At 35.3% G+C, this 72,089-nt stretch overlaps 2 protein-coding genes across 2 annotated transcripts; one reads left to right on the top strand and one right to left on the bottom strand.

Moving 5' to 3' along the window:
* Positions 1 to 20,109: 20,109 nt before the first annotated feature.
* On the bottom strand, positions 20,110 to 65,559 carry LOC149413985 (uncharacterized). Its single transcript, XM_089643957.1, has 9 exons — positions 65,511 to 65,559; positions 64,494 to 64,525; positions 64,254 to 64,262; positions 36,045 to 36,076; positions 35,357 to 35,686; positions 23,381 to 23,495; positions 22,321 to 22,377; positions 21,839 to 21,890; positions 20,110 to 20,150 (listed from the first exon to the last, which is right to left on the bottom strand). Exons 1-9 carry the CDS (start codon positions 65,557 to 65,559, stop codon positions 20,110 to 20,112), a joined length of 717 nt encoding a protein of 238 aa, XP_089500083.1.
* Positions 65,560 to 65,896: 337 nt separating this feature from the next.
* On the top strand, positions 65,897 to 67,441 carry LOC149413984 (uncharacterized). Its single transcript, XM_089643956.1, has 5 exons — positions 65,897 to 65,919; positions 66,079 to 66,085; positions 66,344 to 66,502; positions 66,595 to 66,789; positions 67,209 to 67,441. The coding sequence occupies exons 1-5, from the start codon at positions 65,897 to 65,899 to the stop codon at positions 67,314 to 67,316; spliced, it is 492 nt and encodes a 163-aa protein (XP_089500082.1). The 3' UTR covers positions 67,317 to 67,441.
* The last annotated feature ends 4,648 nt before the right edge of the window (positions 67,442 to 72,089 follow it).

The raw sequence follows: 72,089 nt of genomic DNA, 5'->3' as shown, positions 1-72,089 counted from the left end.
CCCTTCTGCAATTGACTATGAGAGAATGGGACAAGAGCAGGGTCACGACGACGAAATTACTAAGGCACTTGAGGACTCCTCCCTCTCCTTACGTCAAATGGTGATTCCTGGAACTAATTCTTCACTGTGGTGTGATATCTCTACCGGTCATGTAAGACCCTTCGTACCATCTAATATGAGAAAAGAGGTCATAGAAAATGTGCATAATGTTTGTCATCCAGGCATTAATGGGACTGTCAGCAATATTAAATTGAGATTTGTTTGGCCCAACATGGCGAAGGATATAAAGTTCTTTGTCAAACATTGCATAAATTGTCAAAAAGCCAAAATCTCCAGACATACAGTCGCGCCAAGAGCCACGTATGTTCTGCCCGAAGACCGTTTCCGGAACGTCCACATCGACTTGGTTGGACCCCTGCCCGCTTGTAGTGATTATCAATATCTGCTCACCATGATTGATAGATTCACTCGCTGGCCTGAAGCAGTCCCCTTAAAGAATATGTCAGCAGACACAGTAGCCACTGCACTGACAACACATTGGATTTCAAGGCATGGTGTCCCCGAAACTATAACGACAGATCAGGGACGTCAGTTTGAGTCATGTCTTTTCAAGAAACTCACGGAGAAATTCGGAATCAAGCATACGCGGACAACCGCCTACCACCCTCAAGCTAATGGCATGATAGAAAGGTGGCATAGAACCCTCAAGTCGGCACTTATGGCTAACGGCGACCCGAACTGGTTGGAGACTCTCCCTATTATATTACTTGGATTGAGGTCAACAGTTCGTCATGATTTAAAATGCTCGCCTGCTGAACTTACCTATGGTAGAACGCTGAGGTTACCATGTGATTTCTTCACCCCTACGCCTCGCGAAGAGCCAGACACTTACGTCGGTCGACTACAAAGAAGATTTGAAAATATAAAACCTACTCCTGCCAGTAATCACGGTTCAGGAAAGTTTTTCATACATAAGGATTTACCTTCTTCTACTCACGTTTTTCTGAGAACTGATTCCGTACGAAAATCGCTTCAACTCCCTTACGATGGACCTTACAAAGTCGAAGAACGTAACGAAAAGACATACGTCATAATCATCAACGGAAAACCAAAGCGCGTCTCTATTGATCGCTTGAAACCAGCCTTCGTTCCTTCCGAAGAGAAGTTGACTATCGAAGAACCTGTCGCAGAACAGACCCCGGACAAAATTACTATTACAAGGTTCGGTAGAAGAGTGCATTTTCCAGACAGGTACCAGGCCCTTTAGAAAAAAGGCTGACAGAGACATAGTTTTTCCATATAAAATTTTTTTTTTCCGATATAAAATCACTATACACTCCAAATTCGATTCACAGATAATAAATATCTCATTAGTAAATCCACATTATTGACATAAATTTTGGTAGTATTTTTTTTAAAGATTATTGTAACTACAAATAACTAGAGACATCAACTTTTGATGGAAGTTGGAACTCTAAGTTTATTTAACACCTCGACTCCGGTGATGGGTCTGGTTTGACCCAGTGTTTTTAAAAAAAAAGATTTTGCCGCAAATATCTCGTTTAGGATAATTTCCTTTTGTCTATTCTTTCATCAAATATTTACCCACATTTCGACTCAAAAATGATTAAAATCGGACACGTTTTAAAAAAGTTATAAGAATAATTGTGTTTAAAAACACGCAAAAACTCATTTCTTCTCAGTTGAATTCGAGCAGCCGACGAAACAGCATATCTCTTGCTCTGTCCTTCCGTCTTTGTCTCTCACAGTCCCGCGCAGATGTTGTCAACCATTCGGGCACATTTCTAGTATTGTGATTTTTGTTTGTGACTTTGTTTTAATTTTTTTTTCGTAGCGTACGAACGCAATGGCAAAGCAAAATTATTTATCTGATAATGAGATCGAAAAGCTACTTAACAGTTCGAACAGTGAGATCAGTGATGATGGCGACTTGGAATTCGAAACATTAGATCCAGAATTTGAAAGTGATCCGGGAGAAATATTACTAGAGGAAATATCTGAAAGTGGAAATGGAAGTGATAATGAAGTTAGTGTAGGAAATTCGAATGAATCCGTTGCAGATCAACATTTATACGTGTCGAATTCCGGATTCCAATGGAATTCTGCGCCACCAGCCAGCTCACGTACCAGAAGCCATAACATTATTTCTTCTACCCCTGGATTGAAAAACGGTAGCCAGAACATAGTATCCATCAGAGATGCTTTTGATTTGTTTATTTCAAATGAAATGGTGGAGGAAATTATTGAAAATACGAATAAATTCTGTCAGCTCAATCCGAAAAATTCCAGCTTTCCTAACATTACGAAGACAGAAATGTATGCATTTTTTGGAGTTCTTTTGGCTTCAGGAAGAAATCGCGGCCGAAAGTTAGAACTAAGCGAACTTTGGACTACCGAGGATTTATTCCGGCAGCATTTTTTCCCCTCCGCTTTATCTAGAGATCGCTTCCGCTATATTTTTAGCAATATACGTTTCGATGACATTTATTGAATGATATAATATATCGATGAATTATGTTTGTGAATTTTAGCATTTTTAATATATTTTAACTAATAAAAAACTGTTAAACTTTTTATAATTGGTAGTGCTATATAATTATTTTGCCGCTGAATTTGTAATAATAAATCCATTTGGTGTTTTGTGTATGTATTTAAATTTTATTAATCGTCGAATCATTTTTGTATTTTCGTATTTAGAATATTGCTTTTATTCCTTTTTTTTTAAATGAAAATTGTTACTTTAAATTTGTTTTATTGAAAAATAAAAGTTTTAGTATATTTTAATGTGTGTCATTCAATGGTTTTAATTGTGACAAATAAATGTGTGAGGAAGTAAATACTCAACTTGAATTTGAATGCCATTATATAATATTTTCTAATATTTGCATAAGCAATCATCGTTTAATATGGCTTTAAATTGAATTTATTTTCTCTTTACACAACTTTCTATTAGAGGTACAGCCACAAGGAAATTATCAAATAAGTGATTTATTTCTGGTATTTTAAATAATACACGATATTCTTGTAAATGCACACCATCGAAAATTTTAATAATTATAGAAATAAAAATGTTTGTTTCCGCTGACGAACGCTTCCTGTCCCCCTCTCCCGCGCTGCCCTCCTCATTCCCCTGACCGTCGCCTGGCACCCGCATCGGCCATCGGGGCCGTCTTCGATTCAGTCGTTGATTAGCTGTTGCGCGGGTTGTCCGCGCCGCTGTATATCGACGAACCGCAAAATTTACGGAACACTTATTTCTAAAACTTTCATGTTCATACAAGAAACACAGGGGATATGTTATGAGTTAATGAGGAACTACAATAATATCATATAAAAGTAAGAATATGAACGAAAAATGCATAAAAAGCCTTTTAATTTCATCATTTCAGCCGGGTCAATCTGGACCCACCACCGCCGCATGTGTTTCATTTTCAACCTCCGGGTATTACGTGTTAATGTTATTCTTTTACATATTTGATAACCTTGTCTTAAGGAAGGGTTATTTTTAAATCTCCATGTTCATAGAACATGATTTCACTATATAATGAAAATAATTAGAGACTACAATTTTTGATAGAAATTGAACTCTAGGTTTGTTTAACCATCATCATAATTGATATATGTCAACATGTATATTTATACATAACAAAATACCATGTAATATGTGTCATTTCGTTTTTCCCAGGTTTTTTTAAGTGTATGATGTATTTTTCCATACACTTACAAAAGTGTGATGTGTGTTTTCCATGTTTTTGTAGGTATGTGATGTATCATTCCACAATACCTGGGAAAACATGAAGTAGTTTTGCCATACGTTTTTAGTATGAAAATACAAATATGTGTAGAAGGTACGATGCACTGCCTTCTCCATTTTCTTGTTATATTACCATGTTTTGATAGGTGTGTGATGACTGCTGCTTACCTTTCCCACACCTGTCAAAACGTGAAGCATATTGTTATCATCTATTTATAGATAAATTTTGTACTGCTCTTTCCGTACTTATAATGTATGACGTAGACCACCCATGTACACCTGTTAAAGCATTAAAAATTTTTCATTTATTTTTTCAAAATGTCAAAACATGAAAAAATTTTCAACTGCTTATTATTTTTTTGTTCAAAATGTAATCATGAAAAATCTTTTCAAATATTTTCATAAGATGATATACCATGTTATAACATGAAGTAACTTTCCAAGATTTTTCTTGAGATGTATCCTTTATTCCATGCTGATAAAGGCATGATGTATATAATATATGATGTATAGAAATATGATCTAAAAATAATACAAGCTATTGTATTCGTTTTTCCATGCTAATAAATGCATGATGTAATTTTAGATGCACATAAATGCATAACCTGATTATAATACCAACTATTACGTGTAGTATTCCATACTAGTTAATGTATGATGTATGTATATAATTTTATTTACACATAAATTTTGATCATATAGGATACAACTTATCATTATGATATCCCATGACTCTACGGGACATATGTCTAAACACATTTCTGAATATACTTCACCTTATTTGTATATACGTTTCTGATGTTCTACACATATAAAATGAACTTTATTAATTTTAGGTACTCAAGTATATGATACCATTCTACTTGTGCATTGAATATCATACCTCGTATAGATATGATGTGGCTGCCCCCTTTCCTTATCTCTACGAAGTGTGATACCCGTTATGTACCTATTTACTTTCTTGACTTATAAGTTGTGTGAAGTTTTCACATATGTATTTTTTATTTTTCTGGTTACATGTTTATAATGTTGACACTTGTCACTCATCTATAATAGATTTGAAGTAATTTAACTTAACCAACAGGTCACATTTTTTATATTAGCACGATGTGGTTTCCCCTTTCCGTAGCTTATGAGACTTATAAAAATTTATTAATTAATCAATAAATTAATTAATTAATAATTTAATTAACACTTATCTTTTTTAACAGTAAGTTCCTATTGCACTCAAACTGAGTTGCTATAATCAGCATTGTTTGTCAAGCCCACTTGATTATTTTTTTAAACATAGGTAAAGTTTATTACTTTTATTTTTTTCCTCGCTCTTACAACAAACTGGTTGATCCAGTATTCCAATTTATCCGACTGTGTTAATTTAAAATAACCAATGGGCATCGAACACTATATATGTAATTTTTGTTTAATTTTAAGTTTTCTACATATGTGCGTTTGTCGCATGAAATGCTGGGGAGGAGGTATGTAGGCACCGCAATTATTATTGTTTTTTTGAGTGCCACCTTGCCTCTGGCAACACTTGCCTGCGCAGCGGAATGCGCACACGGCGTAACCGAGCTCGCGCGAGGAACGAAGTTTGTCGCCATTCTGCCTCGAGCGCTTCTCCCACCAGCAAGCTATTAATTGTAAATTAATCAAATTATTGTCGCGAACTTAATCTTTGTATTATCTCAACTTTAATAAAATATCACTCTACCAATCAATCAGTGTTATAATTCTCAAGCTAGATTCCGCGATTGTTCATTTAGAGAAACTAGAATATCTCCGAGAAAGGTAAGCGTAGATATTCTAGCAAGTTCTTAAAACACGAGAACTCTAAAGATTTATACATGTGCAATTTACTTCACTGAGAAACCGATTAAAGATTTCCCCATTATACTTATACATTAGGTATAACAAATATAAGCAGTATATATTTAGCATATATAAAAAATATAGTATATATAATATAGTATATATATTGTCCTCTTCCCGTATTATGTTGATCCAGTAAGAAGTTGTTAGACTAAGTTGATCCACCTTTAACACCATATAACTTGGCTATTATGGAATACATCTGAAAGAATTGACAACAGTGGTACAATAATTATCAATGTTGCCAGTTTGCCAGAAAAACCATTTCATATACTGTTAGTAAAATTTTCAAAATTTGTATGGATATCGGATGCATAATTTATGTTGATCTACCCAAATTGGCATAATTATGTTGATCTCATATATATTGATCTATTCCCGTAGTATGTTGATCTACCCAAATTGGCATACTTATGTTGATCTCATATATATTGATCTCTTCCCGTAGTATGTTGATCCAGGTAAGAAGTTATTAGACAAAGTTGATCTGTGTCCCTATATATGGTTTTACTAAATGAACCAATCAAGGGGCAATCGGTGGACTGTTCATCACAAGGTTTTATGTGATTCCGTAATCTTTTGTGATATTGAACTCAAAGTATTAGTCTCTAGAGTCGAATATCGCATGAAATGACCGTGAAATGGTACCGTTTCAAATCAAAATGACGTGTGTTGCTTGAATTGTTTATAAGAAATGTATGCGTATTTAGATCGAAACGAAAATTTCGCAAAAACAAATCCATAAAAAAATCATAACTTAGCAGGGGTACACGGGTTCATAGGGTGAGGTTTGTCTAGGTCCTGGCGGCGGATGCGTTTTCCCATCTACTGCGTGGCGGGCCGGATCGAAATAAACTGGTTGAGGGATACCTTTCGACCATAAAAATCCAAAATGGCGGCAAAAGGAATAATGTTATGTAGGAAATTTTGAACCTGTATCTTTTACCATCTCTCCTGATTACGCTTCGTGACTTAGTAGGGGAGGCCGGGTTCTTGGTTATAATGGGTAATTAATGGATGATTGGACGCGGTTGGAGCTAACTAAAAACTGTCCAAAGTAGCGAAGCTAGCAGTCCACAATGGAGTGCTGGTACCTACCCTAATATATGTTGCTTGAATTGTTTATAAGAAATGTATGCGTATTTAGATTGAAACGAAACTTTCGCAAAAATCAAATCCATAAAAAATACCTACTGCGTGGCGGGCCGGATCGAAAGAGACTGGTTGAGGGATACCTTTTGACCATCAAAATCCAAAATGGCGGCAAAAGGCATAATGTTATATGGGAAATTTTGAACTTGCATCTATTACCATCTCTCCTGATTACGCTTCGAGACTTAGTAGGGGTGGCCGGGTTCTTGGTTATAATGGGTAATTAATGGATGATTGGACGAGGTTGGAGCTAGCAAAAACTGTCCAAAGAAGCGAAGCTAGCAGTCCACAATGGAGTGCTGGTACCTACCCTAATATACGGAAGTGAGGCATGGAACTGGCAGAAGAAGGCTGAAAGTAGACTGAATACTGTAGAAATGAGATCCCTGAGGCATATGTACGGTAAAATCATGTATGACGAAATGTGCGTATGCTGTGTCTATTCTACAGATATTTTATTAGAGCCTGTTAAAAGGAGCTAGCAGCATTGATCCCCGGTGCACCGTGCACGTGCTTGATACTCGACGGACCGAGCGGAATACACGTTCACAGTTAAGTTGATGTTTTCTATACATATATGAACGGGTCGTTTCTCCGACTCGTTTTATCGTAAGTCGGCTCGCATGTGGAACGAGCTATCAATATAATCCGGGCCTCTTTAAGACCCGCATTAATAAATTCATTCCTACAGACCCTATCTTAACACGCCCCATAACGCTGCCCAACTGGGTGGCGACATAGTTTCTATGTATTTAACGTGTAAAGACAGGGGCACATGGAATCATGGAACTATCATGGAACCCTCACCGGAAATGTTTATATTTTAAAGTTCTCTAAATAAAATGAAATGCTCTTAAAAGAATCATCTCATATTTAATATTATAAAACAATATGACCGGAAGTCGGCATCTTTCTTTGAAATAAAATAAAGCGTAAACTAAAAAACAGCTACAAGGTGGTTACAAATGCAATTATATTCAATTTGTTCGATTATATTTTATATGAAGTTTTTTTCACAGTGGCCCAAAAGAATATTATATGGGGCCAATTGAACCAATTTGACTTTAAGCATTTTCTACGTTTTGCGATAAAAACTTAGGTTTACGATAAAAATCCTCATAATCAACGGCAGACAATTAGTTGTCTACCAAATTTAAAAATCTACCAAGTGAAAAGTTGCAATGATCCCGTCCCCGGAGTCATTGCAGCTTTTACGGAATGCAGCAGTAACGGAATGTTGATTAAAATATAGAATTTAGGCACATAGTTGTCCAATTTTAATAACTTCGACGAGGAAAAGAAGTTTTTTAATTATTTGAATAATAATTTTTCAAAATTTCAATTATGTTTAACGTAATACACTATCTGGCCTCAAGAAAATCAGTTTAATCACGAACCGTAACTATTTAATGTAATAAAATAAAAAAATAAAATTATGTTAATATCATAGTTTGCTTTAATCTCAATAAAAAAAGGAGAAAAAGTTTTTTTTTATGAATGAGATAAAACTTTCCCCCAAACAACGTGTATATTTAACTAACTAACTAATTAACCATCACGCCGTTTCCCCGAAGGGATAGGCAGAGAGGACGGACCGCCAAACAACTCGGTCTTGGCACACACTTCTGGCCTCATTCACATTCATACATCGTCTCATAATACTCTTCTATTATTCTGACTCTTGACATGGCCCGACTCGAGTATCTGATTCACTTGATCGTGCCATGTCTTCCTCGGGCGTCCCCGACTTCTGCTACCATTCGCATTCGCATCACTTATTACACCATCCTTCTTACACTCCTATCTTCGCTCATTCGCTCTACATGCCCAAACCATCTAAGCGTCCCTTTCTCAATCTTACTCATTACGCTTACATCAGCCTTGCACTCTTTGCGGATCTCCACATTCCTCACACGATCAAACATGGTTTAACCACACATACGCCTCAGGAATCTCATTTATGAATTATAATTAAAATAGCATCTTCACATTAGGAACGAGAGGACAACGAACAAATAAGTACATTGACTAAGTGTTACAGACGGACATGCACTTGAGCAAGACTTGGGAGCTGTATTCACAGAAACTTTAAAAAAAAACTGGGGTTTAGTTGTAGTAGTACTAGGTCGATTGTACTTGTATCCCCCGAAAACATAAAAACAGAAACAATATAAAATACTTTTTGAAAAGAAAGACAAACATTCCCGGGTTAAGAATAACCTGGCAATATTTGAAAATCTCCTACTACCACCACAGTCAGCTGAAAATGTTGCTTGTGTTGTGATGGAGGACTTAGCCAGCCCAGGAATTGAACACACTATGCCTGGGTAGGACCCAAACGCGATGTCAACTCGGCCACCAACCGGTCTAAAATATGTCAGAAATCGCTCCAGTGGATAAGTAATAAAACGTAGTTTATAGGCACTTCATAAAAAAAATTTGTCTAAAGAAACAGATAAATTTTTAGAACAGTAATAAATAAAATACATTCTGGAATCTTTAATAAGTCGTTTTGAAATATTTAGCCGTGAATAATCAATAGTATCGCGGTGGCAAAACGTGGAATTCCATAGCCGTTTTTAATTAATTAAAAATATTTATAAAAGCAAAGACAAAACAATTAAATGTATTCTAATCAGGGTGTTGTTATATCCCGGCCGGCGGCCACGCAGGTGCATTATCTTATCAACGAAGTTTAGGTCTAATCAAATTCTCAATACAGTATTAATTTTTAACGAAATTAGTTTTCATATAGAGAATATCCAAATAAACGTTTTTAGTGTATAAAAACATATCGGCTTCTTTGTCCGATGTGGTGTGATTTGATTTGTATTTTTTTATGAAACATTAATATGAAGCATCGAGGAATTATCAAAATTTAAATAAAAAATATTGAAGTGTTTTACGCTCTCCTCTAGCTGGTATTAGTATAGCACTGCACGTGTCATCCATAAACTGTGAAACAAATCAGCCTCTCGTTGGGTGGTCATGTTAAATGAATGTTATTCACTGATGTATTAATCATTATCTGATTATAATACTGAACCAATATTTTCTATTTTCATTATAAAAAAAAATGAATATCGCACCAGAGTCCCAACTGCTACCGTCTGGAGCCAGTGAGGCTATGGCATCCCCAATTGGGGTTGTTGTGAGACTGAAGATATTGTGAACCTCGAAGGAGATGACGGGGAGAAAGTTGGGAGAGTACCTGGCTATTCAGATCTGGTTGCCAAACACTTTAGTTATTTTAGTAAAATTTATTTGAGCCCCTCTTTACCCCTCGATAACGGAGGCCGTCATTTAGGTACGTTTTAAATTATGTTTTACATTTGAAAGTAGAAGTTTATCACAATTTGGGAGGAGGGTATGTGTACCGCCGCCCCGGGAACCATTTATTTGATAACCCACACTTCTGCCATAGGTCTCCCCAAGTTGTTTGATATGTTTGGTGACTTATCAGGAGTGCCCGAGTTTATGGGGTGAGGTATGTGAGGGGCTTGGCGGCGGATGCGCCTGCCTAATAACTGCGTGGTGGGCCGGATCGATTAGTCCTCTTTCAACGCATCGCCTTGCAACGCAGTAGGAGAGTTAGATTCTTATGTATATCACTCGAACACACTGAACCCCAGATTACTACCCACCCATCAAACCTATTTACTTCCCAGAACTCACTCTCCTTCCTTTCCTTCAAAATTCCCCCAGCACAGCATTCACAAAGATGACATAGGCCCTGAGGGTTACGATTTTCCTCAGGGCCTCCTGTGTGGATATGATGTAAAAAATATAAGAAATAAACAACAATCTCGCTAAACGTTGGCGGTGACCTATGGTAGGGGTGTTGGTTATCTAATAAATGGTTCCCGGGGCGGCGGTACACATAATTGTAATAGTTCTCGAGGGCTCTGATGTACAGACATTATGGCTCCTGTTGATTGACGAACATATACTAAAATATCGTTGGTTGGAATCGTAGCTTGAAATGACTTTAGCCATGTTTAGTAATAAACAAATTAGAATAAATTTTTTAGCAATCATAATTTAAAATTTGAAAAATTTAATTCTCACCAAACTAATCGCCGCAATTTTAATAGGCACATATTATGGATATTACGCTTTGTTTCAACTTAATCATTACAAGAAACTTACGTCGGGAGAAATGGTAAAAGATACATTAAAATAAAATTTTATTCAATCAATGTTCAAAATTTCTCTTATAAAATGACTTAGACAAATCTTACCCCATGAACCCGGGCACCCCTGCTAAGTCACGAAACGTAGTAAATGATGCATTAAAGTTACATTTTTGTTTAATCAAGTTCAAAAGATTTTGTTGATCTCATATATCTGTGGTGTTTTGGAAAAGGGAGACGAGTCAATAATAGTCAATTTTACAGGGGAGCCAATTTTGTATTCTCGATTTTTTGCCAGATCTGAGAATTGTAATTAGGAATATATTTTTATGCAATAATTAATGAAAATATTTATTCTACAGAAGAGTATTTGAAAATTTGGAAAAAACCTATTTTTAACAATTTTACGTGACTCATCCCTCTTTTCCGTGTCACGTTTGGACCTAATTTTGAATAAATCATGAGTTATGTCTTAAATGTTTCTTATTTTTTTCTGTTATTTTTCAACTTAATAAAGGAAAAATCATTTACTTATTTGAGAAGGATGCATTTAAAATCATTGGCACAGAAATTTGTATTGGAATAATTTTATTTAGTTAAAAAACGACATTTTTAACATAAATTAACAATGATATTGCAAAGTAAAAAAAAAGTATCCTGTTATAATGACATGTAATACTCATCCAATATAAACAAAACATACAACAGATTTCTAATTGGTATAATTTGGGGGACTCATTCACCGGCATCTTCATATCCGTCTGGATCAACATTCGGAACGTTGCCAGCATCTGGTAATTTTTTATAAAAATCATGGCAATCAGGATCCACTAAATGAAAAACACTTAGTATGTCCTTTTTCTTTTCCTTGCTTATTGGAATAAGACCACTGTAGCATTTTCCAGGGCTCAAAATGGTGGTTGCATTACCCCTATGTTTAAAAGAAATAGTTTTAAATGGGTATTCAATATGCAAAGTCCTTTTAAAATGTATAGTTCCTGGGGTTGTGTTTTTATACATGAACCATTTTATATCGTGGAATAAAAATCGATTACCTTCATCATCAGTTTGTTTCAGCTGCAATGAACGCTTGCTCAGCAAAGTTTAAAAAAATTTCATGTGTCATGATTTATTCTGTAAATGCTTTCTTTTTTCCAGCAGCTCTTACAAGATTGTACCAATCTCTTGGTAAATGAATATTCATGTCGGTTGCTTTTTTTTTCTTCTCAATTATAGCATGAATGGAATCACATTCCATGTGGGCATGAGTGTGGCCTGGGACTAAAAATTTATGATGTATGATTATGTTTGGTCTTGCTTGAAGAGCACATAAAAACATTGCAACAACATGGCTGTTTTTATTTTGCCCACCACAGGTATCTGAATAAAATGTTAATTCATTTATTTGAGGTGGAATCGCAAGAATGAAATCATACAAACATGACGCTATTTGATTAGCCCCTCGACCACCTTCACATTCATGCCACATGTAACACGTTGTTTCATTTGAGAAGCAGTCGTAAATGGTTAAATTAAACGTCCACAAGGAACGTTTATAAAAGGCAATGTTTGAACGTAGCAGGGGAGTTGGGAGGCACTGCTGCAAATCAAAGCAATAGGTCCTTCTGCTCTCTGACGACTCTTCTTTATTTTTTGCCTTGGCAGAATATGCATAATCTGCTTCCTGCTTGTGGGCTTCGTATTTGGCCTTCAGTACTGATAAATCAGGTTCCTGTACAAGTTTCATCTAAATCGAATACGAATCGCATGTACTGCATGTATCCAGAGAAGGTTTTTTAAATGATAAGCCCATTGTACGAAACACATTTGAGAACATTGATCAGGAAACCGGATCCTCTACTTTTTCCCTATACATAAAATACATTTTGGTTAAAGTGAGTCCAATGGGCAAATACTTCTTAGAGGTATCCCTTCTAAAGTAATGTGACTCGTAGGCAGGATACTCTCTTATGTGATTTTTTATTTGATGAATGCGGTCATCCGATATCTTAGTAGAAGGCACACTGCTTCCCCGTTTGTCAGAAACCGGGAGCCCAGAAACAGATTTACATCTCTTTTTAATGACGGTACATATGAATTTGTTTGTTTCACAAAAAATCTTTTTAAAGCAACCTTTGCACATTTCGATAATGGCCCCCTTAACTCGTATATGATATTTATGATTAATTTCCCTCTTCTTCGGTGGTACATTTCTAACCCGCATAGTTTTCTTAGGCTCATCGGTGATGAGGGATGAGATAAACGTCATTCTTTTGTCGAAGGTTCCTAGTGCCCAGTTAAATAATATACTTTGATATTCAAAAGACACTTTATCCGTGCATTTTTTACGGCAAGCACTTAAGCGTTCCGTTTCTTGACCCTTGACCAATTTCCCAGTTTTAGATTTGTATTTTAGACCTCGATTACGTTTTTCTTTAATCTCTTTCCTTAATAAATAAAGAGATTTTCCTCGGTTTCCAGGGTGCGTGTCTTCAGTTTCAGTAGTTGCTTCACCAAGGAGTGCATTGTTGAAGGGACTGGGTCCATCGTAGCTGGAATTACTGGAACTGGGGGGTTTATAGCTTTCATCCATATCACTGTTGCTAAAATCACTTGAATAATCTGGAACTATCGTCTGTAAGTCTTGGAGAGGATAACTGGAAGACGGACCTATAAAATAAAATCAGTATTTATAATATATACAGCTTTATATACTATAGCTTTAAGAAATACACGGCATGACCAAGTGAATCAGATACTTGAGTCAGGCCATGTCAAGAGTCAGAATAATAGAAGAGCATGTATGAGACATTGTATGAATGTGAACGAGGCAAGGAATGTGTGCCTGAAATTTAATAGGATTTCATAAATTAGTCAATAATTTAGTGAGATGAATCTAATACAAACATAATACCACAACAGAACATGAAGAAATAATATAAAAGATCTTACCATGCGATGAATTTGCATTAGAAAGCGCTATTATTGACCTCGTTCGCTTACTAAACATCTTTAAAACTCCTCAAAACACACGGCACCAAATATAAATGTATAATAAACAACAGAAAATGATAATACGACCGAAAGAATGATTCAAATCGCCAAGCAAACTGTGAAACAACAACTGTCAAACGTAACAAGCCGCGGCGTCATGTAACCATAAAGCACAGAATGAACCACAGATAACACAGAAAACAGCGATTATTAAAGTTAACTCTGTTTTCCGTGTCAATATTTAAAAATATATGTTTCGTTATACAGAGACAACTTGAGTTATCTCCAAGTGCGTGTTAATTTATTTAAAATATGACTCGTCTCTGTATGACAACGGCTAATAACTCGGAAACTAATTTTTTGAGCGGACTCATCTCTCTTTTCCGTGTAGAGAAAAAAATTAGGATTCTTCTGGCATATTTAACTCCATTTCGCAATTTTACTGACTCATCTCCCTTTTCCATAACACCACAGATATATTGATCTATTCCCGTAGTATGTTGATCCAGGTAAGAAGTTATTAGACAAAGTTGATCTGTGTCCCTATATATGGTTTTACTAAATGAACCAATCAAGGGGCAATCGGTGGACTGTTCATCACAAGGTTTTATGTGATTCCGTAATCTTTTGTGATATTGAACTCAAAGTATTAGTCTCTAGAGTCGAATATCGCATGAAATGACCGTGAAATGGTACCGTTTCAAATCAAAATGACGTGTGTTGCTTGAATTGTTTATAAGAAATGTATGCGTATTTAGATCGAAACGAAAATTTCGCAAAAACAAATCCATAAAAAAATCATAACTTAGCAGGGGTACACGGGTTCATAGGGTGAGGTTTGTCTAGGTCCTGGCGGCGGATGCGTTTTCCCATCTACTGCGTGGCGGGCCGGATCGAAAGAAACTGGTTGAGGGATACCTTTCGACCATAAAAATCCAAAATGGCGGCAAAAGGAATAATGTTATGTAGGAAATTTTGAACCTGTATCTTTTACCATCTCTCCTGATTACGCTTCGTGACTTAGTAGGGGAGGCCGGGTTCTTGGTCATAATGGGTAATTAATGGATGATTGGACGCGGTTGGAGCTAACTAAAAACTGTCCAAAGAAGCGAAGCTAGCAGTCCACAATGGAGTGCTGGTACCTACCCTAATATATGGAAATGAAGCATGGAATTGGCAGAAGAAGGCTGAAAGTAGACAGAATACTGTAGAAATGAAATCCCTGAGGCATATGTGCAGTAAAATCATGTATGACGAAATGTGCGTATGCTGTGTCTATTCTACAGGTATTTTATAAGAGCCTGTTAAAAGAAGCTAGCAGCATTGATCCCCGGTGCACCGTGCACGTGCGTGATACTTGACGGACACGAGCGGAACACAGGTTCACAGTAAAGTTGATGTTATCTATGTATGAACGGGTCGTTTCTCCGACTCGTTTTACCGTAAGTCGGCTCGCATGTGGAACGAGCTATCAGCATCTGTTTTTCCTCGTCCATATAATTCGCGCCTCTTTAAGACCAGCATTAATAAATTCATTCCTACAGCCCCTACCTTAACCCGCCTCATAACGCTGCCCAACCGGTTGGCGACATAGTTTCTATGTATTTAACGTGTAAAGACAGGGGCGCTCTAGTGAGAGGTGTCACATAAAAAAATCATACCGCCGAATTTGAATATGGAGACTTACAAAAACTTCCGTCTGGAGCCAGTGAGACTATGGCATCCTCAAAGGAGACCTCAAAGGAGATGACGAGGAGGAAGGTGGGAGAGTACCTGGCTATTCAGATATAACCAAACACTAATTGTAAAATAGTGCAAATTAATTTTAATAAAATTTATTTGAACCCGCGACCTTCGGATTGCTAGTCGAGAGCCACCTTAGTTTGATATGTTTGGTGACTTAGCAGGAGTGCCCGGGTTTATGGGGTGAGGTTTGTTCGGTTCTTGGCGGCGGATGCGCTTGCCTACCAAATGCGTGGTGGGCCGGATCGATTAATCCTCTTTCAACGCATCGCCTTGCAACGCAGTAGGAGAGTTGGAATCTTATGTTTATCACTCGAACACACTGACCCCCAGAATACTACCCACCCATCCATACCTATTTCCTTCCCAGAACTCACTGACCTTCCTTTCTTTCAAAATACCCCCAACACAGCATTCACAAAGATGACATAGGCCTTGAGGGTTACGATTTTCCTTATGGCCTCCTGTGTGGAGACGATGTAAAAAAATACAAAAAATAAACAACTATCTCGCTAAATCGTTGGCGGTGACTAATGATAGGTGTATTGGTTATCTAATAAATGGCTCCCGGGGCGGCGGTACACATAATTGTAATGATTCTCGAGGGCTCTGATGTACAGAAATTATGGCTCCTGTTGATTGACGAACATATACTAAAACATCGTTGGTTGGAATCGGTGCTTGAAATGACTTTAGCCATGCTTAGTAAAAAACAAATTGGAATAAATTTTTCAGCAATTTCAATTTAAAATTTGAAAAATTAAATTCTCACCAATCTAATCACCGCAATTTTAATAGGCACATATTATGGATATTACGCTTTGTTTCAACTTAATCATTACAAGAAACTTACGTCGGGAGAGATGGTAAAAGATACATTAAAATAAAATTTTATTCAATCAATGTTCAAAATTTCTCTTATAAAATGACTTAGACAAATCTCACCCCATGAACCCGGGCACCCCTGCTAAGTCACGAAACGTAGTAAATGATGCATTAAAGTAACATTTTTGTTTAATCAAGTTCAAAAGATTTTTTAAGCATGGATTTGACGTTTTTGAAAGTTCCATTTCAATATAAATACGCGTGAGGCAGTCTATCCTCTTTAAGTACAGAGTCATTTTCATAGAATATGGATGTTCTAACGAAATCTAAAAAGTACCACAACGCGCGCGAAATTGGCGGTTACAAGTTACAACACATGCAAGCGGTCAAGTTTGTCAGAAATATATAGATCAACAAAATAAATCGTGTAAAATGTATATGCGACCGAAAAATGGGCGTGGCTTACAGCTAAATCTCGATGACACAAGTTGATCTGTAGGGATTTACATATGTATGCCAGCTTGGGTAGTGGATCAACATATCCGGGGTGGATCAACAAATGCAAACGGATCAACATATACCTGGCGTACCGTCGCGCGAGATCAACATAGTACGAGAGGGGATAAATATATAATATAGTGTATATATTTTTTTTTACATAGTATATATAAAAAAAAAAATTAAATTAAAATACTCTTGTACCACCTCATAACTTTACTTATTGTTTAGAAATATGTTTTTGCCTTTTAAATTCTTTGAATCATTTATTAACTAACCTATATTTTTATTACTTTTATTGTTATTTTTTGTGTTTATTTTTTGTTTTATTACTAATATTTTTTGTTTAATTTAAACAAATGTAAAAATCTTTTTGTTGTCCTCTCCTAAACACAAGCAGCTGCTTTATTAGGAGAGTGATTGATATATTGATGTTTATATGGTTAAAAAAAATTGTAACCTTGTTTATATGTTTCAATAAATTAAAAAAAAAAAAAAAAAAAAAGCTACATCTCGCACAGTTTCTGTGTTTTTAGATAATAATTGAAATTTTAACGGGTTTCATTATATTTTAAGTACAATTTGGCGTATATTTCAATTTTGTACATCTCATGCATTTTTTGTATGACCGATGAGTATTCCCCTTTATGTGGAATGCCTACGTGTCTCATCTCTGAAGCGTGGTGCCCCACCTATGAGGCGCTATGCCCCACCGGTGGGGCGTACGCCCACCGTGGGAAACACTGCTCTAGACTTTAGTACCTACCGGTGCTCAACCTATGAGGCGCTATGCCCCACCTCTGAGGCGCTATGCCCCACCGTGGGAAACACTGCTCTAGACTTTAGTACCTACCGGTGCTCAACCTATGAGGCGCTATGCCCCACCTCTGAGGCGCTATGCCCCACCGTGGGAAACACTGCTCTAGACTTTAGTACCTACCGGTGCTCAACCTATGAGGCGCTATGCCCCACCTCTGAGGCGCTATGCCCCACCGTGGGAAACACTGCTCTAGACTTTAGTACCTACCGGTGCTCAACCTATGGAAACACTGCTCTAGACTTTAGTACCTACCGGTGCTCAACCTATGAGGCGCTATGCCCCACCTCTGAGGCGCTATGCCCCACCGTGGGAAACACTGCTCTAGACTTTAGTACCTACCGGTGCTCAACCTATGAGGCGCTATGCCCCACCTCTGAGGCGCTATGCCTAACCGTGGGAAACACTGCTCTAGACTTTAGTACCTACCGGTGCTCAACCCATGAGGCGCTATGCCCCACCTCTGAGGCGCTATGCCCCACCGTGGGAAACACTGCTCTAGACTTTAGTACCTACCGGTGCTCAACCTATGAGGCGCTATGCCCCACCTCAGAGGGGCTATGCCTAACCGTGGGAAACACTGCTCTAGACTTTAGTACCTACCGGTGCTCAACCTATGGAAACACTGCTCTAGACTTTAGTACCTACCGGTGCTCAACCTATGGAAACACTGCTCTAGACTTTAGTACCTACCGGTGCTCAACCCATGAGGCGCTATGCCCCACCTCTGAGGCGCTATTTTATTTTTATTTTTTTTTATTTTATTTTATTTATTTGCAAAAACAGTACAAAAACCAATACATTGCAAAAGCGGTAAACAAATTATTGAAGAAAATTTTATACATAAGTATACAGTTAAAACATATGCAAAAGCGGTAAACAAAATATGGAAAAAAAATTATACATAAGTATACAGTTAAAACAAATACAATATTTCGCGCTTAAAGTCGTTGTAGGACATATGGAAAATATCCAAGTTAGCTGGAAGGGAGTTAATTAACCTAGTGAGTCTTCCCAGGGGCATCACCATTGGTAAGTTAGTTCTGGACCTGGGAAGAATTAAAAGCCTGTGTTGGCGGCCTCTCGTGAAATTATCCGGGACATAAAGTCCTATTTTTGACAGAATGTCTGGAATTGATACTAAACCATTCAGAAGCTTGTAAGCCATCATCAATAATGCGACGTCCCGTCTGGAACTAAGGCTGCAGATATTCAGCATTCCCGAGATAAATGCTGTTGGAAACAGCCATGGGTAAAAACCAAACTCTCTCATATAGAGGTATCGTAAAAAATTCTTTTGAATTTTCTCGACCATTAGTACATAGACAGTGTCCTCTGGCCCCCATACCTGAGATCCACTCTCGAGAATGCTACGCACTAAGCTAAAGTAAAGCAGCCTAATGACTGCAAGGTTTGTCAGTTCCTTTGAATTGTGTATGACAAAACCTAACATTCTTGTAGCTGATTTACAGATCTTTTCAATGTGAGCGTGAAATGTTAAGCGAGCGTCATACACAATTCCTAAGTCCTTATAAGTCACCGTATGCTTTAGTGATGTATCTTTCATTTTGTAATTAAAATATACGATCTTTTGTGACCTTGTAAAACACATAACTGAGCATTTTTGGAAGTTGAAACCGAGTTTGCTGTCAATACTCCAGTCAATAATTGCATTTATATCTTCCTGGAGCTTTTTACAGTCTTCTAATGATCTTATTCTTAAGAACAGTTTAATATCATCTGCAAAAAGTAAAAAACGGACGAATTTGATTTTTCCCCGAATATTATTTATAAAAATTAGAAACAATAAGGGTCCTAAATTGGAACCCTGCGGCACACCAGAGTTTGTAGGATACGCGTTAGAGTTAAAACCACCATAGGAAACGAATTGACATTTGAATTGAAACGAATTATGCCCCACCGTGGGAAACACTGCTCTTGACTTTAGTACCTACCGGTGCTCAACCTATGAGGCGCTATGCCCCACCTCTGAGGCGCTATGCCCCACCGTGGGAAACACTGCTCTAGACTTTAGTACCTACCGGTGCTCAACCTATGAGGCGCTATGCCCCACCTCTGAGGCGCTATGCCTAACCGTGGGAAACACTGCTCTAGACTTTAGTACCTACCGGTGCTCAACCTATGGAAACACTGCTCTAGACTTTAGTACCTACCGGTGCTCAACCTATGAGGCGCTATGCCCCACCTCTGAGGCGCTATGCCGCACCGTGGGAAACACTGCTCTAGACTTTAGTACCTACCGGTGCTCAACCTATGAGGCATTATGCCCCACCTATGAGGCGTTATGCCCCACCGGTGGGGCGTTCGCCCATCGTGGGAAACACTGCCTTAAACAAACAGCAACAATTTAAAAAATATATTTTTCTTAAGTGGGAAATAATATCGCTGAAAAAATCTCTAAGCCTCTACACATGCCTAAACCCGCAACCAGTAATACACAAAACCGAAATACACTATCCGTTTATTAAAAAACCAATGAATCCGAAATACAACATATAATAGAAAACATGCAAGGCGGCTCTTCTCCAGGTGTTTTCTCTGTCTATACCAAAGAATTTTTTTAATTTGCTGTTGCATTTGTTGTCGAACTGTGTTGATGTATAAAAACATATTTTTTATTATTTTACCTAGAATCGCCACAATTAAAAAAATATTTGAGAAGGTTTTAAAAATAAATCTACTCGCTGTTGAAAGTGTACAAAGTTTAATAATAAAAAACCAAGAGATTATCCAATACACCAGAATTTTGAAGAGTTTACAGTTTCAAATTTAATGATCTTTTCCGAAAAAAACCTAATTATTAAAATAATAAAAGAAAACATAATAAGAGCTTTTCAAGCTTTTGGTAATACTTACAAAAAACATATATATCAAACACAAAAATGTAACACCACTTTTGCTCAACATATATTTACTATTTATTTACATATATTTGAGGAAAAAATGCTTCAACAGCCCACCCGAATATGTCAAAAAATCGAAAACGATAAACAGCCACTAAAAGCGATTAAAGAAAAATTCTGTGTAAAAATACAAAAATGATGAAATTATCTTCATAATTGATATAAATTTGATTTATTTTATTTATATATAAATATATTTTTTAATAATCTTATTTCCGTAAATCATAATTAATTAAAAACACGTATTTTTCTTTATATTAATGCTTACCACTTTTATAAACACGAGCGCCTGCTTCTATAGAAGAGAAACATAAAAAAATCAAAAGCGGTCAAAAGTTATTATGCGAATTATTTTAGTAAATATAAATGATTATATTCTGTGAACTCTTTAATTATATTTAAAAAAATATTGCGTACGAATATGAATTAATCTTTTAGTTATTATTGTTAAGCAATAGCTTATTTCAACTAAATATATAAATTAACGTTATCTACGAAAACGTAGGTTATAACAAGCGTTGTGTTCCACAAAATAAAAAAGTGCATTTCGATACAATTCACAAATACTTGTTTGACAACAACTTAATTTTTTAAATCAACGTAGACAAACACGAAAGTCAAATCACATTATTATAAGATTTTTATATAAATAATTCATAGTAAATTCTAAGGTTGGGTACAGAAATGGGTTTCAATAATTAACAGCCACAATTCTTAGATGCACAATGAATGTACGGACAAGTAATTGTATGCTACTGTTATTATTAATTTTACGATGGTAGAAATTAATGTGACAAATATTATTTATATTCTTAGAATTATGTTGCAACGAAATCGCTATGGGTTTTATCTTATGGCTAAAAAGGTTTTTTTCCAGTATGGGTACGCATATGACGAATTAAATTTCCCTTAAGAGCAGAGGAATAGGTACAGAATGCACATTTATAAGTTTTTTCTTCAGTATGGGTAAGAATGTGACGTTTTAAACTTCCCTTTTGAGAACAAGTATGGCTGCAGAAGGAACATGAATGAGGTTTTTCTCCAGTATGCGTAAGCATGTGACGTTTTAAACGTCCCTTTTGAGAAAATGAATAGCTGCAGAACGAACATGAATAAGGTTTTTCACCAGTATGCGTAGGCATGTGACGTTTTAAATTTCTCTTATCATAACATGAATAGCTGCAGAAGGAACACGAATAAAGTTTTTCTCCAGTATGCGTAAGCGTGTGACGTTTTAAATCTCCCTTTTGAAAACATGAATAGCTGCAGAAGGAACATGAATAAGGTTTTTCTCTAGTATGGGTAAACATGTGACGTGCCAAATTTATCTTAAGAGAACATGAATAGCTGCAGAACGAACATGAATAAGGTTTTCCTCCAGGATGCGTCTTCAGGTCCGATAGTAAGCCTGAAAAGATGGTAGATAAAGCTAAATAAGTTATTTCTTTAAAAAACAAGAAAATTATAAAAACAAATCAGACACAACAAAAGTAATTTTACCTGAAGTCTGGGTAATACTTTCAGAGTGCTCCAAGCATTCCTTTTTAACATCCAGCAGGTCTATGTCTATTTCCGTATAAGGAATCCCACCTCCGTCTTCTTCTCTGTGTCCTGCCTGGATCGGAACAGTCTCCACATTAATGCTACCTGGAATAACAAAACATCATCACAATAATATGTAAAGATCTGCTGAATGTCCAGCTGTTTGCAGTAACATAGCCTTTGCGGGTACAAATTTCAATGGCAATTAATACAATATAATTTATTTAAAAGAATAATTCCCTTTTTAACCACAAAACAAATAAAAAATGTCATCCCCAAGTGATTACCTGTAAGAAAAACTTTTTTTAACACAAATATTTGTTTTAACAAGAACTTTAGACTGCAAAAGACCATTTCCGAGAAAGTGCTAGTGAAAAACAAAATTAAATAATTTTCGTAATAAAATGACGATACCATTAACGAATGCATTAAATATACTATTGAAAAATCACGAAGGAAGGGTAAATAAGGAAAATTTGTAATTATTTTCACTTATTAACATTATACATTGTCTGTTGGTGTATAGTAGCTGAGAGAGGTGAATTTGGATTACTCTCATCGTAGCTTCTGTCATTCGGTCATCATACCTTAGAAAGCCCATATTCGATATAATCCATCTTTTTATGTTATGTAATGTACTTATTTGATTAAGTTCACTTAGAATTGTAATGTGCTCATCTCAGCACAGGAATTTTCTAGAGACACGAACAGCGGAGGACAAAAAAATTCCGATATCACCGTGATAAGTCATGATATAGAATGATCTTTTATAACACAAAAATACACTTTACATACAAATCTTATAATCTTAAATTATTTTTGGAATGGAGAACATTTAAAAGAGATACTTTATTTAAGTGGTAAAATATGGCATGGCAACTGCTTGAAGAACTAGGAATTAACATTTCACGTTTTCTTAGTTCGACAGTTTCCTGCAAAGCAATATGACAAATGTAAAATGAAACGTACTGATGGACGACAAGAGGTGAAGGAGAAAACAAGCAGCTGTCCTGACTGCGTCGTCTGAAACTACTTTGTGATAATATACTTAATGCAACTTACTAGTTGGCTGAACACTCCCAGCATACTGCAAACATTCCTTCTTTACATCCGGAAGGTGGATGTCTATATCCATATACGGCATTTCACCTGCGCCTACTTCCTGGTATCCTGGTTCCGTCTTGATGGAAAAATTCTCTTGGTTGGGAAGGTCCATGGCACTGCTGTTATGTGATGGTAATTGGTTAATTAATAAATATTAATTAATAAGTACAGCAAGGCTCTAATAATAAGGGAACTTGAACCTTCTGTTCGCGAATTCGAAGAATCTTATATTTAAAAACTTATTTGCGAAACATTAATGGCCAAGTCATCAATAATAAAATCAACTCAAATGGAAACCCAATACTAAGTTTGTCCCCTTTTAAAAATACCACTAGGCTCGGTTAGGTTAGGTAACGATACGGTATAGGTTAGATTATGGGTCGCCATTTGGTCAGTTTTTTTTTATCTGGAGAGTACATACAACATGACTCCTACTTCATAAAAAAAATGTGACCGCTCTTGAAGCTTCGTTAACCATAAGCTTGAAAGGAAAAAAAAAACGAACCTCGACACAAAAATGGCTCAAGGAACGAATTAAATTCTGTGAACGAATAAATGTTACAATAAAAGATATAAATTTGTTTTAGACCACTTTTATTTTAATTGTACTCTACCGGTTTCGGAAGCACCCTTCCTTTGTCAGGAGAATATTAAAACTTTTAATATTCTCCTGACGAAAGAAGGGTGCTTCCGAAACCGGTACAGTACAATTAAAATTATAGTGGTCTATAACAAATTTATATCTTTTATTATAAATTATGACGATTCACAAAGTAAATGCTTATTAAAAATATGTAATAAATTTTCCAATCATACTGTTTAATTCGCTACATACTTTTAAATACATTTGAACTTATCCAAAAATATAACAAGAACTTCGTTCCTGGCATCTCTATAAGAGCAATTCTTGCTTGAAGTATACCCAAAGTTAGTCAAATCATTATACATTATAATCTCAAATAATCCTTCAAAACTTCACGTCCTTTTGTCATGCCTGACATTTTTTATTTTATTTTATTAGTTAAATGTACGCTTACAAACAATTACGTACGACGGCTCCCTATGCCGACTGAGAAAGGTTGATTCAACCACGATACAGATGATCCAACTTGGTTGAACGATTATGTGATTAGATGTTCTAACCGTTCTCCTTAATAGCCACGCCACATATCACATACAACGCATCTCCACATGGTTCAACATTCGGCTTAACTCAACCAGATTGATAAAACCGCTTAACTAAACTAAATGGTATGTAAGGCACAATGCGTGAAGACGCACATAACCTCAATTAATTTGAACACAGAATATGGAACACGATCGATGGCATAACTCTCGGATTAATCCAGTAATATTTAAAGTAAATGGGTACTCACATTATCTTCTTACTCACAGTTAGCTGTTCAATGATCACAAGGGATTGCACATTTGATATTTACAACACATCAAGCTGTAAAGCGTCTTGTTCATTTGACAGATAGGCCGTAGCATAAATAAACAACTCACTAGATCGATATCTTCGGGCTTTTTGTACCAAGTAAATTAGTCTTCTATTTAACCATAGATATGCTAATAGACAAATTTTATGTGTTGCAAAAACTACGTCACACAGGATAGAAAAAACTAAAAAACGGCTTAACCGTAGACAATATAATTCTTATTCGGAGCCTACCCCAATCACAAGACAAAAATATGATTATAAAAATAAACATGTTTGAAATGTGGAAATACTCCCTCACAATAAGAAAGATCCATTCGACAAAGTGATGTTATGCGAAAATGAGCTTAAAGTATTTTTATTTATAGCTTATTTTCTCAGGACAGTGCTGTCAGGTGAAATCTGGTTGTTCTGAGATAAACAATCTGTCGTAAAAATAAACAAAACTGACTTAAAATTTGATAGCTTTTAAATTAATGCAGAACTATTATAAGGTTATCAAATATGAAATATGAATAATATTCACGTATTATATGTTATATGCTTTTAACGAAAGTATCGAATTTTGAAATTTCCTTGCTTTAACAGAAAAATGAAAAACACAGTGGATGTTTGTATTTCGTTTTAACATAAGTAAAATTTATACAAATGTATTAAACAAGATTTTATATTTAAGGTCATGGTTTCCTTATCAGAAAAGCGAATTTCTTTGGTCTTTTATGAATGGAGCAACGATTCCTACTTTGGTTGTATTGCATAAAATATAAATTTTAATGCAAGTTTTTTTTAATGATTAATATATAATGTAAATAAATATAGTTATTACAGAAACAAAAGTTTTTTGGAAAATTACTAATATAATTTGTATATTAATATAAATATAACAAAAACAGGAAAGCAATAATATATAAGCACAAAACACATTTAGAGGGTGTAAAAAGACAATATAAAAATACATAAACAGAAAATACAAGAATATGTTAGTACAAAACACATTTTAAAAAAGGTGTTGATATATAGGAAAAATAAATAAAGGAAAATACCATCTGTAATATTTAAAGGCTTTGAAACGAATAATATTAGAGGTAGAAGAATTCCTAGCAGACTAAGTTTGCCAAAATAATGGCAGAACCATATCAAGAAATATTTCGGGTGAAGGTCAGGTGTCATAATACAATTGTTAAAACAAACAGAATTATGAGAAACTTCCTCATAAGGAAAAAACATATTAATTTAGGATTTTTCAGAATATATATAGAATATTGCAATGCTTTAACACAATCCTACCACTGTTTGAGATTTGGAAATACTGCAAATAAATGCCTTAATAAAATAAAGAATCCAAAATGTATGCACTGCGCCGAAGACCACCAATACCAGGGATGTAAAATCTGGACCGCCCCCCAAATGTGCCAACTAGTGGGTTTCCAATCTAAAGAAAAAACTAAATTACCCAACAGATCACCTACCAAACATTTAGAAATTAAGTTAAGAAATTTCATGTCAAACATTGCTCAACAAAAAATCTAGTACGATTCGAAATAAACTGATATTACCCAAAAACAAACCATCAACCATACTTATTAAAAATTTTGATTTCATATCAAAACAATAAATTAGAAAATATTTTCGAAATTCGGATATACGAATGTACAACCACTAATACTTGTAACTATGTTTTCCCCCAAATTTCAACGGTTTATCAATAATTCACCAAAATATTCGATGTATATCCAGCAATTTCGATGAGTTCATTATTAAAATCAATAATTTGAAAATTCAACCGAAATGCATAGTGTTAACAGAGACATTCACAAATGATGATTCTCCCGCCTATCACCTACCAAACTGTAATTTCATCCCGACAACAATAAACATTAATAACAATAGCGGAATTGCAGTGTTCATTTATACTAAATTCAGTATTGTCACTATTTTAGAACACCCGATATTTCTTACTAACTGCATTCTAATTGAAATAAAACTCGATAAATATATTAATCATATAATTGCCATTTACAGAACACACGAATCCAATATTTTATTATTTAGGAACCAAATGAAAAATATTTTATTTACACTACAAGATAAAACCTGTTTCGATGCTGGCGATTTTAATATTAATATTAATGAAAATTCAGAAAGTCTTTTTAAAATGCGTGCATAAATTGTATGACTAATAGATTTTAAATCATACTCTTCTTCAATGATAAATTATACTACCAATCTTTTGTATGTAGATGATAAATTGAAGATGTCCACTGAAAAATTCACATTATTACCCTTCATTAGTATTCTGGGCAATGAGGAGCAGTGTTGGCTCGTGGCTTTTGGGTATACCAGAGTGCTATTTATAGTATTGTATGTAGATTTTCAGGAAAACCGAATTTTCGAAAAAATATTAAAACTCGTTTTGAGCTAAACTTAGCACGCTTATTTTTGTTGTTTGTTTTTGGGGTGTTATGCCGTGTTGCGCTAACTCCTTCTTTAGCCGACGTTTCGGACAGCATTGCAGTGTCCATCATCAGGGCACATCCGGTAGATCCGAAGATGTGACACATGTCTCAGTATTAATCTTACGCTCGTAACGGCAGCCCGCACGGTACTGTCTTCGCGCTCTCGTTACACCGCAACGTAACACTTTCATGACGGTAGAAGAGTTGTTGAATACGCTAAAAAATGAAGTTCAAAAAATACAAACCGTTAAAGACTCGAAAACCAAAACTAATATCGAAAAAATTATTATTGATCTTGACAATGAAGTGAAATCTGAAATATTAAAAATGCAACAACAAATAATTCAACTACAAGACAAACTTATCGAAAAAAACGACCAAATGGTGGGAAACTTTGAAAAAATAATGAAAAGCGCATCAACACCATCCTATGCACAGGTATTATCAACAACCAAAGTCACTCCTCGAGAAGAAGAGAGATTCTCAATCATCATTTCGTCGACCAAAAATAATGCTAAAGCAGAAGAAATTGAAAAGATAATAAAAAAAGAAATAAATTAAAGCAACATAAAGACAGGAATAAATGGTTTGAGAAAAACAAAAGAAGAAAAAATAATAATATCATGCCCAAAAAAGGAATATGCAAATACCTTAACCCCCGAAATAAAAAAACTGAAAACCGATTTGGTGGTAAATGAAATTCAAAAGAAAAGACCAAAAATAATAATAAAAGGATTAAAATCCAATCTTACTGAAGACGAAATAGTTTGCGGAATAATTACCCAGAACGAAGGAATTGAAGATGTTTACGAGGAAAGTGAAGACAACAAAATCACACTTATAACGGAGATAAAAAACACAAACATAAACGAAAAGCAGCGCCAGTTCACTAGCTACATCATGGAAACTAGTGGCAAAATGCGAAAAAGTCTCCTTGCACTCGGTAAACTAAATATACAGTTTCAACGAGTAAAAATTGAAGATTGCGATCCACTGACTCAATGTTTTCATTGCTGTATGTTCATGCATTCGGCTAAAAGATGCCTACACCGAACCAGCCCTCCAATTTGCCCACACTGCATGGGCGATCACATCCTTTCAAAATGTCCGGGAAGAGAAAAAACAGTACCAGCATGTGTAAACTGCACCAGACAAAATTCTAAATATGGAGAAAAAAACACCACGGACCACGCAGCCAACAGTATTAGGTGCAACTATAGAAACAAAATGCTGAAAATTGCGAGGGATCGCATCGATTACGACTAATGATGCATATTATTAATTACAAGTGTAACGAAAACCTAAATAATATGCACAATATTTTCAAAAAAATATTACGAAAAGCCCGCCCGCAAAAAGTTAACACGCAGTGATAATGTACAAGCCAACACATATAATATTATAATTGCAAATGTGAAGTGTATTCCCAGCGCCAACATTATTGTTAATTTTATTACTACCTCAAAATGAACGACTTTATAATAAACGCAATAGATAATTCATATAAAATAGACGAAAGGATTTTTGACACGGTAAATAATACAAACGATTTTATAGATATAAAACCTACAGCCAGCCTAATAATAATACACATGACGTTAGATCTTTGGAAAAAAATTTCCAAGAATTTCTAATAACAACTATTAAATAGACTTGACTGTATAATATTATCAGAAACGCATTCATCGAGTGAAATTAATTATAATATACCGGGTTACTCGTACTATGCAACAAAATTTAAAATTAACAGAAATAGCGGCGTCGCCATATTTGTATCAAATATTTACGCTGTCACAAGTGTAAATGAAATAATGGTGAATAATGTCAATTTATTAAACTTAGAGATAAATTTTATGAATTATTCATTTAATATCATTGCTATTTATCGGACACACTCTTCTGCTATAACCACATACATAGAAGAATTTAAAAAAATATTACAACAACATAGAAACAAAAAAACAATACTCATCGGAGATATTAACTTAAATATCGCTAATGACTACTCCTCTAACGATAAAGATAACTATTTAAATATGTTAGCAGAATTAAATTACATTTCATGTATAAATTCATACACCAGAAACATTATCGGACAACGACCATCTTGTATCGATCACATATTCACAAACACCAAAGATATACAAAATATATCATCTGCGGTAATTAAAACATCTGTAACGGATCATTTTGCATGTATATTTAATTATGACTACAAACATCAAAACCTCTCATTACCAACCACAACGAACGTTAATAATACTGATAAATACAACTATAGTATTAATATAAATTCTCTCACTAAAATATTAAGTAACGAAAAAGAATGGCAAGAAATATATCAATGTAACGATGTAGAAGAATGCTGCAAAATATTTGATAAAAAACTGAGTTTTCACATAAATGCTTGTAGAAATATTAAATCTAACAAAACATCTTCAAAACTAAAGTCAATCAAACCATGGATAACTCACGGATGAATCATCTCAATTAGACACAAAGAAACACTCTACAAACAATATACAAAACAACCGGAAAATATAACATTACAAAAACATTTCAAAGCTTATAAAAAAAAACTTATATATCTAATAAAAAACACAAAGGATGACTACTACAAACAAAAACTTGAATTATCTGGAAATGACAGTAAAAGGATTTGGTCCATCATAAATGAAATTGTCGATAAAAAAACATTTAAAAAATAAAACAATCAACAATGTAAATCATAATGATTCAAAAATCTGCTGTAAAGATAAACCTCTAGAAGCCGCAAATGTATTTAACAATTTTTTTGCTAATGTAGGAAAAAACCTCGCTAAAAAAATCCAACAAGGCCTTACCCCAAATGACCCAAATACTACAGTAAATAATGAGCATAAATTTGAATTATTTCAACCAACAACACCAGAAGAAATTGAACAAATTATTACAGGTATGAAAGGAGGTTCTGCCCCTGGTTTTGATGGGGTCACAATACAAACACTGAAATGTATAAAAACACAAGTATCAAAACCATTAACTCATATAATCAATACAAGTTTTCAAAGCGGAGTTTTTCCATCCATGTACAAACAATCTGTAACTATACCAATATTTAAAACCGGCAATCCGGAAGAACCAACCAATTACCGCCCTATTTCTTTACTATCAAACATTGCAAAAATATTTGAAAAAATTGCCAAAAAAAGAATAACTCAGTTCATAAAGATTAATAATATAATTCATGAAAATCAGTTTGGATTCATGGAAAACAAAAGCACAAAAAACGCCATCGCTAAATTATCTAGTACCATACAAGACGCTTTAGACAAAACATTAAAATGTGTTGGTATTTTTGTTGATCTCCAAAAAGCCTTCGACAGCATATCTCATGTCAAACTAGTACAAAAATTAAAGATCGTAGGTTTTAATGACACAGCATTAAGTTGGCTAAAAAGTTATCTTCACCAAAGAACACAAGTTGTAAAAATTAATCACGCATCTAGTCTACCACTCACAAGTGATTTTGGGATACCACAAGGTACTGTTTTGGGTCCTTTACTTTTTATCATGTACGTAAACGATATTTTCAAACAAAACCTCAGTGGAACAGTTATATCTTACGCAGATGATACAATTATCATAATTAAAGGTAATGACTGGAAAATTGTAAATGAAAATGCAAATAATGACATCCAAATTCTAAAAAACTGGTTCGATACAAATCTACTTACAATTAACGCAAAAAAAACAGTTTATATACCATTCACAATAAATAAATTCAAAACTAACCCCAACATTCATATAATAATACACAACAAAAAATGTAACAAAGATGTTTGTAATAAATCATGTACCATACTAAACCAAACAACTGAAATAAAATACCTCGGTGTAATTGTAGACCAACATATGAAATGGAACAGACACATATGTGAACTTGTTAAACGCATTAGAAAATGTATCTATATATTCATTAGATTAAGAAATGTTCTCAAGATAAACAACCTGAAAAAAGTCTATTACGCACTAGTCCAATCATTACTTCAGTATGGAATCATTGGGTGGGGAGGTGCATATGAAAAATTTTGAAGCTCTGTTAAAGTGGTACAAAAACTAATTATCAAAGTTATTTTGAAAAAAAAAACAACTTTCTCTTCAGCATCATTGTTAAAAATTTTCGAAGTACCAAAAATTGAAGACCTCTATAAAAAAGATGCAATATTACAAATATATAAAGAAACTGTAGTAAAAAAAAAAAATTTAACTCATCCTTAAGGCATAATTTTAACATCCAAATTCCTCTATTTTCAACACAACAAATGCACAATAACTACATTTACAAAGGCATAAGATATTTTAATAGTCTTCCCGAAGAAGTGAAAAAAATACCAGATTTTATTTTATTCAAAAAGAAGGTCAAATTTATCTTTAAAAAAAATTAATATCACCTATCAAATGTTATAACTTCAATTCATGTTACAACAAAAATTAACGTCACAATCCCTTTTTAAGTTTATATTTATTGTACTGTAATAATGTTAATTACTGATATAAACATGAAATAATTGTCAAATAACTCCTACGCCAAGCTCAAGAGCTAGCACTCTTCAGTGGAGTAGAATTTCAACAACATATGTTTTACACTATTACTTATTATTACCTAATTTTATGTACAATGTAACAATGTTATAAGTTAAACAATAAAAAAAAATAAAAAAAAATGTGTGTTCTGCTATCCTTTTGGAAATCGTCCGCTCTGTCTGGCCTACATAAACCTTGTCACAACCAGAGCAGCTGAGTTTGTACACTCCATCTGCTTCCAGAGGAAACTTAGTCTTTGCAGACCTCAGTAGATCTTGGATTTTGGTGGTGGTTCCGAAGAATTGGCATTTCGCACTTGGACGGGCCCAGGCCACAAATAAGTAAGCACAAACTCGACAACCAAAATTTACACATCTTCGGATCTACCGGATGTGTCCTGTTGATGGACACTGCAACGCTGTCCGAAACGTCGGCTAAAGAATGAGTTAGCGCAACACGGCATAACACCCCAAAAACAAACAACAAAAATGCTTTTGGCCGTGAGAATCTAAAAACTTACCTTAGCACGCTTAGTTGATGAGTTCATGTTATCGTAATTAGTCCCAGAATTTCTGAACTGAAAGAAATCCCGATTTCTAGAAATCTGGGATTGGTGAATGTTGCGTGTCGTATCTTGTGATTGTCCTGTTTTATATTTAAATTCAGTCAAGCCTAAGCTCTCTCACTTTCTCATGTTATAATCTTGGTGTGTAGAGCCTTTCACATTATTTTTTACTGTCTATGCCACCTTTTATATTAAATATGTTTGTCTATGGCACGTCATAGTGTAATATTGTCATGAATTTCGCGTCTATAATATCTTGTGTCTGAGGTCACGTCAAATTTTGTTTTGTTTAAAAATAGGGTGGTGATTCCAAATTAGGATTCAATTCTACATTATCATTCAGTCTATGTTCATTATCAATCAACTCTCGCTTCTCTTTCTGAGTTTTAAGTCTACCCACTTGTTTGTGAATTATTCCTTGAATAAACTAAGTAGTAACCATATCAAGCCAAAGCACAAGTGTTTTACTTAGAAAGAGAACCTCTCAACACCTCAATCTCTCTCAAAACGGCAAACCAATCCTTGGCGTGATAACGAAGGAAGCAAACAAGCCGATCAGCCTTACAACCTGACTGGAGGCTTCTGGAAGTCACGATCGAGGACGCTGCTCAGTGAAAACATATAAATCAAATATAAAAGTTAGTCAAAAATGCCCATAAACAACATATTCCGCTTTTAATGATGTTAGTAGGAGTAACAAACAAAAATACTAGAGAAATTTACGGGCAAAAATTTTCCTGCTTATATCATCTTTGGGAAAATGTAAAATTACAAAACTTTTATAAAACTAAAACAATAGTTTGGCAAACAAATATTAATGACCACCATAATTATTTATATTTTTATAATAATAAAATGAAAACGGAAAGAAATGTTCCAATTACCAAACAAAAAACAGTTTTTCGATATTAGATGAAAAATCAAAGCAGAAACTTCCTATACAATATAACATTCCAACAATGCTGAAAAATTTTCCAATATGTTTAATAAAAAACTTAACAACAGAGGTATCATTATACACAATTTCCAAATTCAGACGTCTACAACCTTGGATCATCACTTGCGGTCTTATAAAATCAATTAGAGAAAAAGAAAAATTATATAAAAAATATTCATATGATGAAAAAGTCAAGAACTTTCTAAGAAAATATAGAACTAAATTAACGAGTTTCATTAAAAAAAGTAAAAACGACTTCTTTATAAAAATTATTTCTACTTCCGAAAACATTCTGAAAGATATTTGAAAAACGGTAAATTATGCAATCGAAAACAAGAAAAAAATAATACTATTAAATAAATTAAACACGAACATAATATTATAGATGTATCCAGAGACCCTAAACAAACAGCAAACATTTTTAATTATTATTTCTCTAAAGTAGAAAATAACCTCGCTGAAAAAGCCTCTACACTTGCCTAAACCCGCAACCAGTAATACACAAAACCAAAATACACTATTCGTTTTTTTAAAAACTACTCACTCCGAAATACAACATATAATAGAAAACATGAAAGGCGGCTCTTCTCCAGGTGTTTTCTCTGTCTATACCAAAGAAATTTTAAATTATCTGTTGCATTTATTGTCGAACTGGGTTGATGTATAAAAACATATTTTTTTTATTATTTTACCGAGAATAGCCACAATTTAAAAAAAAATTATTGGCTTTAAAAATGTGTTTTAGGAATACCAAAAATACTGATTTATTTTCAAATGTATTTACGGAGATATGGAAGATTTCAAGAGCAATATAGACCATCGTTACATTATAGACGCGGGCGGGTTAGAGAACATAACAAAACTAACTGCACAATAAACTGTTACTCATTGAAAACTTCCAATAAAATTAAATACTTAGGAATAATTTTAGACTCAAACGTAAAGTGGGAAGATCGAATAAACCTTACCATAAAAAATAACAAAATTAGTTGATTTATTTTTGAAAGTTTGACACATCTCTTATTGGAACATCTAACGTCAATCTACTAAGCTATAGTACAATCAAATCTCCAATACGCTGTAGAGTCAGCTGGGGAGCTGCATACAAAAAAAATCTACTGCCTGATGACATTGTGCAAAGTTTTATTATAAAAAGTCAAGAGATTAACAATACACCCAATTTTTGATGTATTGTAAATAAAGAGTTTAAAGTTTCGAATTTAATGATCTTCGAAAAAAATGTAAGTATTAAAATAATAAAAGAAAACATAATCACAGCTTTTTAACTGATAATCATACTCGTCAAAAGCATATAATTCAAACACAAAAATGTAACACCACTTTTTCTCAACATATATTTTCTATAACAAAGTGTATATCGATACAATTCACAAATACTTGTTGGACAACAAGTTAATTTTTTAAATCAACGTAGACACACACGAAAGTCAAATCAGATTATTATAAGTTGTTTAAATACATAATTCAAAGAAAATTCTAAGGTTGGGTACAAAAATGGGTTTCCATAATTAACAGCTACAATTCTTAGATGCACAATGAATGTACGTACAAGTTATTGTATGCTATTGTTAGTATTAATTTTACAATGGTAGAAATTAATGTGACAAATATTATTTATATTCTTAGAATTATGCTGGCAAATAAATTGCTATGGGTTTTATCTTATTGCTTAAAAGGTTTATTTCCAGTATGGGTACGCATATGACGAATAAAATGCCCCTTAAGAGCGGAGGAATAGGTACAGAATGCACATTTATAAGTTTTTTTTTTCAGTATGGGTAAGAATGTGATGTTTAAAATTTCGCTTAACAGAACATGAATAGCTGCAGAAGGAACATGAGTAAGGTTTTTCTCTTGTATGGGTAAGCATGTGACGGTTGAATGTTCCCTTATCAGAACTTAAATAGTTGCAGAAGGAACATGAATAAGGTTTTTCTCCAGTATGGATAAGCATGTGACGATTTAAATTTCCCTTTTCAGAACATAAATAGCTGCACAAGGAACATGAATGTGGTTTTTCTCTAGTATGGGTAAGCATGTGACGGTTTAATTTTCCCTTTTCAGAACTTGAATAGTTGCAGAAGGAACATGAATGAGGTTTTTCTCCAGTATGGATAAGCATGTGACGATTTAAATTTCCCTTTTCAGAACTTGAATAGCTGCACAAGGAACATGAATGTGGTTTTTCTCCAGTATGGGTAAGAAGGTGATTTTTCAAATTTGCCTTTATAGAACATGAATAACTGCATAAGGAACATGAATTTGGTTTCTCTCCAGTATGGGTAAACATGTGACGTTTTAATATTCCCTTAATAGAACATGAATAGCTGCATAACGAACATGAATAAGGTTTTTCTCCAGTGTGGGTAAGCAAGTGACATTTTAAATTTCCCTTTAGAGAAGAAGAATAGTTGCAGAAGGAACATGAATAAGGTTTTTCTCCAGGATGCGTCTTCAGGGCCAATGTCAAGTCTGAAAAAGATAGTGGATAAAGCCCAATAAGTTTGTATTATTTTAAATGAAAACAAAATAATATTAATACGGGTTCAGACAAATCAAACTGATTTTACCTGCAGTCTGGTTAATACTTTCAGAGTGCTCCAAGCATTCCTTTTTAACATCCAGCAGGTCTATGTCTATTTCCGTATAAGGAATCCCACCTCCGTCTTCTTCTCTGTGTCCTGCCTGGATCGGAACAGTCTCCACATTAATGCTACCTGGAATAAAAAAACATCAACACAATGATATGTCAAGACGTACTGTGACAAGAGTGTCGGCCTGCGATTTGCGGGTACAAATTTCCATTAAATACATGTTAAAAAAAATAATCTAAATTATTTGTCATTTAAACAAAATTAATAATGCCATCACCGAGTCATTCACACGTAAGGAAAACTTTTTTTTAAAACAACAATAAACATATTAGTTTTTACAAGAACTTTATGCTTTGAAACACACTTTCCGAGAAAATGCTGGAGAAAAACGAATACGATTCAAAATAAAATGACGGTACTTATTACATATCGCATTAAAGATACTATTGAGAAATTACGAAGGAAAGGGAAATATGAAAAGAAATTTTTTATTTTTTTTTACTTTTAAACACGATGGCAGCTTTTTTCAGCGATTGTGTTCTATTCTTGAGAAGGTTAAGTTTCTTAATGCCAACCAAATAATGAATTCCGAAATCCCCTTCATAGGTCAGGATACAAGTTTAATTTAAAATACACGTTACAAATATTTTATTATCTCAAATTATTCTTTTTTTCTTAGGAACAGAAAACGTTTAGAAGAGATACTTTATTTTATTTTATTTACGATAAAATATGGCGAGGCATCAGATTGAGGAACAAGGAATTCTCTGCGGGCATTGTATGTTCACATTTTCTTAGATCGACGGTTTCCTGCAAAGCAATATTACAAAGATAAAATCAAAAGTACTGATGGACGACAAGAGGGGAAGGAGAAAACCAACAACTGTCCTGACTGCGTCGTCTGAAACTCCTTTGTGGTAATATACTTAATGCAACTTACTAGTTGGCTGAACACTCTCAGCATACTGCAAACATTCCTTCTTTACATCCGGAAGGTGGATGTCTATATCCATATACGGCATTTCACCTGCGCCTTCTTCCTGGGACCCTGGTTCCTTCTTGATGGAAAAATTCTCTGGCTTGGGGAGGTCCATGGCACTGCTGTTATGTGATGGTAATGGGTTGATTAATAAACATTTATTAGCGAGTCCACAACGACCCTTATAATAAGGGAGCTTGAACCCACTGATCACGCATTCGAAGAATCTTACATTTAAAAACTTAATTGTGAAAAATTTATGGCCATAACATATTCAACAACAATCACCAACAATAATCGAAAATTGTGCTAAAAACATTCTAAATTCGCTGAAGTTGAAGTTGAACTTGGGACGAGAATCGGTAACTGTTGTACGCCAGATGTTTTCAATGTTATTCTTGGAAACAGTGAAAGCCCTAACAAGTGCCCAAGGTGATTTATTATTCCGTCCGCCGCCTTTTATTTCGGAACAATGCACCACTAACATAATCACCAGAAACAAGTGTACAAGGAGATGGACCTTCCGAGCGTCACAAGGTTTGTTATCTATGTGAGGATACTGTGTCAGCGCTTAATTAGCAGCAGACACATACCTGGACGGATGACGAACCTCGTGCTGGCACTGTTGGTGGCGCGGTGCACTCTTTCGCTGCAGTAGCTGGTCCAGTTTCCTCACCACCTGGGATTCTTGCTGCAGAGTCTCCATCCTCTACCTTCGTCGAATGTCACAGCGGTGCTGCCAAGGTCTGGAATCCATGAGAGGACATTGTGTCAGCGCTCTATTAGCAGCAGACACATACCTGGAAGGATGACGAACCTCGTGCTGGCACTGTTGGTGGACGCGGTGGACTCTCTCGCTGCAGCAGCCGGTCCAGTTTCCTCACCACCTAGGATTTTTGCAGCAGACTCTCCATCTCCGTGTCACCTGTTTCTGTACTTCATTTTATTTAACTTAATTTCAATTTGTAATATTTATATTATTTTTTTTTGTAATATCAGCATTAACTGTACAGCGCCCCTGAGGTGATATTTCGCAAAAGCGGCGCTATAAAAATCATCCAATAAATAAATAAATAAAATCAAATCAACACAAATAGAAAACCAATACTTAGGTAGTTCCCTATTGACAAAGACCACTATCTTCCCACTACCTACCTACTCCTACAAACTCTGCCACTGGAACTCAGCACAATTCCATGCATCCCATATAAGCTTAAAATATTGGAAAGACATGTTACTGGTAGTTTGTTGTTATAGCTAAGATTATAAGTCCATTTCGTCAGTTTTTTACTCTGGAGAACATAAACAACATGACTCCCGCTATATTAAAAAAACAAATTGTGTGCTCTTGAAGCTTCGTTAACTTTAAGTATGAAAGGAAAAAAAACGAACCTCGGCACAAAAAGCTGCTACTCAAATAATAAAAAAATATATATTTTTGCGGTTTCATTCGCTTCATCCTTTTATATACATTGAACTGTTCCAAAAAGATAACAAGAACTTCGTTCTTAGCATCTCTATCAAAGGACTTCTTTCTTGTAGAATACTCAAAGCTAGTCAAATCATTAAACATATAATGTCAAAAAATCCATCAAAACATCACGTCCTTTAGTCGTGCCTGACATTTTTATTTTATTTTATCAGTTAAATGTACGCTCACAAACAATTATGTATGACGGCTCCCTAGGCCGACTGAGAAAGGTTGATTCAACCACGATACAGATAATCGAAATGGTTGAACGATTGTGTGATTGGATGTTCTAACCGTTCTACTTAATAGCCACGCCACAGATCACATACAACGCATCTCCACATGGTTCAAGTTGAGGTTAAACTCATCCAGATTGATACAACTTCCCAACCAAACTAAATGGTATGTAAAGCACAATGCGTGAAGACGCACATAACCTCAATTAATTTGAACACAAAATATGGAAAACAATCGATTGCATAATTCTCGGAATAATCCAGTAATATTTAAAGTAAATGGGTACTCACATTATCTTCTTACTCACAGTTAGCTGTTAAATGATCACAAGGAATTGCACATTTGATATTTACAACACATCAAGCAGTAAAGCGTCTTATTCATTTGACAGATAGGCCCATACATAAATCAACTATCTATAGATTGATAACTCCGCCCTCTTTCCATACGTTTGTTTGGTCAAGTTTTAACCTTAGATCTGACAAATTTGTATTCATCCGCATCGCTGACGTCACACCACACCATCGACAAAGGATAGAGGAAATTTAAAAAAAAGGCGCAACCATACACAATATAATTCTTCTTCCGAACCAACCGAAAACCAAATTCATTAGCCTAAAACATAAGTAAAATGTCACCCAAGACCACAAGGTCCCATCTGACAAAGCCCTGTCCTAAGAAAGAAATGACCTTTAAAGTATCTTCCTTTACAGCTTATCTTCTCAGGACAGCGTTTTATCAGAAGGAAGCTGAAAAAAAACTCGTAATTATATGTACAATATTTTTTTTTTAAATATAAACATGAAATACAATAATATAAGTACAAAACACATTTAGAAGGTGAATTTAGAAGAAATTACTGTATCAATATAAAACTAGCTGTTGGAAATGATAAATATTTTCTTTCAACATCCAACGCTATTGAAAAAAATAAATAAGTTAATAAGGCAGTCAATGATTTAACCTACTGTTTTAGCTGTATAAGCGTGTAATTACATTATTATTTTTTTTGTTTCCCTCTTACTTATCTTATTAATTAAATATTTATTTTCATATATAAATTGTAATTATATACTTTTGTGATACTTTTTAGTTTTAAAAACTTTATATGCCTTTTAGATATTTTTTACTTAGGAATAGTAGACAACATAAAGAATGTAACAGTGTAAACAGAAAAGTAAATTTAACAATATGTTATTGTTTTCACAATACATATTGGCACCTGATAAATAAATAGGGTATAAAAATAACAAATAAAAACACCAAATACAAGAGTATTTACACACGAAATAAATTTAAAGAAGGTATTGAGAGAATATTCATTACGGTGTAAAGTATGTAATAAAAAAGTAGAACTATATGTACTAGACATATAAAATAAACTAATTTGACATTTTTTTTATTAACACTAGTGGTGACTGAAAATGGGCTGCAGACTAATACGGCCAAACTGAATAATGTAAACGCCGCATCAGAGAATATTTGGCTTAACATTACAATATTTGACTTATATATTTATTTTTTGTTATTATTCAACTACTCATGTAGAGATGTCAATAGAAAATGAATTGGCAAGGATACACCACAACCATACAATGGACCTGATTTGATGAGGAGCATGGCAGTACTACGATAGTTAAAAGACGCTTATAGGAAAAAATTGTGGTCCCAATTGGTTTTAACTTATAAAGAAATTAGTTATGACAACCAGTTCTTCCTATATTTAGCATATTTTAAATGTCACAGTACTGCCATTTTCTTCATGGAGTCAGGTCCATTGTATGGTCGTGTATCCTTGCCAATTAATTTTCTATTGACATTGGTACACCATGCATTGATTATAAATTATACAGTAATTTTGATAATGAATTGAATCTTTTTTTTAATGTTCGTTACAATTAAGCCAATCAAAACATATACATTTGGCAATGGTTTCTTTTAACGGGCACAAGATATAAATTTTCGCAATTATGATTTAGTACATACTCGACGACATAATGAATTTCAAGAGCGTTGATAGCAAATTTCTTAGTGGGATAATTTTAGCAAAACCTTTCTGTGGGACGGTACTCGCTTGCTAGGATTGATGAATTTATGGGATCATATGGGTCACCTATACAAGATATTTTACATCTATGTTCTGCCATCCCCTGTGCAACAAGAGCAACGCTGCTGGTTGCAGAGAAGACATGACAGGGTCCTGCACTCATTTCTGTAAAAAAAATATATCATAGTTATTGAAGAAATTGATGAAAAGATTGACATATTAGAGGAACAAAACAATTCCCTTTTAAGTAATATAAAACAGATATGTACCTTCATTTTCTACTAGCATCCCCTGTGCAGCAACGGGTAAGCTGCTGGTTGAGATATTACGCTCCGAAATAAATATAATTATTACATTAACACTCCCGTACCGGACGGGGGTAACACACTTACACTAACGAGAGTTTTATGCTATATCTAAGTTGTTTTTTACACCACATACTCTGTAATTTAGTTAATCCTAAAAAAACTATTTGGTTATCGATCTGCATTTAAAAAATATATATTTTATTTCTAGTTTCTTAGATATTAAATAATTTGTACAAAATTCCGGCAAAATTCCTGTCCCCTGCCCCGCACCTCAGCTTCGTAGCATCGGCTAAAATTCCCCCGTCCCCATCCCCACTATCCGCTCACCACCGAGAACGATCCAGCGAGCTACGAACTGGACCGTAAAAGTTGCATTTTATGGAAAGGGCTAACTCCCGGTCGCGTACACTGCACTACTGGTATTTCCTTTTGCGATGCTAAAATGTTCACTTGCCGGACAAAGATCGGCCTGTCTAGCTTGCATCCGGTAAATGTTTCATGTTTAGAGACAACATTAAAATTATATCTGTCTCTGTTTCTCACATGGAAAAGAAATCGGTCAGAAAGAGACACATATTTTGTATACATTTTTAAGTAATTTGAAGGAACTTGAATAAAAACAGAGTACTATATGGTTAAAAAGTCTATCGCAAACGTCTGTTAAATTTTATATTGGGTTACAGTTGCTAATTCTCTTAATTTTCGTGGTAAATAATTCTCTGCAAAACCGGACTAGTTTCGCCCTGCTATGGGCATCTTCAGACTGGTAAGTAGTTCATTCACACCTACTTGTGAAATGGTGTTTATAAATTAATATCTATTTCAGGATTGTAAAATATTTATTCTGTACTTTTAATATTAGAATTTATGTAATCAGTCGGCATGTATTTATTGCAGTTTCTTACGGCATATTTACCAATGTTTTAAATTAGATCATAAAATTCTATGGTTTTAATTCATTTGTGTGAAAGCTGCACAAGAGCCCCAACAGTCCTATCCAGTGGAACTATGGCATCCCCAATTGGGGTATTTTGTGAGGCTGAAGATAGTGGGGATGGCGAGGGGGAGGATATGGGTAAGACAAAGGTGGAAGTACATGCATATTCACATCTAGTTACCATATAGGCTTAAGTCATTTCAAGCAACGTTTGGATTCTACATGGTGGTCTTTCACTAGGGCGATACTGAAAGCATCTACCGCCCTGCAACTTGATATTATATATTTTTTTCTTTCATAAATATTACAGCATCCGTTGTCGAAGGGTAAGGCTCTAGACTAGTAAACCGGAGGTCGCGGGTTCAAATCCCGGTGTGCGCAAGTAAATTTTAATCTTTGTGATATTTCACAATTTACTGACTAGAATTCATTTAGGTTGTTGCTTGAAATAACTTTGACCTTGTTTGGTGACCAGTACTGAATAGCCAGCTATTTCCCCAACTTCCTCTTCTCCATCTTCTTCCCCTCCCCACTACCTTTAGCCTTACAAAATACCAGTACCGGCTCGTGACTTTTGGGTCTACTATTAATTGTAATATTATCACTCTTTCAAATTTTATTTGATTGATTTGTGTTATTTCACAATTAATTAATTAAAATAATATATAGTCTATTTGCGGCACGTTCCAGAGTGGAAGATACTATCAGTATAGCCCTGGTGTAAGACCACCATTCAGAATTGAAACGTTGCTCCAAATGGCTTTAGCCGTGTTTAGTGACTAGATCTGAATAGCCAGGTACTTCCCCACCTTCCTCTTTCCCTTCCCCACTTACCTTCAACCTCACAACATCCCCCAATTGGGGATGCCATAGTCTCACTGGCTCCAGACGGGAGCAGTTGGGACTCTTGTGAGGTATTCACTATAAAAAAAATAAAAAAAACTCTAGTACACCTAAAAGTTCCGAGCCGCCACTCCAACATACCCCATTTGGGAATGCCATAGTCTCACTGGTTCCAGAGGATTGGATAGGAGCAGTTGGGACTGTTGTGGTGTTTTATATAGAAAAATCAAAAACAGGAATATCTGAGGTTACAGTAAAATATAATTTACTCCACGTTTAAGTTCTAAAAATACCTTTTTTTTCACTATATTCGAAAAATTCGTTGTATTTCGAACCCCTCGACATACAAACGAACCCATTATTTATGGTAAGGCAAACACTACGATTTGACCCTAAATGTAAATATACTACATAATATCATAAATTAGGAATTATAACCTTCACTAACATCTAAATATTCCATAATATTCGAAATAACATCCGTACCTAGTTTAGTAGTGGTAGGTTTTTAAAACTTAAAAATATGTATTTATAAATAGATCCATCATTTACGGACCACCCTGTGCAACAAACTAGCTACGCTGTAATCGCCAATCGCCAGTCGACATTCAGAATCGAGGAGTTATGCTCGTTATCGGCCCGCCTTCCCTGTTTTGTATGGAAAAAGGCGCATTATTATCTAAATTCATTAGAATATTAACTACGACTTTATTTATGAAAATATTTTGATAATGACTTCTGAAACACTTCGAATATACTCCCCCCTAATTATTACGAAAACAAATTACACAATATTATGCCATTAACATCCTTTAATAAGCAAAACAAATTGGGGTCTCTAGTGACCCCCCTTCGGATCTTATGTGATTTTTTTCTCTCCGGGACGAAAAGGTTAACCGAATCAACAAAACATATTGTTATTATTATAGGCTGATGCATTATAGAATACCTTTTAGGGTGTAGTCATTATCGTGGAGGGCATCACAATACGTTCTGTATGATCCTGGTGGAACACGGATACTATCTAAAAACGAAAATAAATTCAATTCTCATGTGAAGTTAAGTTAAAAACTCCTTGGGCAATTTTCTGAAATATTCTTCAGACTCAAAAAGCGATTTTATCTGAAACAAAACGTAATTCGAAAATATTTTCCACCGAATCTGTATTTTGACGGTTCTCTTGAGCCAATACATTGCAAATTGAGAGGTTAAGATTAACCAAAATAAAATATTTGTCTGTATCTAATATCTCCCAAAATTGCCTGAGTGATTAGTTATGGATGAAACGCTTAAAACGAGATTAAAAATAGATTCGAACCCGTATTTTGGTAATCACCATGTGTCTGAAGTTCTCTTGGTAAATCTACATATTTTTGAATGCCGGGAAGATTGAGTTGAAATGGACTCTCAGAGGTTATGGTAGGAAACTTGTGTCGAATAGTCTCTGTCCGTACATCCTTTCACACAACACGTTTTAAGGACTTTATCGGTAGGCATTTTCACACATAAATCAACTGTTTCACACAACCAGATATTTTAAAATGTTTAACAATGTTATGATGACAAACAATGGCGTCCGTCAAACTTTGTTTACAGTTTTTTCGAGGAAGTGAAATGGCGGGAAGCATGAGTCGGCCACCTAGCGGCGAGAACACGCATTACACGGTTTGCGAACTCTCTCTTTCTGGCACACGCGTCTTATGGTAAAGTGAGCGAGAAACAAAAAAAGCATCGCCGACGTCACAAAAATAGATTTTCAAAATGGCTACAGTTTGTGTTGACGTTTTTAAGCGGAGTTATACTTCCCCGGGCCCATAATTAAACAACTCACTAGATCGATATCTTCGGGCTATTTTCACCATAGATGTGACAATATTTAAATCAAAATCTACGATTTAATATTAATTTCAATGATATATAACACCCATAGTGGACTAGATAGCCAACCTGGCGGCCATTGCTGTAGGACTTTGAAGCCATCTTGTAAGAGTCAGATCACGGTGGGAATTCAAAATACATGCATTCTATCGTACATTAAGAACATATTTGTTTAAAAATCTTTTTATCAAATGTATACTATATTTCTAATTGAATATTGAGTAAATGATTAGTAAATAAATAAATGGATTATTAACCGCCTCACGGAATGTGTAACAAAAGGCTTTTCTAATTATGGTTAAATATATTAAAATAAGTTATTGTGAAAGAAAAAGGACTGGATTTGACAAAAGTTTGATTGGGAATTGGGAAAAGAGAAAAAAATGACGTATTTTATTCTAACAGGATAGGCTCCTGGGTTTTTATTAGAAACTAGAATATATACACTCATTTTTCAAAGCAACACAACTAAGCATAACAAACACTGTTTTGAATGGTAACAATTATTTTATAAGCAATAATTATTATATAACTGAAACACTCATCCACATTGAAAAATCTCCTGATAAAAGATACATGACGCCAACGGGACACGTGTCCTTTCAATTTTCGGTCGACAGCTCTGACCACTGAGCTATGGCGGCTTATCTCTTATCCGCGAAATAATTCAATATATACTAGTGTTTCATTCAACAATTACTGCTAGTTATATTTTTTCACCTGAAAACAACCAATTTTATTTTATTTGTTGCGTTGGCGTTATGTATCTTTTATCAGAAGATTTTTCAATGTGGATGAGTGTTTCAGGCTAATAATTATTGCTTATAAAATATTTGTTACCCTTTGTGCTATGCATAAAAAATCTTGTCTTAAACATTAGTTTACCAAAAAAAAATACTGTTTTGAATGATTTCTGCTTTTACGTTGTACTTAAAAAGTTTACAATGGGATAAAACAATATGCTGCAATAACGTATATAGTCACATACAACAACAACAACAACAACAATACGGAGAGTGCACACGCATTATTTCTATCCTAACAAAATCATCTAAAGCAGTCATAAAAAGTATTAAATTCAAAGTGTTTCACCTAATTATATTAAATTAACACTGGCTTAAAGTTTACTAATTGTCAGAAAAGTATATAGTGCATTAAAAGTGTATAAAACAAGGATTAGTGTAATCAAGTGACAGTTGTTATAAGCCCCCCGCGCCCGCACCTACACCGCCCGCGCCGCCAGCGGTAGTACTTACACGCCCTACCAAAAATCCAGGGGTTCACAACTGTTTAAAAAAAAAATAAAAAAAATAACAATGGCTCTGAGTGATAAAGCTTCGCAGTACATTATTTATTTATTTATTTATTTATTTATTTATTAAACGCCATAAAAGGCTTTTACAGTAATGTGAAACATGGGATTATAAGTACACAGTTCAGGGCTGTCAGAGACTTGACAATTAGAAATAGCATTTTTCATTAAAATAATACATCCACAAGCAGTTTTTATTGATGCTATACATATACATTTCACATATATGTATATATGTGGAATGTATATGTATAGAACACCATATATATGTTACACATAAAGAAGAACACAACAGTCAGTAAGATGCAGTACAAACAGACATTTAACATTTCACAAACATATCAATTACATTCATAACCAAGTATTTTTGCCTTGATGCAAGACGGTGAGGTTTTGAAAATATCAAAAAGGTCTGTATACGTGTTGGCAGTGCGGTGAAAACGCGCCAACGGTGAATGATACAAATAGTTAGTGCTATGATTGTCACTGTGGAAAAGATGGTGGAGTCGAGTTGATTTAACAGGGACACGAAAATTTATAACACTTAACATTTGAGGGCAGTCTATGAGATTGTTCAGTAATTTAAAAAGTATAAGAATGTCATTAATAGTTCGCCGGGTAGAAAGAAGTGGTAGATTTAGACCAGACATTAATGTATTATAGCAGATATCAATTACAGGCTGTCTCAATTTGAATTGAACGTATCGAAGAAATTTTCTTTGTACTTTCTCCAAGCGGTGTAAGTTACAGGTATAAATCGGAGACCATACAGGAGATGCATATTCTAGGTGCGATCTCACAAGAGAGCAGTAGAGTAATTTAATTGACTCAATGTTTTGAAAAGTCCTTGTGTTACGCATTACAAAACCTAGAATTTGCATGGCCTTATTGGAAATTGTTTCACAGTGACGATCAAAGGTAAGTTTTCTGTCAAAAATAACACCAAGGTCTTTGATAAATGGTACTAATGCAATTTCATTATTGTTAATTGAATACGATATGGTTATTGGAGTCCGTGAACGGTAAAAACACATGTGGAAACACTTTTTTACGTTTAGGAATAATTTGTTTATTTCACACCAGCTAGCAAGTCTATCTATATTATGCTGAAGGATAAGTGCATCATTTAAACATTTTATAATCTTAAAAAGCTTTAGGTCATCTGCAAATAGAATGAATTTGACATTTTCGAAACATAAAGATAAATCATTTATAAACAATACGAAGAGAAGTGGGCCCAGATGAGAGCCTTGAGGAACTCCAGATGTTACTTTAAATTTATATGAGACTTTATTATTTAATTTTACCATCAGTTCGCGGTTACAGAGGTAACTTTTCAACCATTTTAGGAATGATCCATGTATACCAAGGGCTTGCAGTTTCGCGAGAAGGATATTAATATTTAACTTATCAAAGGCTTTTGAAAAGTCAGTATATATTGAATCTACTTGTGCACGAGACGTGAAAGCTTCACAGATATAGTGTTCATACAATAGAAGATTGGTTGTGGTAGACCGACCGGTCACAAAACCATGCTGTTCTGGAGTAATAATATGCCTAAACTTAACAGCAATTTTATCTAAGACAATACTTTCAAACATTTTCGGGGTGGTAGACAGTATGCAAATTGGTCTATAATTTAAAACACAATTTTTATCACCTGATTTAAATACAGGTGTCAAGTGATTAAGTTTCCAAGGATCAGGATATATTCCAGTTTGAAGTGACAGATTGAATATGTGTTGAAGTGGAGCTGCTATAAACTGAGCGCATTCCTTTATGAATACCGGTGGAATTTTGTCAGAACCTGACCCCTTCTTACAATCTAGAGATCTGATCTTTGTATTAACATCATCCAGAGAAATGTGGCATGTTGATATGTCAGTTACATTGGTGTATTTAAATTCAGGTATAGTTACATTATCATTTTTCTGTTCATAAACACTTGAGAAATGATCAGCAAAGAGGTCAACTATTTCTTGATCACTGTCGGCACGTTTTCGCCCTGAATACATTGATCGAGGACAGCCGTTGTTGTCTTTAAGAGAATTCACATAATTCCAAAAATGTTTTGGATTTGACTTGATAGTCTGCTCTACATCTGTAATATAATCTGAATAGCATTTTTTAGATAGACTTTTACATTTATTTCGTAAAACAGAAAAAATTTTATAGCAGTCAGTGGAGTTATCGGATTTAAAGTTAATGTGGGCAATTTTTTTACATTGAATGAGTTTTTTTAGTTCAGTACTAACCCATTTTGGGTAACAGTCGTTACGTTTTACAATAGAAGTTGGTATGCAATTTTCAATAGTATCATAAAGGTTTGAATTGAACACATTTGTTGCTTCTTCTACGTTTGTAGACATAAAAATGCGGGACCAATTGAGCGAAGAAAGATATAACCGCACTTGATTATAATCGGCTTTCTTGTAGTTTAGTTCGTGAACGGGAGGTTGGGGACTAAGGAGTTCAATGGGTGCCAAATAAATGGTCGCTTGTAAAGGGGGATGATGAGAGTCAATGGATACTATTGATTCACGCGATTCGCTGACATTACTATTATTTATGTTTGATATGACAAGGTCAAGAATTCTGTCATTTATATTTTTAACATGATTTAATTGTTTAAGGTTGAGAAAGTTGATGATATCAATGATTAATTGGGCTTTAGCAGAAATGGGATTTGAAGACTCGGTGGGTTGTACCCAGTTTACATTTGGGAGATTAAAATCCCCAAAAATTATTAATTTTGCATCAGGATATTTCAATTTCAAAGATTCAATTTCATCACAATGTTTACAATACACATCAGCACTAACTTGGGGGGGGATATACACACACACAATTATTATTTTTGTTGCTTTGAGTTTCACTAATATAGCTATTTGTTCAATGTTTTTATTTTTTAGTTTTAATAGTTTTGAATGGAACATCTTTCTGATCGATATTAAAACCCCGCCGCCAATAATATTTTCACGATCCAGCCGGTAAACATCGTAGTTGGTGAAGCCTAATTCAGGGGAAGATATATTTTCATGAAGCCAGGTTTCTGTTAGGCAGTACACATCGTTATTTATCGTTGGAATATTACACCTTAGGGTGTTGAGCTTGGTACGCAAACCTCTAACATTTTGGTAGTAAAATGTTAGTTTCGTGGGGAGTTTTTTGTATTTACAATAACAGGTTTATTGTTCTTATATTTGATTGTGAGACCTATTTCACCGTCTCGGGTTCTTTGGTCTAGGGTTAATCGTAAATTGGCGAGATAATTTCTTTGGGCTGGAGTTTGGTCGGAATAAATTTTAATGCCAGGGTACTCTGTTATGCTATTTTTTTTTCGCAAAATATCAATGGCTTGGGTGGGATTGTCAAGCATCACTTTTAGAGGTCTGGGTTTGTCCGTTTTTTTTATCCCCAGACGAAAGGTTGTGATGTTGGCCTTGGTGATGGTTGAGTTTATGGCCGTTAGTGTATTTGATATTTTTGTCGTGTCATCTGTAATTTTGTCAATTTGAGAGCAGGCCAAGCTTTCAGGAAAGTTGAAAATAATAATGTTTTTCGAACGTTTTTTCCTCTCCTCGAGCTCGTCAGCAGCTTCGCACATTGTTAAATTTGGTAAATATGAAGATTCATGTTGTGAGGTTGATTCTATCAATTTTGAGGAGACCATATGTTCATATGACTTAACCTGTCCCTCGAGAATTCCAACTTTAACACCAACATCCAGCATGGTGCCAGAGAGGTTGGAAAGTTTGTTTAGTAATTTAGTCATCTGATCTTTAGTTAGTTTAAGTGCCGGATCAGTAATATTACTATATAAAGCACTAATTTCCTCCTTAGCCTTGTTGATATATGATAGTGCATCAGTGGTACTCATCTTGCAATTGGATTTTGTATATTAATAATTTATATAAGATGCAGTGACAACCCTGTTCATGCGTTGTCTATGGCGAGAAGTGGGTGGGCGTTTCACTTGTACTCTTCGAAACTTTGATTGTATTAGTATTCTTCCTTCTAATCGGCTTTGTATGTGTGTGTCTAATGGAATCCAGTGACAGTTGAAATTTTAATTAATAATAAAGAATTACCGGTTAGGCAGCTGCAACTGTTGGTACACAATGTTAATTTTTGATTATGGTAAAGTACTCGTGGGTGAAAAACACTACTTTAAGCTCTTAATTTTAATATAATTATTAATTTGTGTGGAGCAAAAATTTACGTGTTGACTGTGACACTTAGTATTGTTACAATTACAATTACATTACCAAAGTAAATGCGATAATCAGTGGATTGATCTCAATCGTTCATGAGCCTAGCAATAAATTCTCTAAGGAAAATATCGTAAAAATAATACCAAAAACAACCGAACTTATGGCTACGATTGCAGAATTGGTAGTCGATTTTGGAGTAATGCAAGGAGAATTAAATTCAATGAAAAATAATACGCAACTCAGCAGGATCAACCCGATTGACATTAATATGGGTGATATTGTCACCGAAATGGAAGATAGGGCCATCAGACCTAACAACGTCATATTATATAACGTTCCCGAGAGCTTGTCTGATGAAAAGGCAGTCATCATTACGGAAGATAGAGACAAAGTTTCTTCGGCTATAAAAGCTATCGACCCGTCATTAGATCTAATCAACGTCAAAGTATTCCGACTGGGTGCCAAGAAAATTGCCAACAAAAATCGTCCAATTAAATTGGAATTTACAAACAATATCGCACCGAGAACTCTCCTACGTAATAGCACCAAATTTAAAGACGGAATCAAAGCAAGTAATGACTTAACCATCCTCCAAAGGAATCAATTGGTGGAGCTTAGAAAGCAGTTATTGTTCCGTCAAGAGAATGGCGAACCAAACCTTACCATAAAGTACATAAACTCCAAACCAACTATTGTTACAACCCTTCCAAAAAACGACACAATGTAAACAAACTGAAGTGCTATTACCAAAATGTCAGAGGCATGAAAACTAAACTTAAGGACTTTAAAATACATGCCCCAACACTGCCACATGACATCCTCATTCTTACGGAAACCTGGCTGGAACCATCCATCAACTCTGCTGAGCTTGGTCTACCCCACCATCATATTTACCGGTCTGACAGAAGTCAACAAACCAGCGCTAAATCTAGAGGCGGTGGCGTCATGATAGCTGTCAACAAAATACATCCTTCAAAACTTCTGAAAACCAAAAATTCTAATGTGGAGCAAGTTTACATTTTACTAAACGGCAAAAATCAAAAAAATATCATAGGCAGTGTTTATATTCCGCCATCATCAGATATAAGTGTATACAAAAGTCATTTCGAGGATATTGAACAACTGTCGTTTAAATTTCCAAATAGTAAAATCACTATCATCGGTGATTACAATTTACCAAAAATCAACTGGGGTACCCGCGACAATTCTACATTATCTCAAAACTCTAGCTTAACTGACACAGAAAAAGAAATAGTTGAATTATGTGATTTCCTTAACCTAGTTCAATTAAACAATGTAAAAAATGACAATAATAGATTACTAGATCTTGTTCTTTGTACCGACTTGTCAACTGCGGTTGAAAAGTCACTCGATTCAGTTCTTCCCCCTGATTCTCATCACCCACCTTTAGATATTACTGTATTATGTAACCCTATAAAATGCCAAATTAAAAACCAGACACAATATCCTAACTTTAATAAAGCCAATTATGTTGCAATACGCGATTATCTATATAACACTGACTGGTCTATACTAGAAGGAGGTAATCTCGATGAGAATATTAAAGCCTTTTACGATCATCTATATAAAACCATAGAAAACTTTGTCCCAATTAGTTATAAACTATCTTCAAATTTCCCTCGCTGGTTTAGCAAGGACCTCATTAACATAGTAATTGAGAAGAAAAAAGCGCATAAAATTTACAAAGAAACAACAAATCTTTCTGATTTTATAATTTTCAGCAAGCTGCGAAAAGATTGTAATAAATTATCAAACATTTGTTATAATAATTACATTAAGAATGTGGAATTTTCGATTGGTAACAATGTAAAACATTTTTTCAACTATTGTAAAGCTCAAAATAACAACAACCTTGGCATACCTGAAACTATGCACTATAAACTGAAAACTTCCTGTAAAATCAAAGATATTGTCAATTTGTTTGCAGATTTTTTTAAGGATGTATATGAAACAGATATCCCTGATGAAGACATTCCAAACTTTGAGTCCGATATAAATTTACAACTATCTCAGATACATATTGAGATTAAAGAAATTGCAGCATGTATCAAACTACTGGAACCTAAATCGTGCTCAGGGCCAGATAAAATTCCCCCCGTATTTCTAAAAAACTGTGGGAGTAGTGTCTCTTACCCTCTGTACCTACTATTTAATCAATCACTTTTAACAGGCAAGTTCCCACAAATATGGAAAAATAGCTTTCTCACTCCTATATTTAAAAGCGGAGACAAGTCTTTAGTTGAAAATTACAGACCAATATGCATACAATCGTCAATACCAAAATTTTTTGAAAAGTTAATTCTCCAAAAAATATGTTCTTGCATAAAATTTAATATCTCATCATTTCAACATGGTTTTATCTCTGGACGATCTACCTTAACTAACCTTACACTGTATTAACATTTTATCTCTGGTGCTCTTGCTAATAGAGAACAAGTTGATTCAATTTACACGGATTTTAGTAAAGCCTTTGATAAGGTTTGCATTAAAATTCTTATAAATAAATTGTCTAAATTAGGAATAAGTGGTAATTTATTATGTTGGATTAAGAATTATTTATCAAAACGTGTACTAACTGTCTGTATTAAAGAACACTTATCTTACGAATTTGAAGCCACTAGTGGTGTGCCTCAGGGTTCGCACCTTGGTCCAATATTGTTTATACTATTCATAAACGATGTCACTTCCATATTCACTGATGTTAACATATTATTATTTGCTGATGACATGAAAATATATAAAATCATAAAAAATATATACGACTGCTTGTCCCTCCAATCCAATTTTATAAAATTCGTAGAATGGTGTACCATTAACAAACTTACACTTAACATAAAAAATGTCAAATCATGAGTTTCTTTAGAATTAAAAACCCTATCAAATATAGTTACTCTTTTAACAATCACAGTTTATTGTCAGTACCTGTAATAAGGGACCTTGGAATAACCTTCGACTCTAAACTACTATTTACCAATCACATTGATATAATAACGGGTAAAGCAATGAAAATTCTGGGCTTCATTGTAAGAATTTGTAAAGATTTTAAAAATATCCAAACATTTAAAATACTATATACAACTCTGGTTAGGAGTCATTTAGAATACAATTCCCCCATATGGAACCCTTTCTACAAAAGCCATGCAAACTCCATTGAAAGAATCCAACGCAAATTTCTCAGATCAATTAATTTCAAATTAGGTATTCCCGCGGTTGACATAAACCTTGAATCTTTATTACAAAAAATGAGACTCTTATCGTTAAAAGATAGAAGAATACTCAATGATCTTATTTTTTTATTTAAAATAAACAATAACTGGTTTGACTCCCCTGAATTGGTCTCATTAATAAATTACCATGTACCTAGTAGACCGACTCGACTCAAAACACCTTTCCACTGTGACAATACTATGACGAACGCAGAACAAAACTCAACCATAAATCGCTTGCATATTTTAGGCAATGAATATGCTAATATTGATCACGCTGCCGGTAATCTGTCTTCATACAAAAGATGCGTTAAACTAAATTTGTTTGCTAGTACCACGTAAATACATCATGTAAACATAATATGCCTACCAGTACTTCTAAAACTATTAATGCACTTGAAATCATAAGTACTTGTAAAATTTATCATATCGGTTAACATAATCCTGGATTTATTACTTTTTATATTTAAATCATTGTCGGTACCTTGAGATAGGTATCTTATTGGTACATTTTATTGTTTTATTTCAATCTTTAAATTTTTATTTTTATTTTTACTTTTTCCTAATAAATTATGGTTTGTACTTTAATACTTTATATTTTAAACTATTCACTTTACAATTTACTTTTATACATTATAGTTTTTATACACTACTTATTACCTTACTTTTTACCTATTTTCTTAAATTTTACTAACATTTATACTGTTATTCTTCATGTTGTTGTACTATTATAAGTATGTCAATTATGTTAATGGCACGTGTTGTGCCGTATATGTGTAAATAAATAAATAAATAAATAAGACAAAGGCCTAGTCATAGTCATATAGTTACAGGCTTAAGACTGGTAACGTAAATAAATCAAGGTAAATATTTGCTGAAGGATTTACAGATGTATTGTAATAATTGATAGTGAGTGATTTTCTTAGGCAAACATAAGTTACCGCTCACATTAAATATTGGAATACCGGTAGGCCTATATATTAGTCTTTGCCTAAAATTAATGTAAATAACACAAAACAGTACATATATATCTTATAAATATAAACAAATCAATGTAGATAAAAAATTGTGGGCAATATTACCTAAGCAATTGGAACCTGATTATATTAAAAAAGTGAATTTGCACATAGACCTACATTTGCTTCATAAAGACTTGTTCAGAGCAGACAATTGAAATCCTTTGAATAAAATCAAAGGCGGCTTTGCGGCCAGCACCTAGGCACTAGGCGCTTCTTGACCGACTCCGATGTTTGCGGCTACATCTGGTCCAGCAGGGGGGTATAACTCCGATACTTTTTTTGGTTTTTGATGACGTCGCTACAGCCCGACCAATGAAAAGCCGTCGTGGTTTGATCTCTCACTCTCTCTAGCATAAGACCCGTGTAACAGAAAGAGAGGCTACATTACACCTCCCCGGAAATGCCTGAAACCATGTGACGGATGTGAATGTGACGCCATCTTGACAGTTGACAGTTCATATTGTTGTTTTGAGTTGTTTGTTATGTGAAAATGTCTGAAGGTAAAGTTATCAAGCCGTGTTGAGTGAAGGGCTGTACTGACAGACAATCGACTCGACATAAATATCCAAAACACGGAAGCTTTGAGGAGCGCAGGTTCGGCGAATGGGCCTGTAGAATCGGCAGAATCGAATTCGTATCTTAACCTATATTCGTTTGTGGCTGCCATTTCTCCATCAGAAACAAAAAACCGAATGGATCATTTCGAAGTTCCGCACTGCCGACTTTAAATCTTCCCGGCATTGGTAGTTATCCGGATTTACGACAATATCGGACCCGTTGTGACGAAAATACAGGTGCAAATCATGTTCCGCCAGGACCCTACATTACAGGACCGTGTGATGTCACCAAAGACCATATTACGTCTTGCGAGATATGAATCCTTCTTACAAAAGGATTAAGGAAGATTATGAAGGTAAACATCTGTTCTATGTTACTTGAAAATATTCGAAAATGTCTTCATCCATTATGCAGATCTTTTAATTCCTTTCCTCGATCTAAAAGATTTTTTTTTTCAGATTCAAGTGTTCCTGTAGGACCCAGCGGTAGTAATTCAGTCGCCACACGAAAAAACGATGCTCCCTTGTGTAAGAATATTTATAGTTTCTTGTTTGATAATCATGTATCACATGTAAGAAAATGTATTATTGTATTATCATGTATTCTATAAATAAATAAATAAATAAAATGTTTTGTGCTCATGAATGCTGTATTCATATTATTTTTTGAATAACTTTATGACTAAAACCTCAAATTGAAATATTTTATCATTTAGAACAATATTAGCGACTCAAATGAATGTTTAATACAACAAAAAGATTCAGTCGCAGACTTGGTTTACATTTAAAATGTGTTTTGTGCTTATAAATTTATTTGTGTTTCTTGTTTCTGTCATATTAGTGAAATAAAATAAAAATACTTCACATGTAACAAAGTTTTTCATTTTTCTGATAAACAGAGAAATGTTAACATTCAATGCTGTCGTAGAAAAGTACAATAATTGTTTGAAAATGTTTTTCCTTTTAAAGTAAAGGAATTCAAATTTCAAGTAGGTAATTTGAAGCTATTTTTACGACGGCCTCGGGACGACAGATTTTCAACTTACAAAGCGCCGTCCTGAGAAAATGTGCCGTAAGGAAAGATACCTTATAGCTCATTTTTGCAGGACCGCACTTTGTGAGTTGGAACCTTGTCGTCCTGAGAGAATTTGTTAACATTTATTTTTAAATTAGTATTTTAGGCTGATGAATGGCAATATGATCTTTCCTAGGTAGGCACCTAGGAAAGATCATATTGTCTATGGCCGCGCCTTTTTTTTATTGTTTCGGCTACCTTGTCTATGAAATCAAAGGCTGTAATGACGTCATCGGTTAAAAAATAGTGGACAAAATTTCCCCCTACAAAAGCTCGGAGTTATCAATCTAGTGATTGGTTTATTTATGTGGTCCAGCTTTGCCGGCAACATGGTGGTCCGCTTGACAACAGGTCTCCAATACTAAATATTTAATTAAACTTGATAAACCAATTCTCCATTGTACAGAAATCACGCTGGCTGACCTTTTCAAGATGGCGGATCGGCTCTTCAAATCACTACGGGCGCTGCTATATGGGAGGTAGGGTGATTGGCGATCTAGTCCACTATGGGTGTTTTATATCATTGATTAATTTACACTCCACGAACGAGCATAGACGAATCAAAAAAAAGGCGAAACCATAGACAATATAATTCTCATTCGAAGTATAACCCATCACCAGCCTAAAAAATTATTTTAAAAATAAAATGTTTGATATGTCGAATTATTCCCTCACAACAAGAAAAATCCATTCAATAAAGTGCTGTTATGCGAACAAAATTAGTTGATTTCTTTTTGAAAGTTTGACACATCTGTCATTGGAACATATAACGTCAATCTGCCAAGCTATAGTACAATCAAATCTCCAATACGCTGTAGAGTCAGCTGGGGAGCTGCATACAAAATAAATCTGCTTCCTGATGAAATTGTGCAAAGTCTAATTATAAAAAATTACGAGATTAACAATACACCCAATTTTCGATGCATTGTTAATGAAGAGTTTAAAGTTTCAAATTTAATGATCTTCGAAAAAATCTAATTATTAAAATAATAAAAGAAAACATAATCACAGTGTTGTAATCTTCTGTGTTTATTAAATTAAAATATAACACTTTTCCTAACTGGTTTTATTGACGATGTACCTATTACAAGAAAGATGACAGCAGTGTACAGAGCATAGATTTTTTTTGGTAGGTGGGAATGGGTACCGCCGCCCTGGGAACCATTTATTGGATGACCAACACCTCTGCCACAGGTCACCCCAAGTGGTTCGCTACGTTTGGTGACTTAGCAGGGGTGCCCGGGTTCATGGGTTAAGGTTTGCCCAGGTCTTGGTGGCGGGTGCGTCGGCCCACCTTCTGCGTGGCGGGCCGGTTGGGAGATGCTGGTTGAGGGAGACCCTTTACAACCGGTTACCGCTGTCCGGGCCGCTCGATAGTACAGGGGCCCGACCCTCAAGCTCACGACTAAGGGTGGGCTGCCCCATCAGCGAGTGAAAAAACCCCGCCACTGCTGTTGTGCCGGTTCGTGACCGGAGGGGACCCAGCAGCAGCGTTTGGGGCGCATTGGATGCCCTCTCCAGCCGGACTCTCCCAGCCTATTGCCTAGCACCGCAGTGGGTAGGCTGGAACCAAACGCTCATCACTCCTGGACAGCCTGAACCCCAGATTCCTACCCACCCCTCATATTGGTGAAGTCATCAAATCGGCGATGGATGGCTTCATACAATCGACTACTAAAGAAACTGGTGTGGGCTCAAAGCCGTGGTTCAGTCGACAATGCTCCGAAGCAGTTCTACGAAAAAACGCGGCTTACCGAGCCTACAACACATCTCGAACGCCCGAAAGCAGATCAGCATACAACAAATCGGCAAAGGAATGCAAGAGAATCATTAATAGGTCAACATTCGAACACGACCTGCAGATCAGCAAAAAGCTGGCTGCCTGCCCGCATGGCAGCAGAGCATTCTGGTCCCTTGCGGGCTCAATAGGTCGGAATTTTTGCAAACCCAGTTTGCCACCTCTTACCAGACCTGACGGCTCACTAGCAAACACCGCCACCGAAAAGGCTAACTTATTAGGAAAATACAATCATTTGCAGAAAATAAACAAGTCGACTGTATATATACAGACTTTTCGAAGGCATTCGACAAAGTATCCCATAAACTACTAATCCAAAAACTATTTGCTCTAGGAATAAGGGATAACATGCTAAAATGGTTTAGTAGCTATTTGTCAAATCGTAAACTGTTCGTTAAAATAAAATCTTGGATGTCGAAAGCTTTCCGGGCTACCAGTGGCCTACCGCAAGGTAGTCACCTTGGCCCGGTTTTGTTCCTCATTTTCATCAATGATATAACCAATTGCTTCAACGATGTCGAGGTATTGCTCTTTGCAGATGACGTCAAACTATACAAGAAAATAACTGATATAAATCATTGCCATATACTACAGTCAAATATTAGTAAGTTTAGAGATTGGTGCGTTCAAAATAATTTATTTTTAAATGTAGTAAAGTGCAAAACCTTGACTTTCTTCAGAAACAAAAATCCTGTTTTATTCGAATATTCCATCAATAACATAGCTTTAGAAAGAGTCACGGAAATGAGAGATCTTAGAATTATTTTGGACGAAAAACTATGTTTCACCAATCATATCCATCAAATTGTGAACAAAGGTATGAAAACACTAGGCTTCGTATTAGGAACAACTAAAAACTTTAATTCTTTGCAAGCCATTAAACTATTATACGTATCTCTAGTAAGAAGTCTAATTGAATATAACTCAGTAGTTTGGTCTCCATCTTATACAATTCACATTAACAACATTGAGCGAATACGAAAAAAAAATTCTACGTTTTATAAATTTTAAATTAAATATCCCTGTCGAAGACTTAAAATACAATTTCTTATTAAATACTCTAAAAATACATACATTAGAAGATAGACGTAAAATAAACGATTTAACGTTCTTATTCAAAATACTTAACTCTAAATTCGACTGTTGTGAACTCCTGCAACTTATAAACATACATACACCCACAGTAACAACACGACAAAATACAATATTCTACAGCAGCACACATAAGCGTAACTACATTGCCCACTCTCCGATACAACGACTTCACACCAAGGGAAATCATTACTTGGGTGATGTTGACATATTCAATACCAACTTGGCAAGTTTTGTGGATCATTTAAAACATTTATTTCAACAATACTCCTAAACACATCATGTAAACCAACAAATAGCTGTAATTGTAAAAGCCCTCTGGGCTAAATAAATAAATAAATAAAAAAAATGTTTGCGGAAAACTCGACCTTCGATGACGGAAGTGCTGTTCCGCCGTCGGTTCCTCACTGCGGCTTCTATATGAAAAAGCTGAGGATCCGGCATCGGGATGTACTCCACGTTATACGGGGGCTCGATGTTAACAAAGCTAGTGGACCTGATGGAATACCTGCCCTGGTATTGCAGAGGTGTGCTGCGGAAATAGTTCCAGTTTTGACAAAGCTCTTCAAAATGTCCCTGAAGTGTGGCACTGTGCCCTCTGGTTGGAAAAAAGCGGTCATTCACCCTATTCCCAAGAAAGGTGACCGCTCCAACCCGGCCAACTACCGCCCCATAGCGATCACATCAGTTCTGTCCAAAGTGATGGAACGTGTGATCAACGACAAACTGCTCACATACCTCGAGAAGAACAAAATTATCAACGACCGTCAATACGGATTCCGGCGGGACCGCTCGTGCGGTGATCTTCTCGCGTATGTGTCGCATGTTTGGGGGCGGTGCCTGGAACGTCACGGTGAGACCCAAACGGTCGCACTAGACATATCCAAGGCCTTTGACCGGGTCTGGCACCGAGGACTTGTCAACAAATTGCCTTCTTACAGACTTCCCGCATCCCTGTGTACGTGGATTGCTGACTTTTTAAGGGATAGGTCGATTCAGGCAGTTGCTGACGGTTTCACCTCATCCTCACACTCTATAAATGCTGGCGTCCCACAGGGATCGGTTCTGTCTCCGACTTTGTTTTTGTTGCACATCAATGACCTTTTGACATGTGCACCGATTCATTGTTACGCGGATGACAGTACAGTTCATGATAGCTTTTTGTTTGACAAGCCTCCAAAGGGCACACAAACTCCAGCGGCTCGGAGGGCTTTGAAGCAGAGAATGAACGGTTATCTCGAGAGTATTTCCTCCTGGGGTAAAAATAATCTCGTCGAATTTAATGTTTCAATGACCCAATCCTGTCTGATTACGTCTAAAAGGGATCTAAATGATAATCTAGTCTCCTTCAACGGAAGCAATCTTCCGAACAGGCCTTCCATTGATATGCTTGGTGTAACTATAAGTGACCAGCTCAGGTATGGGGGCTCCATCGAAGCCAGAGTAAAGCTGGCCTCTCAGAAGCTGGGCGTACTGTACAGGGCCCGCAGATACTTTAATAGTACACAACTGCTGACCCTATACAAATCGCAAGTGCGCCCTACTGTCGAATTTGGCAGCCATCTCTGGTCCGGAGCCCCTAAATATCTGAAAAAAACCCTTGACTCTGTGAAAAAACGGGCGGTCCGTTTGATAGATTCCCCAATCTAAACAAACGGACTGCAATCTTCAGAGCACAGGCGTCAGGTAGGTATGCTGTCCTTGTTCTATCGGTATTACAATGGAAGATGCTCTGAGGAACTAGCGTCATTGATCCCATTTGGCACCGGTGCGTAGTCGGGATACACGCCAAACGCGTGCCCAACATTTGTACACGGTTGACACTTGTCACATGATAACGGGTCGCTTCTACGATTCGTTCTTAAGTTCAACAGCTCGGCTGTGGAACGAACTGCCGGCCTCTGTGTTTCCTCCCTCCTACAATATGGGACTCTTCAAGACCCATGTTCACTCCTTCCTCTCCACAAAAAGACCCTCCACACAGCATCCCCAAAGATGACATAGGCCCTGAGGGAAATTATTTTCTTACGGGCCTTCTGTGTGGAGTTAATATAAAAATAAAAAAAAAAGATAAAAGAAAACCAAATGGGTTGCCACACACAACATGTTGCCAACTTTTAAACTAACATTATTATTACAGAAAATAATGTATGACATTGCATGTTTTAACACCCCCGCTCAATGTAACACATTCTTACATTATCTATATCTATAACTTTTAACTACCTATGTTATAACTGAGAGATTTTACATTAGGCCACATTGAGTAACAAATTTAAACAATAGGTTTTTGTTTAATGACTTAGTAAACATATCAACTATTTGATCCTCAGTCTTAACATACACTAAACATATTTTACATTCCTTAATTAAATCTTTGACAAAATGATAATGTATATCAATATGTTTTAGTCTTTTAACCCCTCCGACTTTTCGCGAACTTGAAGCTAAAATGTCTTTATCGAAATGTCAATTTCACGAAAACGTTGTGTTATTACCGCCTCACAATCAAAGCTCTATAAATGAAACATTACTGAACGGAGCCGAATAGTAAAAACTGTTTTAGAAAAGTTACAAAATAGGCTTTCAAATTGTTGTATCATAAATAAATATTAACATTTGTAAATATTTAAATTTAGAATGGAAACATGAAAAAATTGTAAAAATGACTCACCTGTAATGTTTTATGTAAAAACGATACTAAAATCACGGATAATGTAAAAAAAAAAACACTTATTTCATCGTACAAATGTACAATAAACAATTCTGTCACTTCACTTTTTGACCATTTCATACAAAATATATTTTTAAAAAAATAATTAAACTTGCGAGGCGGGTCGGCACGTCAAACGGCTTTCTTGGCGTCGTTTTACGATTTGGCGGGTAAAATTTGCTTCCACTGTGTAGGTCTTTTTACGGGTTTCTATGGATAACTTTGAATAGAGATGTGAAGCTTCATTCAATACGAATATTCTCCTTTTTGTTTTAGGGATGTCACTAGAAGAATAACGGAGTTATGACGATTTTTGTGGAAACACACGCGTTGACGTGTAAACACGCTTATTGTACTTGACTGCTATCGTTATTTTATCGTGTATATCTGCTTACGTTGCTGACCGGTTATTATTATCAGTATTTGCAACCATTATGGCAGACTGGTTATCACAATATATAGGTACAGGACAAACCTTTATGTTATTAAAGTCTTTCAATAAACTTGACAGCCAACAAGATTCACTAGCCGCCATACTGACTGCAACATACTCTGCCTCGGTTGATGATAAGCTTACGGAACACTGTTTCTTAGAACACCACGATATAATACAATTGGAGAACTTGAAACAGTAGCCAGTGGTAGACTTTCTATCTCGTGTGTCACCACCCTAATCTGCATCACAATGCCCAACAAGCCCATCATCCTTACATTTGAAAATCAGCTTATAATCTAGACTAATCTAGAGTATATTTTATATATCTTAAAATTCTTTTTAAATGAGTCAACAAAACATCACTTGCATTATTTTGGTACCTAATTAATATAGATACAGCTACACAAAGGTAGTGCCTGAGACCGCATACATTACACTTCCAATAATTTTCCTACAAGTATTTTCAATATCCTTGTCAGACTTCTTTGGATTCTAAGATTTTTACATTAAAATTTTGATCAATAGGGGTATACATGGGTTTGCAATTTTCCATGTTAAATCTTTTTAATACATTTTCTAAATAAGATCTTTGACATAATTCAGTTACACCATCTTTCAAATTCTGTTTAACACTGATACCAAGAAAATTTGAAAACAGTCCCAAATCTTTCATCTTAAACGCATTGTGTAATTTTAATTTAAGATCACTTAATTCCTGTTCATTATTACTAAACATCAAGAGGTCATTGACGTACAGTAAGACATAAGTTTGGTTTTCTCCATTACATTTAGTAAACAAACAAGGACCATTCTTTGACTTTACATGCCTGCTTTACTTATTACATGGTTAAATTTTTCATTCCAATATTTATGGGATGTTTTTATCCCATACAATGATTTATTTAGTTTTTCAATATTATCACAACCATTATATGCCCCTTCCGGTAATTTAATAAACACAATTTCCTTTATATCCCCATATAAAAAAGCCCCAGTCACATCCATCTGATGTATTGATAGTTTTAATTTTGTAGCAACTGAAACAAATAATCTAATTGTTGACAATTTGGCAACAGGTGAGTAAATTTCATATAAATCTTTTGTATCATTCTGTTCAAAACCTCTGGCAACCAATCTTGCTTTATATTGAATAATATTATCAATTTTCTTTATTTTGAATACCCAATTACTACTTATAATGTTTTGTTTTTCAGGTACAGCTCAAACTGTCGAAGTATTATTTTCTTTCAGAGTATCCAGTTCTTGTTTTATAGCTTCTTCCCACTGACAGGCATCACTCCTCTGCATAGCTTCTTTATAGGTGCCTGGTTCTGTCTCTGCAGTGTACACATTTTGGCAAGTATAGAATTGTGGCGCCTTTCTGACACGTTTGGTTTGACAAGGAGAAGCTGGCTGTAATGTACTATCACTATCTTCATCACTTGTTTCTTTAGGTTCATATAAGCTGTGTTGCTCATCATCTGACATCTGATTTGTAATGTTTGGATCACTCACAACATCTTCTACTAACTCTTGCTGGTTATTATCGGTTTCATCGTTGTATTCTTCTGTTACAGACTCTAGGTTTAAGCTATTACATTTCCCAATAACAGGTTCCAGAAAAATGACATCCCTCTTTATAAGAACATCATTTTTATCAGGGTAAAAAATTCTATACCCTTTCACATTTTCTCCGTACCCTACCATGATTCCATTTTCTCCTTTAGAATCCCATTTTCTTCGTTTTTCTTTTGGAATATGAACAGGTACGGGCGTACCAAAGATATGTAGGTTACTGAGATCAAAATGTTTGTCTGTCCATAATTCATAGGGTGTTTTTCCTGGTTCATTACTTCTACTGGTTCTGTTGAGAACATAGGCTGCAGTGTTGACTGCTTCTGCCCATAATTTTTTTTTAAGGTTCTTGGCACACAGCATTGACCTTGCTGCTTCTGTTAAGGTTCTTATTTCCCGTTCCTTGCCATTCTGTTGTGGCGTATATGGTACAGAAGTTTGGTATACTATACCCCGGTTTGAGAACAAAGTTGACACAGCTTTATTAATGAATTCTAAGCCGTTGTCACTTCTAAAAGTGATTATTTTGTTACACGTGACATTTTCAGCATTGTTTAGAAAATCTTTAATACAATTAATCACTTCGTCCTTCTTTTTAATAAAATATACAGTTCTATAGTGTAACGGACGTTGTTGACCACATTATTTATTTTTATCAAAATATGTTTTACATTTATAAAATGTGTCTACCCCACGCCACTGAAGAAATCCTCACTCCCCGCCACTGCTCATTTTGTCCCAGTTTCGGCCAAAGCGGCCTGAAAACTTTGACTCCGAAAGGCATCGGTACCGCATCGCGCACCTACCTCTGCCGAGCGGAACGATGTCCAAATTTTTGTACAATGTACAATTTACTAAGAAATATAAATTTATTAAATGTTGCAAATGCCTATTTTTTACTTGTACATCTCCTCGGCGGTAGTTAAATAAACACTATTTGCTATGTGCTACCACTGAGAAGATATTAAAAATGCTGTTTTTGACATATTTGTATAACCATTTTTGTACAATTATTTTTACCTTTTTCGCTTGTACAAAAATCTAGGAACCTCGTAGCATAGTGAATCTTTTCTCTTTCTGAGCGCTATGTTACGGGGAACCTAAGAAAAATACTAACTATTTACAAACTTTTCTTATTTTCTGTCGTATCTTGGCTAAAAAAATAAAAAAAATAACTAAAAATCTAGTTATCAAGGTACACATTCTTATAACTGCTATGTAATTAAACTATGTAATTGTTATTCGGGCGAGCTTGCAAAATCTTTGCAAACTCCCAAAATTAAGCGTCTGCCTTCGGCTATACCACCGGCAAAATGAATATGCTACATTTTGCGGGGGCATATAAACGCATTACTGGCGCGGATATAATCCCCACCACCTTTTGGCTGACAGCACAATGTCGGCTGCGAGTCAAGCTTATTGCATATAAGCGGCAACACAAAAAATATTAAATCAGTTCATCTTTACCACCAAAACAAGCGTTTTATTATCAACAAGTGACTCCTGCCCACCAACTGCCTCACCTCGCCGAGTCTTCTGCTCCATAACCTTCTGGTGTTACCTCATCAAGACCAGCCGGCCCTGCTCAGGAAAACCGCCAACACCAGAAGCGAGCAGAGACGAAAGCACTCCCAGTGCCCAACAATCACCGAGCACTAGGTGCGGGAGGCAGATTGTTCATAAATTTGTACTACTATCATCATCATCGGCCGTATAGGAGCATTTTCATCGGTTGAAGACACGGCTTGGAACCGGCGCCCAAAATCTACAGTCTTGTGCGGTCTCCCGTCCAGTACATATAGCAAGAGTAATCATCTTTTAAAATCAAGAAGTAGGTACCTCGCCCCGCCGACAGATACTGCCTCCATCGGCCCGCAAACATCGGCATGTAACAGTTCACATGTTTTAACAGCTTTTGTCTCAGAGTTCATAAAGGGCAGCCGGTGTGATTTACCCTGTAGACAGCCTTGACACTTCGGCCTTAGCATGAGAATCGATCGAACTTAACGATATCGGATTGCTAAGCGTATCTACCGACCATTTTATAACGACTTCCCTAGCATGAGAATGCTATTGATAACTCTAACGACATCGATAAGGCAATAAATACAAATCGATATACGCTGGCAATACTGGGACGGAATTGTCTATGAATTGAATAGACGTCAAACGTCAGATTTCAAGCGTGACCATTTTAACCGCCGTGTTTGTTTTAATATTTTACGATGTCGCAAGCAATGGTAGCTGGGTAAGTTATTTATTTATCTTTTTATGTGAAAGAATTTCCATTATTATCAAAGACATATACTTACATTCTATTGTGTCAAAATTTTGAAGTTATTTTTACTAATATTTCAATCATACGCAGTATTTTAAGATATTCAAAATGCTGATATTATGATTTCAGGAAGAGAGTAAGGTCGACGACCAGTCAAATGGATTTGCTAACCAGCTATATGGCTGACCATTCGGAGTTCGCCGCTGGAAGGTTTGTGGGACCTCGGGGTTCGGAATTTGGCGGAACAACTGGCAGAATTGGGTCCTGCTAAGTCAGCCGAGCAGTGGAAAACAGTGAGTATTTGTACCTACCTATACAAACTGGTTGCAGCAAACTTTGCTGACCTTCTAATATAATCTATCATCGAGACACTTGATCTCTCTCTCTCGCCAAGCGAGCTGCCCTCACGACTGGAAACACTGCCGAGATACCGGTGTTAACTGACCTGACACAGAAGGTCATCAACATCATCGGCAGAGCCAGTTCTGAGGGCAGCGGACTTCCAGAAAGCTGTATAGGAGAGGGACCTGAACTCATAATGCAGGATGTTGAGGTCACTAATGTCTTAAAATGTTAATATAATATATTCTGTCAAAATTTAGTTGATCTTTCATTATCAATGAAAATTATTTGTGTGTTTTACAGTATTCCGATGAAGTTGGAGAAGGGCCCACAGATTTCCAGACGGCGCAGTTAGCTTCCCCTTCTCGCCCGAGCAAGAAGAGGAAGCTAACTGACAAGCCAGATGTGGGGGTTCGGATGGTGATGGCGCAGGAGGCTAGCAACAAATCATCCAAGGAGCTTGTGGGAGCTATTAATAATTTCTCCAATATTTTTAAGGTATTTCCTATTTCTCTTCGAATAACTCCCAAATACAGCGCTACACGTGTAAGTTGCCAGATTAAAATATAAAGAAATAGCGTCAATTCATGTTTAGGCCACCGCCAACTTATAAGTGTGGCACTGTACTTTTAAATTAGAATTAAATCTTAGTAGAACAAAATAAAATGCCCAGCTTTGACTTATTTCATTTATTTATTGTACTATTCCCAATGTACTATTTTTCCATTTTGCGCGGTGGAGTTTTTATTGTTCTGTTTGTTTAGATATTCTTTGTGTTAAAAAAAATTAATAAACATGTAAAATCCAGCTTGGCGAGAAATTCAAAATGAATAAATTAATTTATAATCTTCCTTTTAGTATGTCGACTACCTATTGTTATTTAAATTAAATTAATGAGTTGTTATTTATCATTTCAGAGTTCAATGGATCGATTTGCTGACATTTTTGAGGTATTTCCTGTTCCTTTTTGTTCCTTTTTGTTCCAATGTAGGTACATACAATACAATGTTTTAAAGTACTATTGAAGTTCTTTTTGTGAAATATTGCATGCAGCGCTTTGCATATATGAATATGTACTTGATTAGTAGCAGTTCTTCAAACTCTCGCAACGTCTCTGTGAGGCGTGAATTGTTTTTTCAATGTAGGTACATACAATACAATGTTTTAAAGTACTATTGAAGTTCTTTTTGTGAAATATTGCATGCAGCGCTTTGCATATATGTATATTTGATTAGAAGCATTTCTTCAAACTCTTGCAATGTCTCTGTGAGGCGTGAATTGTTTTTACAATGTAGGTACATACAATACAATGTTTTAAAGTACTATTGAAGTTCTTTTTGTGAAATATTGCATGCAGCGCTTTGCATATATGAATATGTACTTGATTAGTAGCAGTTCTTCAAACTCTTGCAACGTCTCTGTGAGGCGTGAATTGTTTTTACAATGTAGGTACATACAATACAATGTTTTAAAGTACTATTGAAGTTCTTTTTGTGAAATATTGCATGCAGCGCTTTGCATATATGAATATGTACTTGATTAGTAGCAGTTCTTCAAACTCTTGCAACGTCTCTGTGAGGCGTGAATTGTTTTTACAATGTAGGTACATACAATACAATGTTTTAAAGTACTATTGAAGTTCTTTTTGTGAAATATTGCATGCAGCGCTTTGCATATATGAATATGTACTTGATTAGTAGCAGTTCTTCAAACTCTCGCAACGTCTCTGTGAGGCGTGAATTGTTTTTTCAATGTAGGTACATACAATACAATGTTTTAAAGTACTATTGAAGTTCTTTTTGTGAAATATTGCATGCAGCGCTTTGCATATATGTATATTTGATTAGAAGCATTTCTTCAAACTCTTGCAATGTCTCTGTGAGGCGTGAATTGTTTTTACAATGTAGGTACATACAATACAATGTTTTAAAGTACTATTGAAGTTCTTTTTGTGAAATATTGCATGCAGCGCTTTGCATATATGTATATTTGATTAGTAGCATTTCTTCAAACTCTTGCAATGTCTCTGTGAGGCGTGAATTGTTTTTACAATGTAGGTACATACGATACAATGTTTGAACATGATGAAGCACTATAAGTCAGTTTCCTTGTTTAATATATTATCATTCGTGGGAGAAGTACTTTCGCACTAGTTCGTCTCTCACTCTGCGGGCTGCAACAACCCTGCTGACATTTTCAGGCTGGTGCAGCAGCTCAACCTCTCTTAACTCTACATTATCATTATAATAGTCTGTTAATCTGAAAATAGAGAACAATTTATTAATATTTTGTACTGTTGCCTTACTTTTTTAAATGCATATAGTTCAACAAGGAAACTGACTTATAGTGCTTCATCATGTTGTATAGTATAGCACAAGTAATAATTATTTGACCAGCAGCATCGGGCTCATAATGGAGAACTCTGTCTTTCCTGAGGCAACGGAATATAGCCTTCCATGCCCCAAATAGGCGTTCTACGGAACATCTCGCCTCACAGTGCGCCTTTGTGTATCTGTATTGGGCACTCCCCTCGACTGCATTCAATATTGGTGTCATCAGATAAGGCTCGAGTGTATATCCAGAATCGCCTGATTGAAACAAAACACCCATTATAATAGGTACATATAACTACTAAGTTATGATTTTTTTGCCTTTTTTTAAAATGAGTTGTTGAAATACATACCTAGCAAGAAATATGTCCCAATTCTCTGATTGTATAGTCTGTTCATTTCAGTTTTGACTAAACTATTATTCCAAATGAATTGGTCATGGACAGTACCTGGGAAGCGTGTGTTGATGCTCAATATTTTCGACGTAGCATCGCAGACCTGTTTATCAAACATAAAAAACCTTCAATAAAATTTGAAAACAACAATCCGGCTGTTTTATTTCTGAAAAAATATTTACCACTTGAACATTCAGCGAATAAAATCCTTTGTGGTTTTTGTACTGCTCCTCGTGTCTGGAAGGGGTGACGATGGCGATGTGGGTGCAATCGATGCATCCCAGAACATGTGGAAAGTTTAATTTTTCCCTAAAACTACTCTCTACTTGCTTGCGGGCTTCATTTGTAGCCGGAAAATGTATCCATCTTCTGTACAGATGTTCTAAAACTGCTTTCATAAACAGTTTTATGCACTTGCTAACGGTAGTTTGCCCTATCGCCAAGAAGTGATCTTGGCCTACTCCACGTTGGTAGCTCCCTGTAGCAAAGAAGCTGATGGGTGCGAGTACCTGTCAACATCATAAATAATACAACTAATTAATAAACTTCACTTTTGATCATTTTAATCACTTTATTGTGAAAAATTATCATCAGCAATCGAAACAAATTTATTTATTTCACGTGGTCGTTCCAGTGGTGGATAGATTTATATTGTGTTTTTGTTTTACTAAGATATCAATAATATTTAATACTCTCACTTTAATGCATACTGGAAGTCCTAATGTATTTTTTGACACTAGAAAAGGAGTTAATTGATCAATGAGATCTCTAGCCATAATGCGAGATATTCGAAACAATTGTCTGAATTCCGTCTCTGCAAGTTCGAACGGATTTAATTGATCGCGTAAACGACGCCTTTCAATCCTACGATCTTCCCTAACCTGCCTCCTTTCATTAAACCAGAAATTTTGCATAATGAACGACATTATTAAAAAAATACGTATATCGACAGCCAACCAAAGTTTTAACTGACACTCAAGACCCCACGTTATATTCGGCGGGCTTTTAGCAACCGTCGGTCGGAAGTTATCCTATCGATACATTCTCATGCTCGCAATTTTTACGATACCGTCGCTACTTTGACCATAGACAAGGAATTTTAACAATCGTCGGTTGTTATATTTTGATCGTGCTAGTATATGTCGTTAAGTGCTCATTGATGACGTATTTTAACGATATCGTATTGCTATAGGGCTATATCGACTTCTCATGCTAAGGCCCCTGAAGAGAATTACTTGAGACTTTAATATTATTGTTCTCTAACACGTCTTTCACCTGCTGTATATTCTGGTGTACAAGTTTCACATGCCACTCACTCAAACTTGATTTAACTGTATTTACATTTGCAATGCACTTTTTATATTTATAACGAACATCCATAATATACATATTTCCAACACGATTTGCTACGGCCCATACTTTATTATTCTTGAAAAACTTGCAAATGTTTTGATCTGTCAACATGACATAACCTTTGTCAGCCGCACAATTTACAGAGAACAAGTTTATTTTTAAGTCTGGCACATACAGTACATTGAATACTTCTAGTTCCACTTGTCCGCAACCAATAATATTTATTTGAGTACCATCACCTATTATCACAGACTTTTGTGACACTTCTGGTGAAAATGTCGAAAATAGATATTTGTCTTGACACATATGTTCACTGGCACCTGTGTCCACCAACCACTTTGACTGTTGATACAGTTCTTTAGGTATTTGTTGTAGTACAAACGCATTTTTCTCCTTTCCTTTCTTATGCCAGCACTCACTCTTGCTGTGCCCAACTTTATTGCAATAAAAACACTTTTTTTCACTTTTGTTTGGAAAGTTACGATGGTTATTATTCACATGACTCATACACTCAGATTGATAATGTCCCATCTTATTACATTTGAAACACTTTAGATTTATTTTATTTGGAGCAGTTTTCTTTACCATAAACGCAGATGACGGCGATGCGACTTCAGCCTTTTCCCTTACTATCTAGTCTTCCACTAACAAACGAGCGACAAGGTTATCATGGGTTTTTTTGTTATCTGGCGCAGACTCCCATGCTGATATGAAGTGTTTGTAGATATCTGGCAATGACATCAATACCTTCGTAATTAGGAGTTTTTCCGAAATTTCTTCACCCATTTGTTTGAGTTGATTTTGTAACTCCTGTATTTTTGACAGGAAGACTGACATCTCTATTCCTTCTTCACATTTATATTGGAAAAATCTTTGCTGGATTATGTAAATACTTGTTTCACTTTTTTGTGCAAAAATGCTCGTTAACTTTCGCCACATCTCTGCAGCAGTAGTGCAAGATAATATATGTAACATCACTTCCTCGGTCATCCTGGTCATTAACATTGTTTGAGCCTTAGCATCTTGTGTCTCCCATGCTTTCTGTTCCTCGGAACCTTGCCCTTTTACAACTTTGCCTTCAACGACATTAATTAGATTTTGACCCCGTAACAACACCATTGCTTGAAACTTCCAAACATTCCAGTTTTTTATTCCTTCCAGTTTGATAACTGTATCATTTCCGTCCATCGTGTCTTTTAATTCCTTTCTTACTAGTTTTTTCCTTCCTTGTAGCCGAATGTAGCAAGTATTTTTCTCCTTCCCGGCAACTTAACTTCCAACGCCAACACGCGTGTGGTGTTTATTTTCGTTTCTCCAGTAATTGTTTTCAACTAGTAACTTCACGGTAGATTTATTTTTGATAGGTTTGTGATCTGTGGTGATCTGGGCCCACAATAATAATAATAATAATAATAATTGGATAATTTGTAGAGCGCCGTTTTTGTGAAAAATCACCTCAAGGGCGCTGTACAATTTATTTCCTAGGATCTACATTTGTTATTTAGAAAAGATACCAAAACATACTTACCTGGCAAGTCACTTCCAACAAACACACTTATATTAAAAAGTTTATGCTTATAAAAGATAGAACTGCACGCAGAGGACACTATATCAAAAAACACTGGTCGTCGCATGATCTTAAGTCTGCTATAGTTTTTTTTATTTTAATTGAAATGTATTTTAACTGTCTTAAAAGCCTACAAATTGTTAGTTGTTATCA

This window comes from Hesperophylax consimilis, chromosome 20 (assembly GCF_061612785.1).
Source record: "Hesperophylax consimilis isolate HC1 chromosome 20, BYU_Hcon_1.0, whole genome shotgun sequence".
NCBI lineage: Eukaryota > Metazoa > Arthropoda > Insecta > Trichoptera > Limnephilidae > Hesperophylax > Hesperophylax consimilis.
The sequence above is the reverse complement of the archived record's forward strand: the minus strand, read 5'-3'. Positions and strand labels throughout refer to the sequence as shown.

What these genes read in the sequence shown, in the direction of transcription:
- LOC149413985 (XM_089643957.1), bottom strand. Translation starts at nt 65,559, where the DNA reads ATGCCGATGTTTGCGGGCCGATGGAGGCAGTATCTGTCGGCGGGGCGA. An exon ending in AAACCACATTCATGTTCCTT is followed by an intron (nt 23,496 to 35,356) that starts GTGCAGCTATTT and finishes ATCACATAACAG; the next exon opens with CAGTGCCATGGACCTTCCCA. An exon ending in TGGTGAAAAACCTTATTCAT is followed by an intron (nt 20,151 to 21,838) that starts GTTCGTTCTGCA and finishes TGTTTAAGGCAG; the next exon opens with TGTTTCCCACGATGGGCGAA.
- LOC149413984 (XM_089643956.1), top strand. Translation starts at nt 65,897, where the DNA reads ATGTCGCAAGCAATGGTAGCTGG. An exon ending in TCATAATGCAGGATGTTGAG is followed by an intron (nt 66,503 to 66,594) that starts GTCACTAATGTC and finishes TGTGTTTTACAG; the next exon opens with TATTCCGATGAAGTTGGAGA. An exon ending in ATTTCTCCAATATTTTTAAG is followed by an intron (nt 66,790 to 67,208) that starts GTATTTCCTATT and finishes TTATCATTTCAG; the next exon opens with AGTTCAATGGATCGATTTGC.